A 72,089-nucleotide genomic window follows, 5' to 3' on the forward strand; every position below is an offset into this window, starting at 1 on the left:
CCACTCTTGGGAAAGAGAAATTTTTGGTGGGATTGACATTTGTACTACATTGCAGTCTCCCTAAGTGCACTGCATGAGCACTTTAGCTTCAGGGTTGCTACATTACACTGCATGAGATCAGGATGGGGAAGAAGGTACCAAGATGTTTGGGTAAATTCATGGACTTGCCTCTCTACTTCCCTCTCTGGTTTTGGGAACACTCACCTCCCTCCCTCTCACTTCACAATATCACTCTTGCTCATAACCTGCCTCCAGAATAGCCAGCAAAAAGTCTTTTGTGGCATTAGGGCCTAAGAAAATACCAGAAAAGCCATTGACCCATTGATCCCAAGTAATTCTTCTTTATACCCTGTCTAAATCTTAGAGACACAAATTGTGAAAACACACTGCCTACTTGAAAGGCACGAGAGCCACAGAGAACAGATATTTTACCTTCATAATTCAGATTTGTCCAGGGTAACAAAAAAGGATGGACCATGCCTTCCTGACTTTGCCTGGCTCCAAGAATAAACATCTGGAAAGGGCAGGACACACTTGAAAAAATATACATATATAACATGGGAGATAGTGTGAGTGCAGGTGAAACATAAAGTAGAATTAGACACTCTTGATGACTCCTACAATGTTCTTCCCCTTGGCTTTTCTCACACTATCCAGTGTAACTGCTTGCCAATTCCTTTTCTTGCTGTTCCTTTGTGGTGTTCATTGCTGGTTCCTTTTTCCTTCATCTCCAAATGCTGGGGATCCTCCAGGTTCAGTCTTTATTCTATTCTCTCCTCTGTCTTGTAATATCACTGACCCCATGATTAAAATATGATATGCTTTCTCACAACTTCTAATTTTTCTCTCTCATATGCTTCCTCTAAGATCCAATTTAACATACAAATTGCCTGACATTTCCAATATAACTGTCCCAGACACTTCAAGCTGAATCCTTGGTGCATCTCCTTCCAAATCTTTCCTCCCTGTCTTCTAAATTTCACTTGTCTCTGACTCTTCCCTTTCTTTGTCCCTCACATTGAATTGCACAGTGGTCCTTAATCTGTGGCCCAAACTACATCTTAAATCCAAACACTTTTTATCTTCATGACAGTTGGGGTTTGACTATCTACTTTGCTCTAGAATACGGAAGAGTGCCAAGCCCCTACTAGTTGTTTCATAAATGTCTTTTGGGTTTTTTTTTCATATATATTTTTTAATGAATGAATGAATGAATGAATGAACTCAAGCAGCAAATACACTGTGGATTATGTTAGAGAAACACGGTCTTCCAGAATCTCTCATATTTTTTGCTTTCTGAGTAGAGTTCTGGGTTAAATAAGAGTTCTCCCTGGTTTCAAAACATATATCAATACCTATAGAAGATAATCTATCTTCATCTATCTAACATCTATCTTTCTATCTAACATCAGTATACTCAGTATTACATTGGGTAATAGAAATTTTGTCTAAGTTGCAAGATTAAAACTGGTATTTCCATTGGAGAACTAGCAAAATAAATACTTATTCTTTTATCAAATATTTCTGGCAATAAGTATGCATAAATCCAGAACAATAAAAAAGCATTATTTAGAAGTCATGTGATCCCATGTGTTTATTTAAACCATTTTTAAAATCTCATCCTTCCTGTTGAAGGAAAGATGGGGAATAGCATATGTGACACTGACCTAATTAATCTGACTACATCAGGGAGTGAGCCAGGTTAAGATCTGTTGAGATTTTCATTCTGAAAATGGGCTATCTCATTGGATCTAACAAGTTTTCCCAACATGAAACAGCTAAAATGGCCCTTCTCTAACATGCCTGAAATACACAATATTCCCTAGATGTTAGGGAATATATTTTTCTAAAAATATAGATATTTTCATCAATATGGAACTTAAGAGAAGTGGTATAATTCTTATACCAATGTAAAAAATGGAATCCAAAATGTAACTCTGAGAGGATATTTCTATGTAAATTTGGATACGAGGCCTTTTGTTGTTTCTTTGTTTCTTAAAGACGTGAGTTTAATGTCATAATTCAGCATTTAACTCTCAGTCATTAAGTGGGGTAGAAAGATTTGTTTTTCTGATTTCACTTCAGTATAATCATGTATGTGAAGTTACAATCAAGCTGGCTAGAGAGTGAGTGACAGAACAAGAGGCAGAATCAGAAAATGGTCAATGTAGTATGGCAAAGATTTCCTTATATGCCAAATTCTTACCTTATTGGCATACGATGAAATGAGCCCATGGTTTTAAGCTCCATCTGCTGGTTTCTCACACCGTGCCTCATGATGTGCACACCCTTCCTTGTGTCCAGACCCATATATCCTTTGCACTATGTGTGTGTTGATTGTATGGGGAAGGTCAATTGATGGCATGCTTACCCAAGTCTGTATCTTTATTATAACCAGTTGTTATAATTCAATCCAATCTGATATTCTGAATCAGGTCAGCTAATGTGTAACACACTTAAACATGGGCTTCCACATGGAAGAGACACTTCTTTATCACTATAGCTACAGCCACCTGCGGCTTTTCAACTCTCTTCCATTTATTTTTGCAATAATGCCCTAACTCTGGTTTTCATTTTTTTCCATTGTTGTTACATTTTACTTAAAAATAAAATTTTGATTATTTCATCCTATGCTTTATTTTATTTTTTTTTATTTTTTTATTTATTTATGATAGTCACACACACACACACAGAGAGAGAGAGAGAGAGAGAGACAGGCAGAGACATAGGCAGAGGGAGAAGCAGGCTCCATGCACCGGGAGCCCGACGTGGGATTCGATCCCGGGTCTCCAGGATCGCGCCCTGGGCCAAAGGCAGGCGCTAAACCGCTGCACCACCCAGGGATCCCTCATCCTATGCTTTAGACTTGTCATGGTTCCATGAATCCTCAGGATAAAGCTCAAATTTTTATACAGCTCACAAGACCTTTTATTACTTGACACAGATTTCCACTTCCAGATGCAATTTTTGCCCCTCTTCCCATGCTCTCTGTGTGTTTGCAGGGTCAGTTCATTTTGTTCTCTAATGGTGTCTCTCACCAGCTGGTCCTGACTCTGCTCTTCCCACCATGAGCATTCACCTGGAAAATTTCATTCTGCGGTTCTCAGTGTAAGCATTACTTAATTTTTTTAAAAAGAGATTTTATTTATTCATGAGAGACACAGACAGAGACAGAGACATAGGCAGAGGGAGAAGCAGGCTCCCCACAAGGAGCCTGATGTGGGACTCAATCCTGGGACCCCAGGATCATGCCCTGAGCCGAAGGCAGATACTCAACCACTGAGCCACCCAGGCATCCCGCATTACTTTTTTGAAGACCTGCCTCTGAATCAGGTGCCTGTAACACCTTTACTTTCCTATTGTACCTTTGATACACTATTAGCAAAGCATTTTTCCTGTATTTTCTGGAAGACACTGATTTCCCCTTTGTCACATTCACCATATTTTTCTAGAACACATGCTTGGTGATGGCTGTGACCAGTAGTGTCCTGGCAAGTGTTACAAAGCTGCTTATATGGGAAAAAAAGCCAACAAAACAAAATGAAACAAACCACAAAACAATGACCCCAACCTGTGATTGTTCCTGTGGTCTGATGGCCAAAATTCCAAGCTATGGATGTGACATACCAAGGCAGAATTGAGGAGAGACACACACACAGTCTACTGGCAGGCCAGCTCCAGTAGATCACTGTCTCTATCTTCAGTGCCTGGTACATACTGACTACATGTTAGATACTCACTCAGGGACAATCTACTTACTACACACCTATTAGAATGGCAAAAGACAACGAAAATAAAACAAGGAAACAGCCACCAGCAACAATAACAAAACCCACAAAAATCTATCATACAAAGTGCTTGAAGGAGGTGGAGTAATGAGAACTCTCATATTTTGCTGTCAGGAATTCAAAACAGGACTGTCAGTTTGAAAGCAGTTTGATAGGTTTTTATAAAGATTAACATTTACTTCCCATGTAGGCCATCAGTCCTACTGCTATGTATGCATATAAGAAAAATGGAAACATTTAGTCTCAGAAAAACCTACATGAAAGTTTATAGTGGTTTTGTCCATAATCTACCAAAACTGAACAAACCCCAAGTGTCCTTCAATTTATGACCCTATAAATAAAGGACAAGCCAGCTATGTCCTCTCAAGAACATGCTAATAAAACAGAGTATCAATATATTTTTCTAACATATACAACATATGCGTTATGCTAAGTGGAATAAGCCAGACTCAAAAGACTATAAATATTATAATACCATTTATATGATGGTCTAAAAAACACAAAACGGGGATAGAAAACAGTGCGGTATATTTCAGGTGAGAGGCATGAGAATGAAACTGACAATAAAGAGACACAAAAGAAAAAAAAAGAGACACAAAAGAACGTTTTTGGATAATGGAGATTTTCTCTGTATTGATTGCTGTGGTGATGACATGGCTGAAAGTATTTACCAAAGCTCATAGATTTCTACAAATGAAAAGTGAGAACTTTATATAAATTATACCTCAATACACTGGACTGGAAAAAAAAAGAGAGAACCCATTTGTGAAGAGAAGGAAGAAAGAAAGGAAGGAAGGAAGGCTGATGTATCACTACTAAGCATAGTGGTAATTTTTGGCAATTATATTAAAGTGCAAAATCAATATAAAATATGTGGCAATATTCCAGCTTGTATTAATTTTACATTGTTACTTTGGGCTACCTTCCCATAGTCAAGTGTATCTGATATAAAAATGTAAGCAAAGGTGACAGGTAAAACTTTGACGGTAAGTCACCCAAATAATGAAACGAAACGAGCTTTGTTTTTGTTTTTATTTTGGCTTCAAATCATGGATACACTTAACACCAAACCACACCAGCAAAATTTTATCTAAAAGTCAACCCATAGCTCGGCTGCAGTCATGCTGAGTCCATTTATTTCCTACAGAATAAAATAATCCGTTTCTCATGAGAGCAGCTCAATGCTTAAAAGTTAAATACAGCGACAGGCAGTCTGGTAAATAAATAAGTAGGCACATCTATTAAATATAACAAATATTGGCCTCTGTGTCCTTGAAGAGATGATATCAGGAGGAAAAGAAAGAAAGACAGTTGCAAAAGAAAATTAACTGGTTTTCCTTTTGCAGCCTCCAGGGGTAGTCAGGCCAGGGGCATTGCTTCAAGCAGTGCAATTGCTACAAAGCTCCAGCACTGTTCATTGTTCCCCTCCGGCACCAGAGATCTGTAGCTTTCAAATTTCCCTTGTTTAGTAAAATAAAATCATGAGGCTTCCCTGACTTCCATAAAAATGACCACTTAAAGCTTGAAATTTATTTCCCATTGACCTTTCCGGAGCACCAGTTGATCCACCCATCTCTCTGCTTTTCTCACTCTCCGTTTAGTTTTCCACTTTTATCAGACGTGTGTGTGCTTGCCTGGGATGTTCCATGAAATGAACCGAACATGTCTATAGTAGAATATTAATTATTTTGTGTTGGTTCACATAGAAATCAAGCTTAGCTCGATAAATGTATAGCCCTGCAACATATTTTGAATAGTATCTTTGTACAGGGGCACCTGGATTGCTCAGTTAGTTGACTCTTGGTTTCGGCTCAGTTCACGATGTCAGGGTCATGAGTTGCAGCCCCATGTGGGGTTCCACACAGGGCGGACATCCTCCACTCTCATGCTCTCCCTCTCTCTAAACAAACAAACAAGAAACAAACAAAAAACAAAATAATATCTTCATACAGAATTAAGCAGTTTAAGAGTCTGCCATAATACAAAAGGCTGGAAAGATAGGCATGAACATATCAACTGTTTTCATTAGTAATTTCCTAGTTGAAATAAACTAGCCAAAAAAAAAAAAAAAGCATTCCTTTTCTTTTTGACACTGTTCATAAGTAACTTGATTGCTGGAAAGTTTTCCCAGATACAATAAGAGGGGACACTGGTTTATACATCCATCTCGAGTCAGCTTCATTAGCAGAGGGCAGCTCCTGCGGGTCTGTGGTCTTCTGGGGACACTGAGGACGAAAAATTCTGAAAACCATATTAAGGTTTTTGGAGACAGCACCAAATTCTACAGCTATGAATGGCCTCGCCAGAGCAGCAACAGATGCCCTCTATTATTCCCGTCTTTTGTTAAGCGTGCTAGCATGATTTCTTTGCCCACTTTAAAATATACCTGGAATGCCAAATTTGATAAAACAATGTTAAATTATTCTGTTGCTTTCAGCAAACATGAGACAGGACAGAAACTAAATAGAATAAGGGATTTTTGACTTTGAGATACAAATATGAAGTGTCTATATAACATTGCATTTGAAAAAAGAAAAAAAAAAACAACCCAGGGGCACCTGGGTGGCTCAGCGGTTAGCCTTTGGCTCAGGTTGTGATCCCAGGTCCTGGGATCAAGTCCTGCACCAGTTCCCTGCTGGGAGGCTGCTTCTCCCTCTGCCTATGTCTCTACCTCTCAGTGTCTCTTATGAATAAATAAATAAATAATATCTTTTAAAAAAAGAAAAAAAACCCATAAAGACCTCTAAAAGCGCTACAATCATTTGCAATTTTTTTCAGCCTTTTCCTTAAATCGATATGAAATTCTCATACAACAAAATGGACAGACTTTAAGCACACAGCTCGATGAGTTTAATGCTCACTCTTGTAAAGACCGGCCAATAAAGAGATAAATCATTTTACCTCATTCCAGAATGTTCTTCTCTACCCACTTTCCACTCAATTCCCCTACTCCATGCTCAGAGGTCACTATTGTTTTATCATCTAAATTCCATTCTTAGTTCTATATGTTCCAGAACGTGGTAAATATATATAGTTTCATAATTACATGCTCTCTTGTCTTTTCCTTGATGCTGTTGGGAGCATCAAGAGTTCATTCTGTCTCACTGCTAAACTATGACATTTTGTCTTCCCATTCAAGTCTTGATGCATGTTTGAGTTACTTGTGCAGTTTGTGGACATTTTGAATCAAACCTTTATGAATGTTTACATCTAAGTATTTGCGGGGGTGGGGGGTCATGTGTTTTGATTTGTTTTCGGTAAACGTCAGGGCGTGGAATCCCTGGGCATGTGTATGTGATTCGCTTTGAACGGAGTGCCAGGCTCCTTGCCAAAGTGAATGTTCCAGTTCACTCTCCCAGAAGCAAAACATGATGACTGCTTCACATTCTCCCCAACACTTGGTACTACGGGTCTTTCCAACTTTTAGTCACTTAATGAGGCTTAATGACCTCTCACTATGCTTTTCATTTGCATTTCTCCCTTTCTCCTTTGCTCTCCTGAAGTGTCTGTTCAAGTATTTGCCTACTAAACTGGTTTATGGTCTATTTCAGTCCTGATACAGCGATTTGTGTTTTCTCTTTTCTTGATCAGCACAACCAGGGATTTATAAATTCCCTTGCTCTTTTCAAAGAACCAGCTCCTAGTTTTTCATGATCTTTATTGTTGTCTGTTCCTTATTTTATTTCTGCTCTTACCTTCATATTCTCTTTCTTCAAATTACTTCTTATTTGCTTTCCTTTTTTTTCCCCCAAGCTGCTTAAAATGTAATCTCTGGTCATTGACTTTAGGTTTTTCTTTTTTTTTTTTCAGTATAAACTTTTAAGCTTTAAATATCTTCTAAGCACAGCTTTTAGTGCAGCCCCTAAATGTGGATGTTTTATTTTCATTGTTACATAGTTCAAAATAGTTTAATACTTTTCTTCATTATATTTTGTCTTTGATTCATGGATTATTTATAAATGTTTGGAATATTTGTGGTTTTCTTCATTATATTTTATCTTTGATTCATGGATTATTTTAAATGTTTGGGAATACTTGTGGTTTTGCTACTTATTTTACTGTTATTGGTATTATTAATTCTACTGGGGTCAGAGAATATTCTTCATACAGCCTTCAGTTTCAATCAGCCAGACTTGTTTTATAGCTTAGCATATAGTCAAGGGTGGTGAACACACTATGTGCACTTGAAAAGAATGTGTGTGCTTTTTTCTGCTGTTGGTTTCTAGAATATTAGTGTTCTAAAAATATCAGTGAGATTAATGAGGCCCAGACATTCTTTTACCTGGTATGATACCTGGTATGTGAGAAAGATGCAAAAGTACTTAAGCCTTATGGATATTACAGTATAACAAAAACAGCATTCATAAAATTACATCGCACTCTGCTAACTTTCTCAAAAAATATATTTAGTTCTTGTGCTCACTTACCTTATTCTGCATATCCTTAGGCGCATTTTGCAAAAATACTGCAATTCATGTTATAGTTAACACAGACATCACAGTATGTGTTGCTTCTGTCCTCTTGTTTTGGCAAAGCCAAGAGGATATTACTATCTTGAGCATTTTCATTACTAAGTATTGGAAATATACAAATATTTTATATTTTATATTATTTTCTTTGTTGATTTAGTTTTTGTTTTCTGGTGGAATAAGGAAATCATTCTCTGACATGATGTCTCAAGGCCCATTGTTGACAATGGCTTATGTCACAAATACATTTTTGACCTATCTCATATGGCAGAGGATGGAACATCAGTCCTTATCCAGTGGGTTACAATCAATTACTATTATTCCTTTCAATGCTCCAGTTCTCCCAAATTTTACCAATAGGGACCCCTTCAATGTGGTCTTTGTGTGTTTTGACAAGTTCCCATCCTTATTGGAGCATTTCTTTGTCAGCACAGGATGTTCCACACTCATGTTATATTCTCTGAGCTATTTTATGGATTCAGCCATTTCTTCAAAGAGTCCTGGTTCCTTTTATCAATGCATGGTATGTAGAGATTAAACCGAGGCATGCTCTGTGCCCACTGATAAAGGAGTGTGCGCGTGTGTGCATACACACATCCAACACACACATCTTTGAATATATCCCTCTAGCAACTTCTCTCCAACACCACAGTGATCACTGTAGTTTGCTCCCTTTCAAACATATCACTCCTTTCTCAGCAGTGAGAAACCTACCTACTACTGTCCTTACTATATTTGCTTATTTGACTAACTGCCCTGTATAAAACAATCTCTCTTGGTATCGGTATTGCTGTCCTTTTACATGGACACCCTCTTTACTCGTCTTCACTTCAACACTTCCCATGGTGTTGTCCCATTTTTTCACCTGTTCCAAGAACAGAATATGGAATAAAGCAATAGATCCACACACACATGGAGGCTTTGGCACAATCAAAGATGAAATGATTAATAAATGATACTGGAACAAATTTTTTTCTATATGTGAACAAAATAAAAATGGATCCTTATTTTGTATTATGTGCACAGATATACTTCCTGTAATTAAAGGCTTATATGTAGAAAAAACTTCATAACTGTTAGCTATATAAAAGAATATATGACTACAGGGTAGAGATTTACTTTAACAAGACACACACAAACATGAAAAAATTAAAGAAATATTGAAAATTCAGCTACCTGAAGTTTGTTTTAAATGTGCTATACATACCATAATGTTATGAAAACATAAAAAAAATGTCATACAAAATCAGAAGGTACTTTTGATTTTTATAACCAGATGAGAGGTATAAATTAAAATATATTAAAAACTTTTGTGCCTAAGTTGTGAAAAGAAAAGCCAGCTAATAGAGGAATGGACAAAGCACAAGAAGGATTTAGCAGGAGAGCAAACACAAATGGGAATAAACACATAAGCATGTTCAATCTCACTATTAATTAGGAAATACATATTGAGTCTACAAAAAATATTATCCTAAATCTAATAGATCAGGAAAATTGTAAAAAAAGCTGTCAAATCCAAATCTTAGAGATAAGATGTTTAATGGTAATTCTTATTTCTTAATTTGAAAATATATCTGGTAAAACCATGTTGAAAAACAACTTTCTTGTAAAGTTGAATCTACTTTCTACTCCTAGATATCATCTACGGAGAAACTCTTGCACACATGCTCCAAAAGCTGATTTCAGGGGTAGTCACATCATCACAAGTCATTATAGCAAAAACAAGAAATATCTGTTAAACGTTAACAGATCAATTTAAAAATACATGATGGTCTTGTCATATAACAAAATATATTCAGTAAATAAAATGAATAACAGTGATATGCATCATAAAGCATTAATCATAGAAAATCATTTTTCTGACTGAAAAAGCACTGCAGAGGTCATGTTATGTAGAAGTTAAGAGCACATTAAACTAAATACTAAGTATATTGTTAATTCTATATATGCATATATATAAATATATGTCTATGAAATAATGGATACAGTCTATATGCCTAGAATTAATGATGTATTTAATACTTAGTTTTAGTATTACATTTGTATATATGTATGTATAGATATACATACATACTTGCAGTATACATACATTGTACATTTATATATTGACACATATATATACATATACTTAGATAGATACATATAAATAAATATAAATACATATACATATAAATAAATAAACAGAGATATAGATCTATAAAATTCATAATGAGGGACGGCCTGAGTGGCTCAGTGGTTTAGCTCCTGCCTTAGGCCTGGGGCCTGATGCTAGAGACCCGGGATTGAATCCCACGTCAGGCTCCCTGCGTGGAGCCTGCTTCTCCCTCTGCCTGTGTCTCTGCCTTTCTCTCTCTCTCTCTCTGTGTGTGTCTCTCATGAATAAATGACTAAAATATTTTTTAAAAATCATAATGAAAAGTAATGGAATATTAACATAATATTCAGGGTAGTGGTTTCCCTGGGAGGGAAGGGGAAATAATGAAGTCAAAGATAGGAATATAGGCACATCAGTGGTAATGGAAACGATCAATGTCTTCACCTTTGTGGGAGGTACACAGCTATTTATTCGTTGATCTATGTATTACTATATAATGATACATGAATATATGTGTGTGTCTTATTATATTTGTTCTTGTGCACTGTGACTATTATGTAATATTCTCTAAAATGCTTTTAAAAATATTAAATAGGTCATTCAGCCTCAACTAACTTTGAGGAAACAAACACTTGCCCAAACATCAACAATAAAGGAATTAAAATAGTAAAACTACTATTTTATAGATTTTAAGGTAAGAAGAAAATGAGTTGGAAGAAAATGCTTGTTTTGCTTTTACTGGGAAGCATTGAAAAACACATGAAATATCTGTTCCATATCTGTCAAGGTTATCAAAACTTAAAATAATTCTATCCTAAATTAACTCACTGTTTAGACCTGTGTAACACGCAGAGGTTTCAGGGAAAGAAAATAGCGTTTATCCAATGGGTCATCTGATTAAGGGAAATGCATTTCTTGGAACAATAACGTTGTCAGTATCATCCTCAGAGTTGAGCTGGGTGCTTGCGGATGACAGGCTCCATGCTAAATAAACAGTTCAGCTTTTTAAGGGATGCAAAAACATGCAGGTATTTTGGTCACCTTAACTTAGCACTGAGATTCATTAATGCACAAGGTTCTCAGCTTTCTATTACTCATTAAATTAACATTCTGCTTGGTCAACATGCCCACCATCTCTATAATGACAACTCGAGGCAATTATAGTTTTACTTTGGGTTCAGTAGATACAGGAGTACTGATCGTCCGTTTTGTCTAATCCCAGGCCTCTGTGTGCTCATCTAGTAAATATTTATGGAGCAATTATCAGTTTTTACACATGAATTAAATGCCCAAATTTCAACTTCATCTTCATCATATCGGAATTACTGATTTTGCCAGTTTCTCTGCTTAGGTTCAAATCAAGAGAAAAATTCATTAACTTAGGGTTTCCTAAGGGGGTAAATAAATAACACTTTTATGTTTTCTTCCAAGTAAGAAACAAGTTTTAAAAATAAGGAGAATCAGAAAGAAGGAAATCAAGCAGTAGCCTTATTACTAACAGAACACTTGTTACCAATAGCTTTATCAGAAAAGGTGGCTGAGTACTGCAGACACGAGGTTTTTCCAAAGGACTCTCACCAAAAAATTAAAAAATAAAATAAAAAAATAAAGGACTCTCACCATCCCACAGTTGAATTTACCCTACAAGATCACAGAACTTCCCTGTAAAGGGGCAGACCCTGCCCCACGTGGATTGCTGCACAGCAGAGCAGAAAGTGGCCCCTACCCTCACTGCTGTTGGCAGAAGTTTGAAAGGAACAAAACCCTAGAGAAGATAGGTGAGTGTTCCTTGCTGCTGGTTCCTGTGCAGGTAAATCAGGGAGACAGGATGAGAGTATTTCTCCCAATGTCTTCTCCTTGGCATGTTTCTTCCTAAGACATTGGGAGGAATACTCTCATCTTCTCTCCCTGCTATGGGGACATTTTTGGTGTCACAATTGGGGCGGGGGTGCTATGGTATCTGATAAGTAGAGGCAGAGATCTGTTGAACATCCTACAATGGGGCAGCTCCCTCCAACAAAGAGTTACCAGCTCCAATATGTCAACAGTGAAGAGGTTGAGAAGCGCCCTGCTAGCTGTGCTGTGAAACATATTTCACTACGGCAGATAGCTAAATCTTATATTAGGTTTGCACTTACTTTGAATTAATGATGTATTTAATATTTAGTTTTAGTTTACATTTGCATATATGTACGTACACATACACATACATACTTGGATTATGCATACATTGTACATCGATATATTGGCACATATACATAGATACATACACATTTATCTATATGAATAGATCTTACATTAGGTTTGCACATACTTAGACATCAGATATTTACTGAGCATCTAATATGGTGCCAAGATGCAGTTCTAAGAACATTGGTGAACAAGATACCAAAAAATTACTCTGGCTGGAACAACATAGAATATATGTATACTGGTGCACACACCTTTATGCTAATATATATATACACAAACATATTCTTCCACACACTTACACATTTAATTTTTCAGTTTTCTTCTGTGGCTACTTAGCTGTTCTCATCCTTCTCTTCTGTAATACATATGAAAGATAAGATTTATGTGTGCAAGACACTTGAGTAGGTAAATCTGGACAATAGTACTTTTTGTTCCCAGAAATAGAATAAATGTTTGATTAAGATTCCAGTTTGCAGCATGCTGGCTCTAATCGATTGAGATTACCTACCTTTTAAAGACACACAACTCTGAGACAATTTTAATAAAAGTGACTCTTTAATTTGTAACCTGAAACTTTTATTGGTTGTGTCAAATTACACCTGATATATCTTAAACATGAGCACAATGCATCAAGCTGTCCCCAAACCATGACTGGCAACTGCTGGGGGGGGAAGCACAAACTTCTCACAGCTTTTCAAATCTAGTTTGTCAAGTAGCTGAGCTGCAGGTGGTGTGGTCAATGCTGATTGCCCTCTGGGAGACGCTGGTCTTTGCTTAGGACTATTTGGGGTTCTGTGAAGCTACTCTGAGTGCTGAAAAGAAACAAAACAAACAAGCAAACAAGAACACCTGGAAACATTCTCCTTTGGGGTAATTCAATGTCATGATTCTCATTCACTATGCTTAATCCCATGAAAACTTTAATCAGACTTCACTGAATCCAATACTAAAATTGCTTCTTTATTTCCTCAGCTTCTTCCAAGTCTTTTTCACTCTCTAGTAGCTGCAGAAGATTGGTATATGCAGCTTCCAACCCGTGCTGGCAATCTGGGATCATCATCCGGACTCTTGCAGGATTTCTGCCTGCTTTTTAATGGCATAATTTTCACCACATTCAGCTTTCATTTTTTCGATTTTTTCTTCTTGTTATTTTGCTTCTTTTTCATACATCATTTTTTTCTTTGACCAATCACTTCACCATGCCTGTTTTGATCTTGATCTGCCTCATGCAAGGATGGGCCATGATCCCTAGAGCACTATTGAGAGGTGGAAAGCTAGGGTAACAGTGGAGGAAGATCTATAGTTATCTGTTTAAATTAGGCCTAATTTAATAACATAATTAGTAAATGATGTTCTCTTTTGCTTGCATATAATATCCCTAGAAGTGTTCTTTTCTGACCAATAGATACTGTCATATGCAATTCATGAAAGGAGAACATATTTGTTTCATATGTAAAAATAATTAAAAATCTAAATATAACCATGACCATACTTAGAACTTATGTATTGACCAAGAAGAAAGAGTGCAGCAATCAACAACCTTGTTGTTGGCAAACTTTTCAATGGGAATGTGAGGGAAAATATTACCAGGTATATGGAACTCTATGAAACAATCTTATAAATATATGAGTATTTTTATGATAGGATATACCAGCTGGCTTTATATGCATAATAGATATAGTTATAAATTTGGTGCCTGTCTCTTTTCGAAGAAGGTCAGTTTTTGGTTGCCATTTACTTCTTTCTTTTTGTTTTAGTTTTCATTTAACTTAAGCAGTTAATTACAGATTCATTTCCATTTCTTTGTGTTTATATTTTCAGTTCTTCCAATTGTACTTCACATTGGTGTATCTACTTGACATCTTTACTTCTCTGCAGTTAGGAAATGTCTATAATTATAAATAAATATATTTATGTTGTTATAAATACAACACAACATTCTACTTGGGACATAATATAATTTTCTCCCCCTACCATAGGGAAAAAGTTTTGCTTTATATTTTCCCTTTAATGCAAACTAAAATTGCATTTCTTTTTTGTTTGTTTCATTTTTTTAAGGTCTTGTTAGTTGACATGTAGTGTAATATAGTGTGACATTGGTTTCAGGAGCAGAATCAAGTGCTTTATTGTTTATGTATAACACCCAGTGCTCGTCACAGCAAGTGCCCTCATTAATTCCCTATCACCCAATTAGCCCTTCCCCTGCCAACCTCCCGCCATCAACTCTTGATTTGTTCTCTGTGGTTAAGAGTCTCTTATGGTTTGCTTTCTTCTCTTTTTTTTCCCTTTCCCTATGTTCATCTGTTTTGTTTCATAAATTTCATATATGAGTGAAATCATATGCTATTTGTCTTTCTCTGACTTATTTCACTTATCATAATAACTCTAGCTCCATCCACATTGTTGCAAATGGCAAGATTTCATTCTTTTTGATGGCTGAGTAATATTTCAGTGTGTGTGTGTGTGTGCGTGCGTGCGCACGCGTGCACGTGAGCACATATAAATGCCACATCTTCTGTCTCCATTCATCAGTTGATGGACATTTGGCATCTTTTTGTAGTTTGGCTATTGTGGACATTGCAACCATAAACATTGGTGTGCATGTGTATTTTTGAATCAGTATTTTAGTATCCTTTGGGTAAATACTTAGGGGTGCAATTTTTGGGTTGTAGGGTAGTTCTATTTTTATCATTTTGAGGAAACTCCATGCTGTCTTCAACAGCGGTCACACCAGTTTGTCTTCCTACCATCACTGTAAAATAGGTTCCCTTTCTCCACATCCTCACCAACATCTCTTATTTCCTGAGTTGTTAATTTTAGCCAATCTGACAGGTGTGAGGTGGTATTCTCATCGTGGTTTTGAGTTGTATTTCCCTGATGATGAGTGATGTTGAGCATCTTTTCATGCATTTGTTGGCTATCTGTATGTCTTCTTTAGAGAAATGTCTGCTCATGTCGTCTGTCCATTTCTTAACTGGATTATTTATTTTTTAGGTGTTGAGTTTGATAAGCTCTTTATCGATTTTGGATATTAAGCCTTTATCAGATATACATTTGTGAACTTTTTCTCCGATTTTGTAGGTTGCCTTTTAGTTTTGTTGATTGTTTCCTTCACTGTGGAGGAAACAATCAATAAAACTAATATTGCATCTTATAACATATTTATTTTAAATAAAGTATAATAAAACAAGACAGTCTCGGTAAAATTACCTCCCTACTTCCAAATTGTGTTCATTATTCAAATACAAGATTGACCAGATCATGTTTGAAGAGGTCATTATCATACATGGTATATACATGCAAACATAATTTGTTTTTTCAGTAACTACAAAAGGAAGGAAAGTTTAATTTTATTTTTTCAGCTTTATTAAGATATAACTGACCTATAACATAACAGTTTAATGTTAATATATGGATTGTAATCCAAAATTATAAAAAAAATTATAATTACCTACTACTGTGGTTGCATGTGTGTGTTTGTGTGTGCATGTGTGTGCACATATGCACACGGTGTGCAGGAGAGGGTGGTTAATCAGTGAGAGAATGGAGAGAATGGAGCTGACGTGTGTTCCTCAAGAGGAAAAGAAGAAATTGTCTTTCTAAAGTGAAATGATATAGATCAAAAAGTAAATTAAAGTCTGTGGGTTTTTGGAATGTACTTTGAATAAATTTGTTTCTAATACCTTGCCATCAAAACTGATTTGGAGCAATTAAAACAGAAAACAAGTGTTGCATGATTTTCTTGTCTACCAGAATTCAAAACACTATAAATTTCAGATAATTTAATAAACATAAAATGAGGTGATAAAAGTAACCCAATTATGAGAATAACACACTCAACCATTGGCAAGTAATACTGAGACAATTGAATAATTCTAAAGAGTATGAATGGCAAATTTTAAATAGCAAATCATTTAATGGCACTGAGAATGATTGGAAAATAAAAAGCCATTGAGAAGAGGGTTTGAAAGTTTATAAAACTATAAAGTTAACTTCTGGGAAGGAGAAGCCACAAGATGTAAAATACAGAAATTCTACTTCAGTGAATATGAGCTGCATAAACACGATAGTTAACCGCAGGTGGATTTATTCTCTGAGGCCCCTCTGGTTAGTATCTAACAAATACATTGAATTCAGTTTGGTTTTACTTTGCTTCTTTGAGGATACTGTACTAATTTTTCACTTTCTTCTCTTCTCCAAATGTATATAATGTTTTATATACAACTTATCTTGTGTTCCATATGATTTTTTACTACTTTCAAACTTTTTCTATTTTCATTTACTCTGTCAAATTTCGTATACTTACACAAGTGTGCTACCTTATATTTCCATGTACTTCCCCTTGTGTTTCAGGTCCTTCTTAGATATGTAAATATTTAATGGGAGCCAATAAGTATAGGATATAATTCTACTTCACACTTGTCTTTCCTAAGCTTAAGTAACAAAATATTTCCTTGCATATCCCAGAAATTCTGTTTCTTTTTATCTTTTTTCAGTGAAAAAAATTAATTTTTCTCATATGCACATTCAGTGATTAAATTTTGTTTTAAATAAAGCTCTTTGAGGGCTTTTAATGAAACAGGATGGATTTGTGCACAACTAGCCTTCAAAAAATAGATTTTTGATACCATAGAGGGATTAGCAACCACAGTGGGACATATTGCCCGATCCAATCAAGAATTGCGATTACTACATGATCTGAGTGCCTCTGCATGCCAGTATCTCAGACTCATTCCCATAATAGTGGGGCACTTCTAATTGCTTTCAATTCATTACTCTGACACACCTGGTTAGCACATAAATAACTTTGTTCTGTGTATCAATCTGAATCTTTGTTTCTTCATCATTAAAGTCCCATATTTAATTATGGACTAGTTATTAAAAAAAAAAGCTGAGGATGTCAAATTCTCCATAGACTTTTTATGAAGTAGCCTATTATAATAATTTCAAGCTAAAATCAGTTCGCTGACTCTAAGACAGTTGAAATTCAATATACTATCTGCAATTCTAATCTTAAACCTCAAAATATAGTTACTCGACTTTAGTAGTTCTTTGTAAATATCGTCATCATCATATTGGCGAACTATATCATATACATCGTTAATCTCATTCCAATCAAATAATTGAAATGAAATTTTAAGTGATCATTCTTGATTATCAACTTGCACTGGAAGACAAATAATGCTCCTTCAGTGTTTTGTCCTTCTTCTTTTGCTTTATTCCATGACTGGTTTGTTCTCCCTTTTAAAAGTACAGAAAACCTGATGAAAGGTCAGAATATATTTCCACCAGATCCCCAAATAATCCTTTGTTTCTCTTAAAGCACTCCTTACTTGATCTTGAGACTGACTTTTGCCTTTCTTCTTAAGATCTACCATGGCAAAAAAAAAAGGAATCTATCATGGCTTCCTTTGAACAGTATATTGGATCCTAGATCTTTCCGTAGGCTTCCTCGTAATCAACTCTCATCAGGAGCCTGTGACTAATTGACATTTTATCTTCTATTTTATACTTATCATTGCTTCTTCTGAGTTAATTTGTTCTACCTCTTACAGTATCCTTTGGTAATATTTTTAAAGAGGTTTTTGTTTTGTTCTGTTTTGTTTTTTAAGGACAGAGAGAGAGAACAGTGGAGGAGGTTGTTAAGCAGGCTCCATGCCCAGGGTGAGCCTGATGCAGGGCTGGATCTCACAACCCTGATCTCATTATCTGAGCCAAAATCAAGAGTCAGACTTAAATGATTGAGCCACTCAGGTATCCTTCTTTTGGTAATATTTATCTGTAATCCAAAGACAGAGCAGTGTGTGTGTGTGTGTGTGTGTGTGTGTGTGTGTGTGTGTGTGTTTCACTTTTCAATTAAATATATCAAAGTAATTCCTCTGTTTTAGAACATTCCTTTAGCTGGATTACAGTTATCATTTTATTGAGGCCATTTTGTTTAATGATTAGATTATTTAACCTCAGTGCTACCACACTAAAGGAAAGTTTATTCATTTTCCTTTACAAAAATTGTATAGTGGAATCCTACTATATTATACAATAAAATGTTATGCAGACAGATAAATATATATATGTCACTATAACTGTTCAAATTTATCCTCTCATCTAGGCATCAATCCTTCTCATCCACTCATTAATCAAAACAATCATGAACTTATCAATATATAATTATGCAATAAATGTTTATTGAGCATGTATCCTATGACAAGTAACTTGCAAAATTCTGGAAATAAAAAATATGATTATGATTTGCTTCTTACCTTTAAAAATTTCAGTCTTGATCTCTGCTTCATAAGCCACGGAATTTGAACCATACCTTGTTAGATAGGTGTTAGCATTATAAACTTTTAGTAGAGATGTTTGAAATAAATACTTTCTTTTATAAGAAGCAAGCTGAGGACAGATTGAACGGGGGGTGCACACATGTGCAGCAAGCTGGAAAGTGGAAACAAGGTCAATAAGAGATGTAGAAAATGAAAACTATTCTAGGTATCTATCATCGATCTATCTATCTATCTATCTATCTATCTATCTATCTATCTATCTATCAATCATCTAATTAATCTATTTTTAAGTGGGCTCCACACCCAGCATGGAGCCCAATGTGGGACTTGAACTGACAATCCTGAGATCAAGACCTGAGCTGAGACCAGAGTCAATGCTTAATCAACTGAGCCACCCAGGTGCCCCACACTTCTAGGTAATCAGAAAGAAATTAATAGAAGGGAATGAGGGCTTGCAATACAGTTGGAACGGTTATAGACAAGACTAGTGGTGTTGCCTTGTGAAAGAACAAAACTTTAGGGTAGCTACTATCCCATATTGTGCCAAAAATAAGGACCATGGGATACCTGGGGGGGCTCAGTAGTTGAACATCTGCCTTCAGCTCAGGGTGTGATTCCAGGCTCCTGGGATGAATGAAGTCCTACATCGGGCTCCCTGCAGGGAGCCTGCTTCTCCCTCTGCCTGTGTCTCTGCCTCTTTCTGTGTCTATCATGAATAAATCAATAAAATCTTAAAAATAATAAATAAATAAATAAATAAATAAATAAATAAATAAATAAATAAATAATAAAAAAGAACATGACCTCTGCCTAATTTCTGCCTTCCTAAGATTATGGGAGTTCATCTAACTGTTGAGATTCCAGATTCTGGGATTCAAGGGAGTCTGGAAATGTTATTTTTAGTCTTCTAAATTCTTCAATCAGACTAAAGACAAAAATTGAAACTAAGTCAGATAATCAAGTCTATCCAGTACAGGGTCTTTATTAATAGTAGGTGGGAGATGACAGGTGCCTAACTTAAGATAGTATTACTAGAGACAAAGCACAGAAAGCAGATTAGTGTAACATAATTTTGTCGGAGATTTTTAGAGGTAAGGAAAGTAAGAACTCCTGAGGACAACTTTGGTTTCTGGTCTGCGTATGAAAGTAGTAGTAGAAATAGGGAATGCATAATATGGAAGAATGGTAAACCATGACGTGTCTAACTAGAAAGCATTTTAACGAGATGAAAGATAAATAATTGATTATATTCATTATCTCTTGCTGAATAACATTACCCCCCAAAACCTAGTGACCTAAAATAACATATATTTATTATCTCACAGTTTCTGTGACTCAGGAATCCAAACACTAGTTAAATGGGTCCTTTATTCTCCTGCCTACAGCGTGTCTACAATCAAGTTGTTGTAGAGCAGTGTCCATAATCATAATCTTAAATGAAGGCTCTACTGGGGAAGGAACCACTTGCAAGCTTCCTAGTGATTTTGCCAGGATTAAATTATTGGAAAGTTACTGAGCTGAGTGCATCTACCTCCTTCACTGAAGTTGCCTTATACATTTGTAATACTGTTAGGTTCTCTTGTCAATAGTCTGCATTGCTTCCTGAGATTCTCCAACCTCTAGATTTTTAAAAACATTTTTACACATTAGTGTGTTCACTTACTCTTTGTGCTATAAAGTTTTATGGGTTTTGACAAATGTATGATGTCATGTATCTACCATTACAGTGTCATACAGAATAGTTTTACTGCCCTAACAATTCCCCATGCTTCACCATTTCATTTCTCTCCTCCTCAAATCTCTAGCTCCACCAATTATTATTATCTCTATGGTTTTGTCTTTCAAAAATTTCACATAATTGTAATCATACCAGACATAGTATTTTCAAGTTGACTTCTTTTATTGGCAGTATGCATTTAAAGTTCCTTAGTGTTTTTTTATAGCTTGATAATTGCTTTCTCATCATTTAAAAATATTATATTGAAAATGGGTGTCTGGGTGGCACAATCAATTGAACATTTGACTGCTAGCTTCAGCTCATGTTGTGGTCTTGAGCTCGTGGGATCAAGCTTTGCGCTCAGCAACAGAGTCTGCTTGGGATTCTCTCTTCCTCTCTCTCTGCCCCTCCCGCTCATGTTCTCTCTCTCTCTAAATCTAAAATAAATAAATAAATCTTTAACAAACATATTACATCAAATGAATGTATACAGCAGTTTGTTTATCCATCTGCTTATGAAAGATATCTTGGTTGCTCTGAGATTTTAGCAATTATGAATAACGCTGCTATAAACATTTGCATGCAGGCTTTTGCATTTCAAAATCAGTTGAGTATATACCTAGGAAGACAGTTGATGGATTTTATGGCAAGATCCGGTTTAACACTGTAAGAAACCTGTAAACTGTCTTTCAAAATGGTTGTATCAGTCTGCGCTCCCGCTAACAGTGAGTAAGAATTCCTATTGTTTTGCATTCTCACCAGCATTTGGTAATGTCTGTGTTTTTGGGTTTTAGAAATTCTCAATGTGGGCAATGGCCCATTATAGTTTTATTTGTTTTTATTTTTTTTTAAATATTTTATTTATTTATTCAGGAGAGACAGAGAGGCAGAGACATAGGTAGAGGGAGATGCAGGCTCCCTATGTGGAGCCTAATGCAGGACTCAATTCCAGGACCCTGGGACTGTTCCCTGAGCCAAAGGCAGATGCTCAACTATTGAGTCACCCAGGCATCCCCATTATAGTTTTAAATTGAATGTCCCTGATGATGAGTGATGTGGGATATCATTTCATATGCTTATTTGCTATCTTTCTTCTTCCTTAGTTAGGTGTCTATTGGGCCATTTTAAATTTGAATGGTTTATTTTCTTATTATTGTCTTTTAAATGTTCTTTGTATATTCTGAATACAGAATTCTTTATCAGACATGTATTTTGCAAATATTTACCCCCATTTGTGACTTGTTCCTTGATTCTTTTAACCATATCTTTTATGGAACAAGTGTATTTAATTTTAATAAAGTCTAAGTTATCTATTTTTTCTTTCATGGATTAAGCTTTTGGTGTTGTATCTAAAAACTCATTGCCAAATCCATGCTCACATAGATTTTCTCCTAGGTTTTCATTTATAAATTTCATAGTCTGTGATGTAAATCACAGACTAATTAATTTTAGTGAAAAATGTAAAGTCTATGTCTAGATATTTTTTATTTTGCATATGAGGGTCCAATTGTTCCTGCACCATTTGTGGAAAAGACTGCCCATTACCCAAAAAATTATCATTCTCATTTGTAAAAGATTAGTTGAGAATATTTATGTGAGCCGATTTTTGGTCTATTCTATTCCATTTATTTGTGTATGTTTCCCTGAATGCTTTGGCAAAGAACTTGAAGAGTCATCAACAAAGAAAAGTGGTGAGAATTAAATATTGCCTGGTTCCCAATCTTAGATCACTCATTTTTCTTTCTGCATTTTCTAATCTAATTCAATCCAATGAAAATTTCATTTTAGTAATTGGAAATTTTTATATTTAGATATTCCATGTGGTTTCTTTTCCTTTCTTCCTCTTCTCATTATGTCAATGTTATATTTTATAATTTTTAGCAGGTAGGACATATTCATATTAGCCCTTCTAATGTCCTTCTATAGTCATTTCTGTGCTTCTATTGACTATTATTTCTTCTTTTTTATGGGTCTCATTTTCTTGTTTGTATGTCTAGTACTTTTTGATTCAATAATAGTCACTGCAAATGCCATCTTGTTGAAATGTGATTTTTTTTATATTCCCTTACTTACCTTTTTGCTTGCCAAGAGTTAAGTTAGTTGCAGATTGTTTCTATGACTTTAGGGTTCATTTTTAAGCTGTTTTATCGTGGGGACTAGAATAATCTTTTTTTTTGGGGGGGGGAGGGACTAGAATAATCTTAAACCTAAGGCTAAGTTAGCCTTATTTCTAAGGCATAGCCATTTTGGTGCCTCTACTCTGGGTCTCATGTATTCAATATATTTCCCTTGCTGGTTGTAGGAAATTTAAGTGACTCTTGGCCCTCTCTGTGGTATAAGAATTATTAGTCCTATACCTCTGATAAAAATTTCTCATCTCTCAGAAATTTTTCTTTCATGGGTATAGGTTTTGATTCTATACATACGCACATTAGTACTCAGGAATGACTAGGACACCTGATGATTTTTGTCTCACAAATCCTAGATATCTTATTTTCTCTAAATTTTAGTTTTTACCTCCTTACCTCAACAGGGGTGCTGAGATTGTTTTTCACTATAATACAGAAATTATCTCTATTTTGAAAGTACAGTTGACCTTTGAATGCTGTAGGGGTCACAAGTCCCAATTCCCTGCATAGTCAACAATCCACATATAACTTGTGACTCCCTAAAAACGTAACTACTAATAGTCTATTATTGACTATAAACCTTACTGACCACAACAGTTGATTATCATATATTTTGTATGCTATATGTATTATGTACTGTATTTTTATGATAAAGTAAACTAGAGAAAAGACAATATCATTAAGAAAATCATAAGAGGGGCACCTCGGTGGCCTAGCTGGTTTAGTATCTGCCTTTGGCTCAGGTCGTGATCACAGGGTTCTGGGATTGAGTCCCACATCCACCTCCCTGCTCAGTGGGGAGTCTGACTCTCCCTCTGGCCCTCCCCTCACTTGTTCTCTCTCTCTCTCTCTCAAATAAATAAATAAAATCTTTTTAAAAATCATAAGGAAAATACATTTATAGTACTGTATCGTATTTATTGATTAATTGATTGATTGTGTAAGTGGACCTATGCAGTTTAAACCCACATTACTCAAGGGTCAACTGTATTAGTATGGCAGGATATTTTTCATTTGCTTTCATTCTCTTAACAATCATAGTCTCATGATATATAATATCCAACATTTGAAAAGTAATTTTTTATATGTTCTTTACAGTTTTCTTGCCTTTTCTAGTAGGACAATAATTGTGTACCTTGTAACACCCTTAATGTTCTGAACTGGAAATTACCCTGAATATCTCCTTTGAACCTCTTTCCAGTATTGGAAACATTTTCCACATTATAAATTCAACTTTCAATTCAGTAATTTGAAATCACAGCTTATTTCTTATTTTAAGAGCTTTTGCATAGGCATAAGACTTAAACTCTATTGATAATGATTTGGAAAAGCGATGTGAGGAAATACATGGTCAATAAAATCGATTTTCTGGATAAGGTTTAGAGAAGCTTCTGAATTTTGGGTATGGTACTACCAGAGCTTATGAGTAGGTACACAACACTCTACCATTATCAGCAACAACTGGTTTCCACTACTGCAATCCCATCTCAAAGATATAATTGATTTCGAATTTGCAGTGCTGTTGAAAGCAGCAAGTAAAAAAATGCACAGCATATAGTAAACCATCAAAAATTGGCAACTTTTTTTTTAAATGTTTCTCTGATTTTTTTTTTCTATGATAGTCACAGAGAGAGAGAGAGAGAGGCAGAGGGAGAAGCAGGCTCCATGCACTGGGAGCCCGACACGGGATTCGATCCCGGGTCTCCAGGATCGCGCCCTGGGCCAAAGGCAGGCGCTAAACTGCGCCACCCAGGGATCCCAAAAATTGGCAACTTTTACTGTATGATTAAGAGTCATGGTATTTATGAAAGTCAAGAAAAAATTTAGATTTTGTTTTGTCTGTACTAATTACTATTCTTCATTTCTCCACGACTCTCTTTCTCTTTCCTTCCTTCCTCCTTTCCATTCTCCGTTTCATGAATGCTATGGGTTGGCTCCTCTGTGCCTGTTTCTTATCATGGCCTCTGAACTTAATTAAACTTTGCAAATTTAGCATCCCTTCTAGCTACAAGATGATTTATTTCCTTGGCATACTACTTTCCATAAAGATAAGCATGTAAAAATTCACCTGAAGAGAAATGATTCTTCAGATGTAGCAACTGGATAACTTTTACTGTCCCTCAAAGGGACATTTTTTTATTTTATTTTATTTTTAAGATTTTATTTATTTATTCATGAGAGACAGAGAGAGAGAGGCAGAGACACAGGCAGAGGGAGAAGCAGGCTCCATGCAGGGAGCCCGAGGTGGGACTCCATCCCAGGTCTCCAGGGACACACCCTGGGCTGAAGGCGGCATGAAACCACTGGGCCACCAGCGCTGCCCTGGGGGCAATTTTATACTGTATAAACCTCGGCAGCCTTCTCTGAGTGAATACTCAGCCACATTATGAGAGATCTGCATTTATATATTCTCCTACACTGGTAAAAAATAGGGTAAGCACACCAGCATTAAATTATTTTCTTGATCTGCCACAATTATGTATGAATGTATGCATTCTGTTTTCTGCTAGTCACAGGGTCTCCCTGAAGTCCTAGTAGCATGGCTAAGAGTCCTGGTAAAGCCCTATAAAACTTTACATTGGTTTTTATAAAGACAGCTTATTTTTATGGGAAACAAACATATTTCTTTACTTAATTGAATTTTAGATTGATGAATAAATTCATCCATGCATGTGCTTATTTCACACACTCATAATCTGCATGTAGCATTATAAGGAATAATAAAAGGCATGAAGCATTGCCACCATATTCCTGAGGAGTTCATATTTATGTTCCATATTGGCTTAAAAACAAGTTTTGTTTCGAGGCATCTGGGTGGCTCAGTTGGTTAAGCATCTGCCTTTGGCTCAGGTCATGATCTCAGGATCTTGGGATCCAGCCTGGCATCAGGCTCCCTACTCAGTGGGGAGTCTCCTTCTCCCTCTCCCTGTCGGCCCCCACTCATGTGCACGCACTCTCTCTTTCAAATAAATAGAATCTTTTAAGAAATGCATTTTGTTTCATTCTACAAGAAGTTCCAAATCTCTTTCTCTCTCTAAACTTTCTGTCAAAATATTTTTACTCCATAATTCAGCACTGGATGAAAGAATGTTGCATCAAATTTATCTTTCTGAGACCTAATGCAAAAGTTCTGTAGAGCTGCCTTATGGATTTCAGAATGGTTCTGACATATTTTGAATGAAATTAATTCAGTGTCTCTTTTCCTCTGGAAATGTTTGATACCATCTCTATCTGGATGTAGATAGACAGATATACATAGATAGTGATATAGGTATAGATGTTAAATACATAATACATATATCCAGACACACATATGTACATGATTTTATCTGTTTATAGGAGATAGCTCTTCCTAGATAGAATACATCAAGTTAGAGAAAAACTATTCACTCATAACATGTATGTAGTGTTACACATTATTAAAGATGACATTGCTCTAAGTGAATTAAATCACCCTAACATAACAGATTTGACATTTCAAAAATTATGCAATTTCCCTGAGCATGTTAACCTGTTTTAATTCAGTAAGAAGTAAAATTATAAATGAAAAATACATCAGACTTATGCAAAATAATCCTATTCCACTGAAAACATTTCTATTGTTCAGGAGACAGAAGATTTGTACAGAATTAAGAGTTTATGTTTTTTCTATTTCCTACTCAATGTTTTTTGTTTTTATTAATTGAAATAAGTCTTAGAAGCACTTATAATCACTAGTTTATTATTTTTTATCCTAATGGTGCTTCCCCTGCCCCGAACTCAATGACTCCTCTTTTGTTAATTTATGGTTTTCCAGTAATTATTTGCATTTTATCCATAGTGTGCAATGTAGGGAGGGAAAATGTATTCAAAATGGCAACTTTGGAATTGCACTCTGAGGAATTCTGAAAGAAAATATATACCCATTTTGCTCTAGGATAGAGTATCAGTTGCAATTTAAATGGAACAGATTTTAAAATTGAAATAATTTTGAAAGAAAAATATTGCATCCTAAAATCAAAGCATAAATAGGAAGAACTAAATGAATATAAAATGACATAAAATAATTTTTAATTATTTACAATCCCAATAACGATTCGGATAACTAAAACAAAATAGTTATTTATAATTATATTAAGTAAAAATAGCAAATAAATAAAGCATCAAAATGTGAAATTCTTTTTATACTAAACCATTGATATTCCTGAAGTCAAGATACATAGATTCCAACTCCCAAATTATCAGTGGACATTATTTTGTCCTTTCAATATTTCATGCCATATTAATTTCAATAATTTACTCACGTAAATTTTAGGGTTTTTTTTTACATTTTTAAGTGGGAATAATAATATCCATCTAGCAGTGTCTTTAAATGCTATAAATAAGGAAATACATATGCAATTCACCATGCCTGGTATAATTTCCAACACGTGGTAGCCACTTTTACACAATAGCTAGAGAAATAACCTTTGCAAACAAGATTATTGTTTTATATGTTATATCCTTCCTTCTCCATCTTTCCATTCTTGCTTCTTTCCCTCTCTCCTTTCCTCTTCCTTCCTTTCTCCTTGTGATGAATATTTATGTAGCACCTATATCTGCCCTGAAGTTTCCAAGGCAATAATACCAACAAAGAATGAAGCAGATTTCCTCTGCAAGAAGAATACATAGTCTGTTGGAGCGACTATAAACTCATATCAGCCCCACCCTCCATGTACTTGGGGAATAGAAAAAAACATTTTGCTAGAGTTGAATAGTTAAATAAACATATATTGGATGAAACTGGCTATTTGCAAATGTCACATTAAAAGACAAACATGGCAGCCCTGGTGGCCCAGCGGTTTAGCCCCACCTTTGGCCGGGGGTGTGATCCTGGGGACCCGGGATCGAGTCCCTCCTCGGGCTCCCTGCATGAAGCCTGCTTCTCCCTCTGCCTGTGTCTCTGCCTCTCTCTCTGTGTGTCTCTCATGAATAAATAAAATCTTTAAAAAAAAAAAGACAAACATAACAAATTTAAGAATTGTATTTGTGCAATGACATAGGTAACAACTGTGCTATAGGAATTTGACTTCAATGGACAGAGTTTATTTTGTCTACAGCTATATTTCCAATATTTAGCACTCAGTACCTGGTATATAGCTGGAATTCAATAAATAATATATTTTGTTTATTCTAAGAATTTTTCTTAAGTAAAAGACATCATTTATACATATATACATATATATGTATATATATATGAAAAACTTTCCAAAGGATAGAAAACAATAATTAAATGAATATACCAATCAATTAAAAGAACCATTCCAATTTTGAAAATGTTAAAATGTGAAAAGGATTTACCTTGCAAAAAAAAAGAAATTATGTAATTTATTGGGTATAGAGAATCGTAGATTATATAGGGTCAATAGTAAGAAAAAAAATCACAATATTCAAAATAAAGGGTAGGAAAAGAAATCCCCCCCCAAAAAAAGGCTTGGAAAATTAATTTGATGTAAATTTACCCATATTTTTTAGGAGTGGTATCAAAAGATTCTTTATAATACAGGGATGTTTTTTTTAATGAGATGAATTCCTTTTTTTTCTGATTAAAATATAAAATATGTTTTTTCTAGTATAATTGAAAAAGAGACAAAATTGAGAATAATAAAATCCATTAATAATGCTGGTGCTGAGAGAAATCCCCTGTAAATGCTGTAACCTATTTCTTTTCACTACATTTTCTATTCAAGTGTGCTTGTGAGTATGAATCTAAGCCACGTATATGCTGTACAATATATTCATATGTAATTACTATGTTGGAGCATTTGTGTAGTGGGATTTTTCCCAAGAATTTTCTGTGTATCCCAAGGTTGTGTGGCCAGCTATTTGGTATCTTTCAATAATTTCTTTCCCTAAAATCATGTTCTTTGCTTAAGAACAAACTGATTCTCTCTGCATTCAAATATCCCACTTTTCTTCTCCCATCATTCTATCTCAAGGGTAATTGTGATTAAATGGGGCAGAGTAAAATGTGCTTTTACTCCTTTTCTTGGCTCATGGGTTACTTCCCTCAACCCTCCTTACATTCCTCCTCTGTAGAGGATCCCGCTTATCCTAGGCACGACCAATTAAGGGGAAAGAGAAATGATGCATTGCATCATGCCCTTGGAGAATGGAGCTCTTGTTACTGAATGGTTGTGACTTTGATATTAAAAAATTAAAAACTGGGATCCCTGGGTGGCGCAGCGGTTTGGCGCCTGCCTTTGGCCCAGGGCGCGATCCTGGAGACCCGGGATCGAATCCCACATCAGGCTCCCGGTGCATGGAGCCTGCTTCTCCCTCTGCCTGTGTCTCTGCCTCTCTCTCTCTCTCTGTGTATGACTATCGTAAATAAAAAAAAAATTAAAAAAAATTAAAAAAAATTAAAAAAATTAAAGAATTAAAAACTGAGCTCCAGGAAAGACTCTCACAGCCATTAGCGGGTTCAGGTCTAAGCATCCTCCACCCAGACACCATCATTTGGTTATATTCAAGAGCCGAGGTTGTGGTGGTGTTGAAAGTGCTTTGGATCTAACTTGGATGATGGTTGGAGTTTTAGTACTGGATGAATGGTCACTTTCTTTTCTCCCTAAGATTGGCCTTAAAGTGATTTTGGCATAAAAGATCTGTTGAACAGGATCTTCTATATAATTTATCATTCCTCAGGAGCTACAACCCCTCTCAGAGCCAGGTGACTTGTTTCTGTTGAATATTTGTCCCTGCTCATCTTGCTGCTCCTCCTCACCCACCCACACCTCTACATGCCCCTAAACTCCAAAGTCTCTGAGGTGAATGTTTTGACCTAGGTGGGTCTCTTTGTTCCCCACCTCTCCAGGCTAGCCATGTTCTTGCATGGACCCTCTCCACCTTGTCTCTTGATCCTCTGCCCCCTGGGTTGGCAGCCAGGGCCATACAAAGTGCCCTTAGGTCCTCTACACCCTCCTGGGTGCCCACCCTACAAATGCAAGCAAGTCTAGCATTGAGATAGATTCCCCCAAGCCCCATCATCACAGCCACACAGGTGTCCCATCTGGCCAGGTGAACTGTGCCTCCCATCACTTGCATGGGCCAGGGTCCCTGAGCCCACTCCTGAGATCCCTGCAGCCCTAGTGAATTCTGCATCCCAAGACCCAGGGTGCAGCTGAGGTCAGGGCTAGATGAGCCAAGGCTTCTCAGCTGCTTATGCATGACAGACTGGCCTCTCCAATGCTTGGAAATAAGCATTTCTAATGACCGAAAGACAAGGAGACCAGCTCAAGGCTTAATCCAAGGTATAGAAAACAATCACTAACTCATTTTACTTGAAAATGCTGAAAGAAATTGTGGAACCTCGGCTTCTACTGTGAATCCAAAATCCAAGTTGTTAGTTGTTTCTTTTTAAACTACTGCTATGGGGATGCCTGGGTGGCTCAGTGATTGAGCATCTGCCTCCGGCTCAAGGTATGATTCCTGGGTCCTGGGATTGGTCCCACATCAGGCTGCGCACAGGGAGCCTACTTCTCCCTCTGCCTATCTCTGACTCTCTCTCTCTCTCTCTGTCTCTAATGAATGAATACATAAAATAATAAACTAGTGTTATGATTCAATTCCATCTTTAAAATCAACTTTGGACAGCTAGGATATCCATGACTGAATATCAACACTTCTCGATTAAAAAAAAAAGCATAAAATAAGACTTGCATACAAAAAGAATTCACATGCAATCATAAGACTGAGTCAAAGATTTACGATATCAAACAATCCATAGCATGTAGCAATGACAAGTAACTATAAATGTAGAGCAATGACATGGTATTCCTAAAAGTAGTATGTCTAATATTTAGCCAAGAATGACAACATGTTATAGTATGTGGGATATGCTTATACTAAAAATTTTGTTGTTTATGTGAAATTCAAATGAAACTGGGCATTTTAACTGGCAACCCTACTAGTAAGTAAGTGAGGGCTTTGGCTTTCTTCCTTAAGTGAGTTGGGGAATCATCTAAGAAATGGAGTGATATGATCTGATTAAGGGTTGAAAACTTGCTCTCCTTCTCCCAAGACGTATCTACTCCTTCTTTCAAAAAAATTATTTAAATTCAATTTGCCAGCATATAGTATAACACTCAGTGCTCATTTCGTATGTGCCCTCCTTAACGCCATCACCTAGTTACCCTATCCCTCCACCCACCTCCTGAAGTATCTACTTATTAATATCTAGATTAGTCTTTTGTTGTTTTCCTTGCAAAATGTAAGCGAATTTGTATGTATGTATACACTTTTACCTCTCTCTTATATAAAACCTACTCAAAGGGCAACTCCACCCTAGAAGTGGAGGTGAGATTGAAAAAGAAGCCAGTGAGGCACTCCCCATGTCTGTATTAAATACCTTTGAAAGGTGGGTTTTTTTTTTTTTCAGTTTGAGGAATGATGAAAGTCAAAAATTTAAAAAAATACATTTAAATACATAAATTAATATATATATATATTTAATAGAGTCACACATTTCTGTAACTATATTACAAAGTGGTACTTAGCCATTTTTGTACTGTCAATAAAGAAAATAAAAATGTAAATACATTAAAATCTTGTTTGTCTCACCTTTATTCTGTTTTGTAGTATACATCATATTGCTTTGTGATTATAGTTCATAGTAACCAAATATGTAACAAATACAAAAATTAATTAACAAAGTTACTATGCTAAAACTATTTTACTGATGAGAGATATAAGAAAAGTTCAGAATCTATTCTGAAGGTACAATTTAACTTACCCTTTTACTTTTGTCTAATACACTTTCCTTGATACCTGAGAGTCTTATTTCCAATACTTTAAATCTATTTCTTCTTCTTACACACAAGTTTGACTCCTTCATATGACCCAATTTTTCCACTTCCAAGCTTGAGTTCTGTGACTAAATTTTGTCCAGGTTCCATAAAGAACCTATTATACAAATCAAGTTTTTTTCAGATGTACTTTCAAGATGAGATACTGAATTTAGACTTCTTTCAAAACTTCTTAGTTGCAAATGCATTTCCCATTTAGATGATGCCATAAATAAAGTGGTTATCAACCTTGATCTACCTATCGGAATACAGTGGAGAAGAAGATACCATCTTATTTAGCAGTTTGGAGGATTTTTATTTTATGAAACCGAGTGTCTGTGACACTTACTGCCTTTATCCCATCACCTTGTCCCCATAATCTTTTTCTTGAGTGACAAGACTTAACTTACTGATTTCTTGCCGACAGAAGAGGGAAATTGTATCAGTTGGTAATCTTTTTATCATTCTGAGCAAACTATCGTTCTTTGTTGCGAAATTGCCGAACAAATTTCATATTGCTTCTAAGCTCACAATATAAGTAAGAAACAGGGAAACAATTGGATGAGGGACCAAAGAAGGGGAGATTCTTCCTCAGTATTTTTGTATAACACTTTGTTTCTACATTGAGCTATTTTATTATTTTTTATTTTTATAAATTGGAGGGATATTTTAAGTACAATACTTGTATTCATATGAAGAATATATTTTGAAGAGCTTTGAAAGATGTATTCACCTTTTCCACAATAAAATGCACAATAAATACATAATAAAATTCAGAGCTTTTCCATGATTCACAAAAGTTTTATCATGCTTCCTTGCAGTCTGTCCTTCCTATTACTCCAAGCCCCAACAACCTTGATCTACTTTTTGTCAATATAGAGTAGTTTACTCTTACTAGAAAGCAGTAGAAATAAAATCAGGTAGTATGTCCTCCTTTTTATGTCTGATTTGTTTAAGTTAGCAAAATCTTAAAGTTTATCCATGTTGTTACATTTATCAGTAGCTCATGCTTTCTTATTAATGGAAAATATTTCATTCTATTTTATTGCTGAATAGTATTTCATAGTATGGCTATATTATCTTTTGTTTATCCATTCATCTGTTGATAACATATGTAAGTTGTTACCAGATTTTGGCCATTATAAATAAAGCTTCTACAAGCATTCATCTGCTAGCCTTGGATGGATGTGCTTTCATTTTCTTGGGTGAATAACTAGCACTAGAATGAATAGGCCATGTAGTGGTTATAACTTAACTTTTTAAGAAATTGGTTAATAATTTTACATTCCCATCAGTAGTATATGAATGGTTTGTAACTCCACTTCCTCCCATATACTTGATATCCTCAGGGTTTTTTATTTGATTTATTCTGATGATAGTGTTATTTCACTGTGGTTTTATTTGTAATTCCTTATGTGACAAGGAGCTACAAATGGTTGCTGGTCAAGAGCTGGCAAGAAAATGTGGCTTTTTGTCATATGCCACATGGAAATGAATTTGGCCACCAGCAATTTGGATTTAGAAGTGGATCTTTCCCTAGTCAAACCTTTGATGAAACCACATCCTAGACTAAAACCTTGATTGTGGTAGGAAATAGCTAATAGATGAAGTATCTATTCAAGTGCTTTGTCCATTTCTAAAAGATTAAATTTTTATTGTGGTAAATATCATTCATTTCTTTCTCTCTCTAGTCTTCTGGTAACCACTATTAGATTTCTTTTCTCTATAAATTTGCTGATTCTTTTTTTTTTTATAAATTAATTTTTATTGGTGTTCAATTTACCAACATACAGAATAACACCCAGTGCTCATCCCGTCAAGTGTGATTCTTATAATTGATGTTAAGTGAAATCATACAATATTTGTCTTTTTGTTTCTGGCTTGCACCACTGAGCATGATGTACTCATGTTTTGTCTAAGTTGTAGAACACATGAGCATTTGGGCATCATGGATGAATAAGATATCGCTTCTCATGTCCCCATAGACAACCTTGTAAAATTGATGTATGCAGATAACAATGAAAATAAACCCCACTTCTCATAGGTTGAATTGCTTCCTCCATAAAGGTGTGTTGAAGTCCTGACCCTCGATTCCTCTGGGGGTGACCTTATTTGGAAGTAGAGTGTTTATAAAAGTAATCCAGATGAAGTCATTAGGCTGGCCCCTAATCCAATGCAACTGATATCCTTATAAGAAGAGGAAAATGCCACGTGAAGACAGAGACTCACGTGATTGCAGAGCAGAGATTGGGAGGATGTAACCACCGTCTAAGAAACATCCAGGCAACCTGCCTCCATCCGCTGCTAGGAAGAGACAAAGACAGATTCCACCCAGAGTCCGAGAGGGACCATGGCCTTGCAGACACCATAGTTTCAGACTTTAGTCAGCAGAACTGTGAGATAATCCATTTTTACTGTTTTATGTCCTCCAGTTTGTGCTACTTTGTTAACACCAGCACCAGGAACCTAATACTTCAAGTCTAGCAATTTCACTTTTTAATGGGACTCTTTAGTGACCTAAAATGACCCATTTTGCTATCATTCTTCTATTTTCAAGTAATTTTCAATCATACATTAAATTTATAGTAAAACAATAAAATGAATAACTTAAAAATGAGAGTTAAAACTATTGATCTTCCATCATGCTAAAATGGGCATTTGTTATTTGTTTTTTATTCTTCAGTATTTGCTTCCCTTGATAGTTCTACTAATCTAATCTATTATTATATTCCAATTAGTGAAGTATTGTAGTATGACCTTTCTTACTTCCCAACAGCAGTAGCATCCTGATTGGTCAGATCTTTTTAAATCACTAATTGTTGCTGTTTTTTGACCTTCCAGAATTACCTTGGTATCTGCATATCTTCCGAATCCACTCCTCCAGATCTCCTGATTCTGAGAGCCCCAAATATCCCTTCAATTAATCAATTTCTCTGGCTAAAGAAAGTCAGTGTTGTTTTATTCTCGTTTGTAATTCTTACAAGTACACATATATGAAAAGTTCTGAGATTCCAAATTTGTAATCTGGAATCAAAGTAATACTGCCACCAAAATATTTCAGGCTGTGAATTTCTGTATGATACTTATCCAAGACTATTTTAATATATACCAAGAGAAATGTTACAACAAAATCTTTTTTTTTTAAAACTAGACAGTGACAAATTAATTAGTTTGACTAAGTCTTTTTACTGATTTAATAGCATTGTCATTGAGGACAAAAGTAAACAAAATCTTTAAAAATGTATCAAATGCAATTACTGGGATACTCAGTGTGATTCTTATATGATAAAAAAGATATAAGTGGTGGAAAACCGCTGAAAGCCTACTCTGGGATATATTAAAGTAGTAGAATAGGAAAATAACATTTCTGGGCTCCTAGTCCTTCACATACTCTCTAGCCCTTATTCCAAGGTCCGATATGTTAGTCTACACACCATATCACGCTGAACACGCTCCATCTCATCTGATCTAAGAAGCCAAGATACAATGTATGAGAAATGGAGACATTTCATTACAGATATAAGCTTAGTGCAGACAGTCCTGAAGCCTTTGGTCTGGGAGTGTTTATCTTTATATGTGAAAAAATAGCATTAGAACTATGTAGAAAAAATAACTTTATAAGAATCCCTCAGTTAAAGAACTGTCAAATGCCAAAAGAGAGAGAGAGAGAGAGAGAGAGAGAGAGAGAGAGAGAAGGAGGAGGAAGAAAAGAAGAAGATTATAAAGAAACAGTAGCATTTGTAGACAATACAATTCTCTAACAGTTCACACTTTCTAAGTGAGGTGTATATATGTGTTGAGTATACTCATGTGAATTACTGTCCTTAATCATGTGCATGGCACCTGAGACGCTGTTTCTTAAAGACTTCTTTTTTCTTTTAATTAATGAGACAAAGAATGATGAGACAGACAGACATAGGCAGAGAGAGAAGCAGGCTTCCTGCATGGAGCCTGATGTAGGACTTGATCCCAGGACCCCATGACCTGTGCCAAAGGCAGACGCTCAACCACTGAGCCACCCAGGTGCCCCCCGGTACACTGTTTTTTGGCTAGTCCCCTTTGAGCACTGATGTTTATACACATCTCTGCTTCATTGTGTGAAATTCCTGATTGCCCATCAATGAATTCTAAACTTACATGCTTGGTTTGCATATTTTTGACATTCCTCTAATTCTGTTAAAGCCACTCTTGAGATGTCTATCTGGACAATGTGTCAATCTTCCTAGGCCTCCCTCCTATACTGTTTCGGCACTCACTGGAATTTCCTCACTAATTTGTTGCCTCAAGTCAAAGGTTACCTCACTCATATTTGAGGACTAACTCTGCTTCATTGGTATATGTCTCGTGGCACTAACCATAATCCTCCATTATTACGGCTTTCATGTAAGCCTTACCTCATTCCTAATTTCAGAACCTAATGGACCTTTGCTGGGATGGCAATGTACAGCAGAGGGTACATTGACCTCACAAAGGAGGCAGAGGTCCTTTGAACTCACATAAATGCCCCTCATGTAGTTATTTCTATGTCCTTACTGTTGTGACCTGTTCTTTTTTGTAGAGAAAACAGGGACCATACTACCTTTCTTTCATACACTGTAATGCCAGTGTTTGTACCTAATATTAACTCAATGAAATAACTAAGAAATGTATTTCTGAATTATCCTGCTGCTGTACTAATGTCTTGTCTGATGGGATGGTAGAGGAATAAATTCAGGGGGCTCTAGAATTCTGATCAGTTCCCTGAGCATATGAAAACATTAGTTTAGAATATGGATCTTAATCATACTTAGAAGACTGGTTGACAGTTTATTTTTCTTTTCATAGAAACTTGAAGCCAAAGCCTAATATTGTAAAAGAAATTTAAATAGTTCAATGTTGCTTATATTATAATAACATAGTTTAATTTGGGCTAATGTGCTTTTCTCTGATTCTTTTCTCCTCAGGTGATACCAGTTAAGAAGTCTGTGACAGAATATACTAAGGAGTTGAGTGCCCCATGAATAGTAAAGTCCCACAAAATAGAGAATGTCAATTCTGTACAAGCAAGATGCATTACTTATCTATTTATTTTAAACTTGAGCATAGTTGACACATAATGTTAAATTAGTGTCAGGTGTACAGCCTAGTAATTCAGTATCTTAAACATTATACTATGCTCACCACAACTGTAGCTAGTGTCTGTCACCATTACAATGCTATTACAATAAAAGTGACTATATTCCTTATGCTATACCTTCTATTCCCATGAGCTACCCATTCCATAACTGAGAGCCTGTATCTCTCACTCCCCTTCATTCATTTCGCCCATTGTCCCAACCCTCTTCCCTCTAGCCATGACCTGCTTGTTTTCTATATATATAGAGGTCTGGTTCTGCTTTGTGTTTTTTATTCATTTTGTTTTATTTAGATTCCACATGTGAATAAAATCATAAAAAAGAAATATCATATAATTTAATAATTCTACAACTGTGCACTTACCCAAAGAAAATGAAAACATTAATTTGAAAAGATAATACACCTCTGCATTTATTGCAGCATTATTTACAACAGCCAAGATATGGAAGTAACCTAATTATCCATCCATAGATGAATGGGCAAAAAAGGAGTATGCATGATTGTGTGCATGTGTGTATACATAGATAGATAGATACATACATACATACATAGAAACATAGATACATAGATACATAGATAGATAGATGAATATTATATAACCATGAAAAAGGATAAAATCTTGCTATTTGCAACATCATGCTTGGACCTAGAGGGTGGTATGCTAGTTGAAATAAGTCAGATTAAGATACAATATTTAAATGCAAATTTAATATCATACCAATGGAATAAATGTGGCAAGGAGTTAATATTTAATATTATTTGAATGGAATAAGTATACTCCTTGGTTGAACAGCTATTCTGACCCCGTTTCAATGAAAAACTACAAATAAAAAATACAAAAAAAAAACATTTAAAAAAACCCTACAGTTCCCAGATGATCTTGAAATACAAAATAACCAATGATTTATAACTTTGCAGCAATTCAAGTATTAATTACAATCTATTGATTAAAGGATTTGTAGAAATATTGGGAACCCATTTTATGAGAAACCTTATTGTAGCAATAGAAACATCTAGAGACTGGGAGATACTGACTTAAAGAATTTGAAAAACAGGGATCCCTGGGTGGCGCAGTGGTTTAGCGCCTGCCTTTGGCCCAGGGCGTGATCCTGGAGACCCGGGATCAAATCCCACTTCGGGCTCCCGGTGCATAGAGCCTGCTTCTCCCTCTGCCTATGTCTCTGCCTCTCTCTCTCTCTCTCTCTCTCTCTCTCTCTCTATCATAAATAAATAAAAAATTAAAAAAAAAGAATTTGAAAAAGATAAAATGTATAACCAATCTTTAAGTATTAGTAATTTTGTTATTTTTAAAGCAGGCTGTTTAAGAATTTTTGAATATCTATGATGCTCAAAGAACACCCTTGTATACTTTTGCAAGGAGGTCTATAGGATAAACTCATCACAGTGAAATTTCAGCATAAAAGCCATATGCCATCTTTCTTTTATTGATACTGACATATTTCCTCCAAATATGTTCCACCAATTTATATTTATATTGAAGAGTATATGTCTAACCCCATGCTCTCCAGGCCTGTGTTTTATCATGCTTAAAATGTTTGCCAGTTTTATATGTAAAACAATCAGACGTAGTTCTTTCCCTCTTTTTCTCCCCACATATATCCTGCTCATTTTAGCATGCATATTTTCTCAAACAAACTTAACTTTATCATTTTGTCTACACTATCTTCTCCCAAATGCTATCTTTGGTATTTTCATTAGAATCGCATAACATTTATGGACAAATATATAGGGAATTGACCTTCGATGAATAAATTATTTTTTCTGTTATTAATTCATACCATTTCTTGTTCAGTAGAGTTTTGACATTCTTCTATTGCTAGTAAGTACATTTTCATTATCATGAGTAGACATGGACAATGATTCTGACGATGAACAGTGTTAGTCATGTCAATGTCAGTGAACACCTCAATATTTCCATCGCCTATCTTACTCCTTCTAGACCATTAGACCCTTAAATAGTATTTGCTCAAAGACATGCCAGGTAAATAAATTCTACTATGACCTAAGCTTTAGTACCAAATCCTTATCTACTCTTCAATAGCGGATGAGCTAAGCTCGATTTTGCATAATACTTTAGAATACATTTTACCCCTTTGGCCTAGCAGTTAAAAAGGAAGGCACTAACCTAATTCCTTTTCACCCCTCAGACTGTGAACCCAGCATGACTTTGGAAGTAGGGGAACTTGGCCAACACACTTAAATCTTACTAAATAAGCTATATGGAAGAAGGGGGAAAGTTTAATTGCCAAAACAGAATTTCAAAAGAAGAGAATTTTTGTCTAGACCATTGCATTTGTTATTCCTTTAATCATATAGCTGAAGGTCCTAACCACTATTCCTCTGGCTTACCTGTATTTTTATCATATATCACTGTTTTCCTAGGGGTGGACAGGAGGTTAGAGGGCACTAATGGCAACCTACCAGAGTCAGCTGAACCTAGCAGTGTGGCAATTCACAAAATGTACCCGTGAGCACATGGTGAACGGCTACCAGCTCCCTCCATTTACCACAGGTGTGTTATGTGCCACACCATCCTCGCCTGCTGTTACAACTTCCCATTTGCTCTCTAATAACCTTCTCTCCATCTCACAACTCAGAACAGCAAACCTTCCAACAGCCAAGTCCACAAGCAAATTTCAAGTCCTTTTCAACTTAAAGTGTCTATTCGATATATTATTTATGTATTTCTTAAATATGTATAAAACTGTGCCACTGTTTTAGATTTCCCTTTTTTTTTCACATACTGGTGGTATTTTGACTGTTGTGCCCTATCCCTATTTTTCTTTGAACCCCATGGTTTTACACAATACAGCAACTATTGAGAATGCACATGTCCCCTTATACAGACTGACTGTATTTATTCTACTCCTGGGTAAACCCTTCATCCTCAACTCTAGTCTTGTAAATCAGGTAGCATATTGCCCTCTGGAACATAGTGCCTTACACAAATTGGGTATTTGTTATAGATTTATTGCAAAAAATAAATATACCTTGTTCTTTCCTGTTCCCATGCCTTTCTTTATCAAGACTGCCCACCTGAAATGAAAGTTTCCTTTCTCTCTGCCTAATCAAATACTAACCAAGTTTTAAGATTCATTCAAAATTTCAAATACTACATTGAGTCTTTTTGACAACCACAAAGAGAAATGATAGCATCATGTGTTTATAATAAATACTATTTGTGCCATTAATTTAAAATAATAATTATCAGAATATATCTCTCTTATTGTATCTAGAATCTTATTTTCTCAGATGTATTATAAGTTCCTTGAGAGGAGGTTAGATTCTATTATGCCTTATGTGTCTCACCATGCCAAGAACAAAGCACGAAGATTCTCAGTATTGAATAAATATTTTGGATTGTGGTAAAAGTGGTAGATCTGTTCAACAATTATAAAGAACGAAATTGATTAAGTGTCTGTGGAAGTCAGAGAAACTCCTTGTGATAAAAATATAAATTTTATTTTATGTTTGTAAAGAGGAAGAAAAATATTAACACACAGTGATTGAATACCAAGACAATTTATTAGCCACACTCCTAACAAGCAACCGTTTCAAAAGTATTTCAAAATATTGTTAATGTATAAATAGTGAGTTATATAGAGATTCTCTTCTTTATTTGGGCTACAGTTTTAAGCATGGCCTGGCTCCCTGAAGGCTCGCATAATGTCTTTTTCTTTCTCTACTGGACTTCCTACACGGCGATGAACTCAGAAATATTCCCACTTTAGTAAAGAGGGGATCTAATACTACACATTACATCCCAGGCTGACAAACTTGGTCTTCTCTTCTTATTCTTCTAGAGCTGATTAGAATGCTTTAGATCCACTTTTATAATTTAGATCACATTTATAAGTCTCAAGCCCTTGGCTTGAGTTTCACATATAAACTATACCTGCAAATTATACTAGATAAACAGAGCAGGTAGATACAGTAAATAAAAGTCAAAGTCTGTACTTCCTGAGTAGTGGCTTGACAAGGTTTAAATCATAGCGAGTTGAGATCTCATGACCTAAAAGGAATTCTGATATGGTTGCTATTCAGATTTTGTCATTATGTTTTTGTTTCTTATGTCTACTAGAAACTATTTAGAGGAAGAAAAAGTTCATTTTAAGTAAGTCATCTTGTATGACAAGGGGATGGCTCTGGCTGTTATTGATGGGTAAATTGCTAATGTGCATGAAGAAAGTTAATGAACTTGTATCAGTGATCCTGTCTCCATCTCTCGGTTCTAGTTAGGACATTTACATATCCCCAAGAAGTTGATGGAAAGTAGAACTCTAATTTAGCCAGTATTGATAAATTTTAATAAATCATTTAAAATTGTTTATTAAAATTATTTTTCTAAAATTTTTTTTATTAATTCATGAGAGACACAGAGAGAGATGCAGAGACATATGCAGAGGGAGAAGCAGGCTCCCTGTGGGAAGCCCAATGTGGAATTTGATTCCAGGACCCTGAGATCACACCCTGAGCTGAAGGCAGATGCTCAACCACTGAGCTACCCAGGTGCCCTTGCTTATTAAAATTATTAATTTTGGTTGCATAATCCATAAAATTCACCTTATTGGACTGATTTCTAAATCCTTTAAATTCACTTAATGATCTGAAATGAGAAAATTTTATATAGTCCCTAAATTTATGAACATTACCAACTATAACATAAGAGTGGTGGAAAGTATAGCCAATTTCTTCTACTCTCATAATTTCTTTGTTCTTTTGTCTTTGAAGTGTAGGCAAGGGATATTTTATTAGTTAAAATGGGCCATAAGTTATTTTCCCACTATGCTAGTGAAAGTACAAAATGCAAGTTGTAAAATATGAATCCAAACTAAAAAAACATGAAATCCATGTAATGTCTAGTGACATTAATGCTTCAACTGTCACCAATTCCTAAGGGGTTGGTTGTATCAACCATGACTCACACTAATAAATGTAAAAATACACTACAAAATCACATGAATTATTCATTTTTGCAGTAATAAATAATTTTTTTCTTCTTCACCACATGAATTAATGAAATGAAAAGTGACTTTGTTTATAATTAGGGTTCATTTGTTATAGGGAAGTGTACCATTGACAATCCTCAGAATTGATAATCCATGTATCAATATCATTTGTGAATGAAGATTTTGTGGAGTTGAGTTTATTTCAAGGAGAAAGCTGAGGAATTATCTCAAAATTATTTGCAGAAACAAGTTTGAGGAAGACTTTACACCAAACATAGCAGAAAACATTTCACTGGATTTTTCTCAAAAAGATGGGGGGAAGGATCTAAATTTTCTGATTCTCTAGTATGTTGTGCATCAACATTTTGAACAATTTCCCAGGTATATAGGAGATAAGACCTGGGTTGGAAGCCACAGCTCTGACAAGAGAATTTCTAAGGTGAATGGTTCTGAGTAAGCAAGAAAGGGGTGTGCATTTGTAAAAGTGCAGGAGAAGGGGAGTCTTCACCTTGCCATAGGTCAGTCTTCTGGTTATTACCGTAGACTCAGAAAAATATAATATTCATTTAGCATAATAGTAAAACAGCTTTGCCTGGTGAAAAGAAATCAAGCAGTAGTTCCTTGCCTGAGTTTACCTGAGATACTGCAATGCATCTGCCAGGGGCCCCTAAAGCTTAACCAAATAGTTAATTAAGCACGCATTTAGTGCATTGAATGTCTCTGGGACAGTGCCAATAGTTTCTACAGTCTACAGCAAAAAGACTGCAGGGCAAACATGATAAGTGCCACTAGAATGTTGGAAATTTCATTATGTAGGACAAAGTTTTCCCACCCAAAATTAAAGAATCTTTAATTGGCAATCAACCAAAACTCAGCTATGTGGAGTTAGGTTTTTTTGTTTGTTTGTTTGTTTGTTTGTTTTGTTTTTTTGAGAGTTTCATATGACATTTGTTTATTGTGAATTCAGATTTTCACATGGGAGGTATTGAGGAATTTTCATAATCTGCCATCACATCCCCTAACAATGCAAGAAACATATCTTTCATAAGAAGGTCATTCTACTTCTTTATCTCCATTGGAAAGGGACTGACACTAATGATCAAACTGTGAAATGTGGATTTGTTATGTGGAAAAAACTGGTTACATTATTAATTTTACTTTGCTGTGCTGTGTTGTCTAACTCTGATTTTGTGTGTGTGTGAGAGAGATTGGAGTGAGCTACCAAAGGCACTGGGGCCTCCCGAATACAAAAAAAAAAAAAAAAAAAGTGCTTTTGAGTTATAACAAGGTGAAAAGTATAAAACTACATGCACAAGTTAATCATACCAATAGATTTAGCATATAATAGGGATTAATTGACTACTGAGGAAATAAATTCTTTAGAAAACTAAAGAAATGGTACTAAGGGTTGCATTTATTTAAATATATATGTCTATTGAAGTCTTTGAACAGGCACCTGAAGTATTATATGTAAGACTAAAATCAACGTCTCTTGTTAAATTAGAATCCTGTCTCTTTTAAATTCTATTTTTAAAAAAGTTCACTTTCTGCATTTTTAAATTGATGTAATTACTGTGATGATGAGCAGAGGTGTTGAGTGAAGCTGAAATATACAAACCAACTAGGGTGTAGTGGAATCATTTCTGGCTTTGGCTTTTGTGTTCTTGGATTAGGATGGTGATTAGACCTCTCGGTATATTTATGATGAAAATATATAATAGATGGTTATTTTTATTCGGGGCTAATCCAGGGAGCAATGGAGATACTTTGACATCTTAATCAAAATGATTATGCCACAAACATAATCTCTGCATTTCAACCATATTTACAGCCATGACAACATGGTTTTTAATACTGGTAAAATATCCCTCTGTGTTTGTGTGTGTGTGTGTCTGTGTCTGTGTCTGTGTGTCTGTGTAATATTGACTTGCTATTATGGTTTTGTATCATTTCTTGGTTCAACATTATCCTCCCTGCAATTTTGAAAAATCTTCCTTTTAAAATGATAAAAACGTTTGGACTTGGAAACACCAATGTTTCAAATTGAAAATAGCAGTAGTAGAGAGTATCTAGGAACTATTAGAAAGAAATATGACCATTAGAGAAGACAGTTTAGGTTACATTTCAGTTGGATCTTTGTTTCTGAGACGGATATGAACACTATCAAGCTACATTAATAGCTTCCATTCCTTTGTTCTGCAAACATGTATCGAGGACCTATTATGTTACACAGTAATATCAGCACACATTTGAGTAGATTCCTTTGTCACTAATATGTAACAATAGTTTTTCTCCATGGGTAAGCCTGTGGCTGGCATGTAGTTGAGTCTCTGTGTTTGTTGAATGAATGGATATAATGTATTTAGTACTAAAACAAATGCAAAGCTATGTACTTCTGTGAAACTCATCATTTTTATTTGGAAAGTATGAGTAAAAATTTACATTTTCTAAGAATTCACCCTGATTGTTAGTAATCTTGGCAAAATAAAATGAAACTAAATTCAAAATAAAATGAAGACGATTTTCATGTAAAAATTTATATTTAAATTGGATCAATAAAATAGAATTTATGGTTGCATTTTAAGAAGTGCCTAGAGCTTGAAGGCAATGTTACAGCTACAGAAGCCAAAATATATTGTGACTTTCATGTACTATTCCACTAGCATCAAAAACAGCATATCTCAGTTAATTAGATTTTTAAAAAATGTTTTATAGACTTAAATATAGAATGGAGTCAAAAATGTTTTACATCCAAATAGTATATATCTCATTCATGTTTAAGCGAACAAAAAAATAACTAAAAATATGCAGAAGGAAATACTCATCACTCGGCAACCCAATGAAATATACATTATTGTTCCTTCCAATCTATCTTTGTTAGTCTTGATATCCATCTTTATTCATGTAAGAAATTCACTACTGCTAAGAAATATATAATGCATTAAGATACATGATTAAACAACCTATCTGTATTTCAATATGTAATGCAATTTCTAGCCCAATTTCAACTGCTTATAAATTCCAGGGAAAAAGAACCATGTTCCAAGAGAATCTTTTATTCCAAGTTACCGATAACAAGAATTTTCAGTGCAAATATTAGTCATTCAATGACAAGCATGACACAGAAATGCTCGACCGGATTGCAACCATCACCCAGTGTCGAATACTGACTCTGTAATAGCTTTTACAAAGTGAATATTTATTCATTTGAGAAGATCCTCAGAAGCAGAACATTTGGGAAAGAATATTTGGCTATGTGAATGCATGAGTGACCTTTTATGCGGTTTTCTTTCAGGAGCTAGGTAGCCATGCAGTTTTAGTATCCAAGCTTCAAAGTCTTAATTCAGTTTAGGGCTGTTTTCACTAACTGTAAAGATGAAAATTCTTTTAAATTGAAATGATACCACAAAAACTCTTCAAGGATACCAGGGTTAGGCTCTATTGAATTTTACATCTATTTCATAATTTGGTTAAATATTTTCAAAATAAGCAGAAAATACTCCCCCAGTCAGTACATTTCCAAATTGCTGTAATGATGCCAATGCTGATGCTCCAACCATATTCGGTGCAGCTATTAGCCATGCAAAATATGAGCTGTGGGAAAATGGACTACATAATGATATATTAAAGGTCAAATACAGTATTGGTATATTTTGAAATTCTTAAGAAGTGGATTCATAAAATTGCATAATAAGTCAATTATAGAAAACCTCATGATGTTCCAGGCAACCTTCTACTAAAAAGTGTAAACCTTCTGTCTTGTGAAGAATCCTATTATCAAATGAATAAATTTCTTCCAGTACATCTCTTCTACAAAACTAATATTTGCTAGATGATGAATATTTAAATATGGAGATATGTATCTTAAAAAGCAGAACTGAGTGACTCAGTGATCTGGATCAAGTTCACAGACATTGTAACAAAATGCTCATTGGGAAATAACCTGATGGAAGCAACTAATAATTTATCCAAAAGTTGTGGTCAGGACTCTGGCACCACATCACTGCTTCCAGGGAATGTATTAGTCCTCCAAGCTTTTCTTTCTTTCTTTCTTTCTTTCTTTCTTTCTTTCTTTCTTTCTTTCTTTCTTTCTTTCTTTCTTTCTTTCTTTCTTCTTTCTTTCTTTCTTTCTTTCTTCTTTCTCTTTCTTTCTTTCTTTCTTTCTTTCTTTCTTTTTCTTTCTTCTATTTCTTTCTTTCTTCTTTCTCTATCTCTCTCTTTCTTGTCTCTTTTTTCTTTCTCTCTTTCTTCCTCTTTTTCTTTCTTTTAATTTATTATTTATTTGAGAGAGAGAGAGAGAGAGACTGTGGGCAGGGGGAGGGGCAGAATGAAAAGGAGACAAGCCAACTCTTGGCTGAGCAGAAAGCCCAGTGCGCAGAGTTATATCCCAGGAATCCAGAGATAATGACCATGGTCAAAATCTAGAGTCCGCTGCTTAAGCTACTGAGCCACCCAGATGTCCCTTTGCTTCCTTTTTCTCTCTGATATCAAACAGAAAAACTGATATGTGGGAGGGAGAATAATGCAATTATCGTTGTGCTGGTATCAAGAGATACTGATTTTGTTAATGGGTAACAAAAAGGAAATTTAACATTAGAAAAGAACAACTTTCTATTACATATTGGCCTCATTGCATATTTACTATTTATTCAAACTTAAGCTATTTATTGTAGTCAGCTGCTTTTAAGGCAGATTTGCAAGCAGTTTTCAAACACCATTATTTGAGCAAATATTAAAATAATTCAAAATATTTGCTACCTTGGACTTGGTGTTTGCTTTCCTTCACATAGTTTACCACTTACCCTTATCCTTTTTTGCATTTATTTATATTTTTGATTGATTTGAAAATTATGAGATCATAAAATTTTAAGAATTATGCTGGTCTTAAAATAATAGTATTATATGAAGCTGGGGAATCCTATATATGCAATGTCGAAATTCAATAAATATTTATTGAATTGCAAATAATGCGAGGTGATGTTTGCTCAAGATTTTGGGAAACAGACGTATAAATAGTAGAAAGAAGTAAGTTTAAGTAGTTTAAAACTTCCCTGGTCTTGATTTTGATAGTGGCAACTCAGACAAGCAAAAATTAACAACCTGCCTCTGAGAGATGTGCCCCTAATGTCTGTGTAAAAGCAAAGTATTGGATAAAGTTATTTCTTAACAAGAAGATTCGATTTGAAAAGGTTTGAGAATGTTTTAAAATATGATATAATTTTTGTTTTCTAGAAAACTAAAATAAAGAAAATAAAGATTGTCTCAAGATAAAACCAGGCTAAAATATGTATAAAAATCACAAGGAATAACAAATGGAAAAATAATTTTTTTTTTATTTATGATAGTCACAGAGAGAGAGAGAGGGGCAGAGACATAGGCAGAGGGAGAAGCAGGCTCCATGCACCGGGAGCCCGATGTGGGATTCGACCCTGAGTCTCCAGGATCGCGCCCTGGGCCAAAGGCAGGCGCTAAACTGCTGCGCCACCCAGGGATCCCGGAAAAATAATTTTTAAACAGATGGTCACACTTAAGTTTTGCACAAATAGAAAATATATTCACAAACCAACTACCCAGCATCTCAACTATTCTTTTACAATTACTAAGGATTAAGAGCTGTAATAGGTTGCATTAAAAAAATGTAATTCTAAGCCCTGTTTTTTACATTTCCTCAAATGGAAGGCATGCTCTGTAGCCAAGTGTATGTTTTCTTAAGAAGCTTAACGTGCAGAAAGAAAGCAGATCCTTTCCAAATTGTGAGCTTTGATTTATCCACAAGAGTAACCAAGAGAAGGAAAATCACGGATTCATGTATGTTAATCTCAAATTTAAAATGCACAATTTTCTGTGCTGATATATCAGTTAAGAGGCACACCAAGCTCAGGTAGGGGAGCTAAGTACACACATCAAAATTGTAAATTGCATAAATTTGGAATTTACTATTTAAGAACCCATAATCCCTAAAGCAAGACTAATAGAGCTCCTCATATAAACTGTAGGCAAAGGGAGTGTGTTCCATGATAGAATACATTATTGCCAAGTACTTTAGAGAAACTTGCATTACTATAGTATAAGTCAAAGCAAATACTCATTAAATTCATAATTTGATGTGTTAATTTTAAACTAAAGGAATAAATTGTTAATCATCAACATAGGTAGTAAGCTTAGTTCAAGATATTCTAATTATCCAAAAATATGTAGATATTATATAATAAAGTCAAGGAAAGCCCATTCCTTTTCATAAAGTAGATACAAAAAAGGACTTTAAAATGTCCATGAATAATAGAGATGACTTTAAAAAGATGTGCTGGTGCCTCTCATCGCACTCCCTTGCCATTTGAATATTAAGGGAAAATATACTAGATCTTATCTACACAGATCTCTTTCTTTGAGCCAAGATCCTTTCCAGACAAGGAAAGAAAATTAAAAGAACAAATGTATTATTGTCTCAAGAAAATTAGATAAAACCTAGAATCAATGAATGAGAAATATCAAAAAAAAAAAATACAAGACACTGGACATTTGGGTGGCTCAGTGGTTGAGCATCTGCCTTCGGCTCAGGGCAAGATCCCAGGGTCCTGGGATCAAGTTCCACATTGGGCTCCCTGCAGGAAGCCTGCTTCTCCCTCTGCCTATGTCTCTGCCTCTCTCTGTGTCTCTCATGAAGAAACTCTTAAAAAAAAAAAATACATGACATATCTTTTTTTTTTAATTTTTTTAAATTTATTTATTTATTTATTTATTTATTTATTTATTTATTTATTTATTTATGATAGTCACACAGAGAGAGAGAGAGAGAGAGAGAGAGGCAGAGACACAGGCAGAGGGAGAAGCAGGCTCCATGCACCGGGAGCCCGACGTGGGATTCGATCCCGGGTCTCCAGGATCGCGCCCTGGGCCAAAGGCAGGCGCCAAACCGCTGTGCCACCCAGGGATCCCAATACATGACATATATTACAGTAATAAAGCATGAGCCAAGTTAAAGAAGTAATACAAAACTTGGAATTTATTTTTAGAAGTTCTTAAGAGGAAAATCAACACTTCTTAAAATATGTTTGCTCTGAGAACACACAAAATCTAAGTTAACCCAGTATACTCTCAAGAGATGAAATTTTTGTCCTCCACACCAAATTCAGAGCTCACAGGGAATGATGATAATCAATTCATTTACTGTTTATTTGTGGATATATGTAATACTTAGTTTTCTTTCTTGTCTCATTGAAAGACGCATTCCTCCTCTCAACAGGCCTTACATCATTCTACCTTTCATCTTAACCTGACTCTGCCACATGAAAAATATTCACTAGCTTTATATATTTCTATATGCATTAGCATTTTAATCTATTTGGCCAAAAGTAAAAAGTAAATGTGATTTCAGCTCAAATTCAAAATTAGGAAAGTAAGAGTTTGAACATGGTACTTTGAAAATACTGGAAGTCGAATAATATTGACCAAAATATATTTGACTTATACTGAGTTCTTAAGTTGACCAAAAAAAGTTAATGTAAACCTTCATAATAAATGCACTAAAATAATTTAATATTTTGAGTATCGTATCTCTGCTTTTTATTAGCTATTATGTATCAGTCAACTATGTTTTAATACCGTGTATGATGGAATTCACATTATTAACATGAAAGAAATCAGATGGTGAATATAGAACAAACATATTACTTGAAGGAATCATTTTTTATATTCTATCAAGGAAATAGTCTCTAATGCCACCTCTAATGATCTATTTAAATTAAAAATGATGATTTCCCATTAGGCGAAGAAATATGGTTATTTGTTGGAAAATAAGTTAATAGATACTGAGGTTGCTGAACTGTTCTTATTAGCAGCATTTCTTAGCATGCATTGCTACAGAGATGTTTTATTTAAGAAAATACTTCCAAACAGCTGAGCATTTTCATACTTGCCCGTACTGCCTTCATTTTTTTCTACAGAATCCTATGGGGGAAGAAGTATGGAGGAAAGAGATAATTTGATAATATTGTAAGTGGTACAAAGGAAGTAAATTCAGTTGGAGTTGGTTCAGCTCAGCACTAATCAGGCAGCATGGGGTCCTTCCTCAGTGACAGAGAAGATTGTCCTGGGAACAAATCCTCACCACAATGCTGGTCGATGAAGAGCATTTCCATGCTACAAAGCAGCCACTGAGATATTTACTGGTGAAAGGAAGCAACTTATCTAATATTGCATTCAAGCAGGTGATTAGTCTTCCTGTTGTAGGAAAAAAGCATTACATTGCTTGGCTACTCTATGGTTAGTTGAACATCTAGCATTGGTTTCAAATAAGTTGATCAGAGATCATTTGTTTCCTCAAGTGAATTGATTCATATACTAGAAGATGTCTGAGAGTACCAATGACTGAGAGACGATTTGTGTGGCAGAAAGTTATATCTATCTGTACCTATAAATAGTCTGTTACTTAGATAGGTAGGCTATATACATCTACAAGAGTCATTACTATTATCCCTGCTTTTTCTGAGAGAAGAAAACAAGGGGGGAAGACAAAAACCAAAGCCCATTTTCTTTAGGCTTCTTTTGTTTTACAATGCAAATATGTGTTGGTCTCAATTCAGAGTTGTGTCCAAGATGGTTCTCTGAGGTGTCACTTCAGATTACCTGCTATGGATGCCAAACACATTCAGTCCCAGTTGTCTGACCAGGACAGGGCTTCCTGGTCATACAGTTCCAACTTCCAGAAAGAGAACAGCTGAGTCCGTGAGAATTTTGCAGAGCTCAACGAGGAAAGGCAGAAGGCGGTGGGAGGGCCTGAAGAACTATTGTCTTCAGTTTTGCAAACCAGGATTTCTAAAAATTCAGAGAAGAGTTCAGCTTGGCTTGACTTTGGATTTCCATCAGGGAAGTTTTATTCCTGGTCATTTGTGGACAATAAATGTCCCTCCATTGGCTCTAGCCTGAATTTATCTAATAAAGAAATAAGTGCTGGAATTTCATCCATTCAATCATTTTATATTTTTAAAAATTTCTTAATTTGTTATTGTATTTGCTATAAACAGAGTTTATCCCTAAAACAGATGAAACTTGTAATTTCAAAAATGTATCTACAGAATTCTGCACAGTGTGCCCTAGACACTGTATAGGTGCTTTGCATACATTTCCTCTAATATTTTTTTTAAACTTTTATTTTTATTTTTATTTATTTATGATAGTCACACACAGAGAGAGAGAGGCAGAGACACAGGCAGAGGGAGAAGCAGGCTCCATGCACCGGGAGCCCGACGTGGGATTCGATCCCGGGTCTCCAGGATCGCACCCTGGGCCAAAGGCAGGCGCCAAACCGCTGCGCCACCCAGGGATCCCTCCTCTAATATTTTTAACAAAAATTTTACGTTAGATATTCACATCCCCATTTTAAACATCCAGGCTATTAAGTGACTATCAATTTATTATTATTCATACATTTTACCAATACTAATTAAAACTGTATCTTTAGTAACGAGAAATATAACAGAAAACAAAGGCTTGCCTTCATGAGGTTTATATATATTTTTTGTTACAAGACAGGGATAATTCATAGTCAAAAAAATTGTAAGTTATATTAAAAGTTACAGAAGCAACAAAATGATCCAATAAAGAACAATGGGAGCAACTTCTTTCCATAGAATAGTCATATTTATTTTAAAGATTTTATTTATTTGAGAAGAGAAAGAGAAAGCATGAGTGGGGGATGGGGCAGAGGGAGAAGCAGACCCCCTGCTGAGCAGAGAGCCTGGCTCAGGGTTCCATCCCAGGACCCCAGGATCATGAACTGAACCAAAAATAGACACCTAATCCACTGAGCCACTCAGATGCCCCTGGAATGGTCACATTTAAAGAAATAAATAAATTGATCAGGAAAGGATGAGTTGATGTGTAACTGGGGAGAAAGGACATTAGAGGCAATGTCGATCCCATGTATGAAGACCCAACATGGAACAACAGAGGAGCCAGTTCAAGGGACAAAAGGGAACTCTGGGTCTCAGAGGGACAGAGGGACCCCATGAGAAGCCAGTTAGACAGCCAGGTGTCCATTTGAGTGGGGCGTCCTCAACTGGAAAAGCATTTCAGTTCGCTGGAAAACTTTAGGAAAATCTCATGGTCTTTAGATTTTTAAGGACACCAATCCTGCCGCTGGGTGAAAAAGAGTGTGACCCTATCACAGAGGTTATGAGACTGAGTGACAAGGAGGCCTGGAAGCAATGCCTAGGGAGCGACATCACTTACCAGGGGGTTGGAAAAGAGAACAAAGAAGATTTAGAAAGAGCAGGAAGAGGAAGTGGTATGAATGACCAAAAATTTAAGACTATTTCAGGAAGAGAGTGGCCATCTCCGTGAGATTATGCTGAGGTCACACATGTAGTTTGAAGATAAAAAAATTAGACCATATAAAGCATTGATTACATTAAAAAGTTTTAGAAGAGGTAGGGGAGGGGTGCCTGGGTGGCTCAGTCAGTTGAGTATCTGACTCTTGGTTTCCACTCAGTTCATGATCTCAGGGTTGTGGGATCAAGTCCTTGTCCAGATCCCTGCTCAGTGGGTGGGGGTGAGGAGTCTGCTTCTCCCTCTCTCTCAAGTAAATAAATTAATTAAAATCTTAAAACAAAAAGAAGAATAGGGGATGTGGAGGAGATCAGTATCACCTGCTATCAGTAGGATGGGGTCCCCTCTACTGGCCCTGCAATATGTGATCTGACCCCCAAAGCCCACACTACCACTTGCTTCCTTGGACCACAACTGGTACTAACTGTGCAGGATGGAGTTCTCTGGGAAGTAGGAGCTGAGATGAAGCTCTGAGTGAGAAAGACGCTGTGGGAATTCAAGACCCTGCCCTCCCAAACTAAGGAGACTACTGAGGAAATGAGAATCAATAAGAAAAGAAGAGAACAAGTTTGTTTCTCCATCACTGGTATAATCAAAATCCTTTTTTCTTTGCCAGTGGATCATTTCCATTAGTCCAACAGATACTGTAATTTCTACCAATTATTTGGTATTCTACTTCCTTTTGGAAAAATGTCTTTACATGTGTCATGGACTTTTAAAAAAAGATTTATTTGTTTATTTGAGAGACAGAGAGTGCACATGTATGTGAGTGGGATGCGCAGGGACAGAGAGAGAGGGAGAGAAAATCTTAAGCAGACTCCACACTGAGCACAGAGCCTGCGGGGCTCATGGAGCCTCACATGGGGCTCAATCCTAGGACCCTGAGATCATGACCTGAGCTGAAACCGAGTTGAAAGCTTAACCAACTGTGTACCCAGGTGCCTCTATTCATGTGCTTTTGATTTTCCTCCTGCCTTCCTGATTCTTCCAAGACACCTTTGCTGGCTCTTCTTCCTCTTCCATCCTTCCAAATTCGAAGCGTCCAATATGGTAGCCACTAACCACATGTGTCTAATTAGATTTAAATTAATGAAAATGATTAAAATTTTAGTTTCCTCAGTCACATGTGAGTCACACGTGGCTAATGACTACTCTGCTAGTCATTTCTATCGTCACACAAAGTTCTACTGAACAGCCCAGATTATCAGAGACTCAAATTTTCACTTATGTCTATTAAGTATCCTATACCCAATACATCAAGAACAGAATTCTATTTTCTCTTTCAACCTAATTCTCATAGAATCAATCTTGTTAAATGATACCAGTAGAAACCCAGTTACTCAAGCCAAAAATGCTAAGATGTTTGTGTTACTTTTGCCTCAAAATACCTGGTATTTTGCTTACCACCTGGTATTAAACTTACCAGCCTATACTGAGAGCTCTACCTGAAAAATGTGCCCAGCATTCAACTGCATCTCACTGCCTCTTTGCCAAAATTCTAGACTAATCTACCATCATTCTTACCAACTGAAATTCTAATTTGTGTTCATCCCTCTGCACTACCCTTTTACACTCACTGTATACCTAGCAACAGAGTGATCTTTTAAAAATGTAAATCAGACTACATCAACTTTCTTTTCAAACCCTCTGATGGCTTGCCAGCACATTTGGGATACAACCCAAGCTTTCTGCATTGCTTATAAGTCCTGCATGAAATTATCCTTTCCTAAATCTCAAGACATCTTACACTGCATACACCATTCTTCCCCCTCTACCCACCACAGCCCCTTCTGCTCAGTCCCACTGGGTTTTTTGGTTTCTCTAACACTTTCCCTCCTCAGGGCCTTTCTATTGGCTGTTTTCATGATATGAACTCTCTTCCCCAAAACAACCATTTCATTTATGGGTTAACTTCAATTGGGTCTCTGTTTTAAATATTGTTTCTTCAGAGTGATCTTCCATGAAGCCACTATAAAAAGTAACATTTCTTCCATGCTGGTGGGTCACTTCTTATCAATTTATTTTTGTTCTTAGAACTTCTCACTGCCTCAAGTCATACTTCTTTACTTGCTATCTATCTCTCCAACTAGAATGTTGAGTCGGTGAGGGCTGTACCTTTCTCTTTCCCATTCGCAGTGTTAACACATAGTGTGCACTCAATAAATATCTGTGGAATTAGTAAGTGAATGATGGCATTGTCAAGGGATTTCAGGACATGAATAAGGCAGTCCAAGGAGAGTTGTATCTTTGGGATTTAGCTAAACCAAGGATAAGAAATGAAAAGAAGCATTATTCTGATTCATGCTATGAAGAGACACAACCCAGTTCCTATCCTGTTTTAACACAGCTTTGTGTTTCTCTTTCTAAAATGAAGCTGTATAGGGGATCCCTGGGTGGCTCAGCAGTTTGGCGCCTGTCTTTGGCCCAGGGCGCGATCCTGGAGTCCCAGGATTGAGTCCCACGTCGGGCTCTCTGTATGGAGCCTGCTTCTCCCTCCTCCTGTGTCTCTGCCTCTCTCTCTCTCTCTCTCTCTCTCTCTCTCTCTCTGTCTATCATGAATAAGTAAATAAATCTTAAAAAAATAAAATAAAAAAATAGTAAAATAAAATAAAATGAAGCTGTATATGTGGACTCAGGGCTGGTAAAAAGTGTTGTTTTAAATAACATACTAGGACATGAGCAGTTGTTATAACTGACAGCTATGGGATGCTATATTTCTCACTGGCATCTTAAAACCAGGACCAAATTCATAACTATGATCCATCACTTCGAGCAGTATCTGACTGGCCCACTCATGAACAGTGACCTCTATGGATCTCTCTGTATATGGCAGAAATCCTAAAAAGTACAAAACTGCTGGAGTCATAGGGAGCTATTTAAAAATATTTTATTTTCTTGTGATAACGATGATAGTGATGTCTATGCACAACTTTATGTGTTATTAGTTCTATAATACTGAGCTTTGTGTTCATGGCACTCAACAGTCAAGGTGGTTATTTAAAATGGTGCAAATAATCTAAAGCCACATAGTTAGATGGAATCCTATATTATATCAACTATAGCTAATTACATCCATTCATTTCACATATTTTCTATTGGCTGGTAAAAAGAAAATGGAGAGGGGCTCCTAGGTGGCTTAGCTGGTGAAGCATCTGCCTTCTGCTCAGGTCATGATCTCAGGGTCCTGGGATCAAGACCCGGGTTTTGTGGAGCTCCGTGCTCGGCAGGGAGTCCGCTTCCCCTTCTCCCGCTGCCCCTCCCCCTGCTCCTGCACACACACACACACACACACACACACACTCTCTCTCTCTCTCTCTCTCTCTCTCTCTCTCTCAAGTAAATAAATAAAATCTTTTAAAAAAGGAAATGGAGAAAGGAAAACTGATTTCTTAAATGCATGAATGATTAGTAACTATGTAGATGAGAGATGTAAGATTTAGACTCTCATTTACAGTTTTTTCTTCTCTCTTATTTTCCCCAATTTCAGAATTCTAGAATAGCTTATTCTCCTTCAATTGCATTAAATGAAGGGAAAGAGGTTTTAGTAACCATTTATAATCACATGGCTTATTCAATAACGATAAGTTGACTTTAAGTATTATCAAAGTCTACTCCCCAACAAAACAGAAGAAACCATGAAGACAGTCTACAGATTCCATAATGTTAATTTTTGTAATTAAGTTTGGAAGATGCTTTGGTATTTATTGCCTGGAAACCTCATTACCACTTGTTCAATATGTATGAACTTTTATTCCATGTGAGAAAAATCACTTATTTACTTTAGAGCTGGCTTAATATAAGGCTTTAACATTCTATGTACATGATAAAACTTGGGGAAAATAATCCATTTAATATTTTTAACTGAGAAAATGGATATGAAAATGCAGAGCCAGAAACATTTTAGGTTTGAAATTTAAAATTGGTAAATGAGGATGTTTGTTTTTCTTCCTAAAGGCAATGTTTTAGAGCTTTGATGTTAACAGATGACTCACTGCCTTAGCCATTGGTTCTCAGTTTTCCTCCCCAGGATTACACTCCTTGAATTGTATTAAGAGTTTTAGGATTCCCAGTGTCTTAATCTTTGTTTTTAGCTGTACCATGCTTGGAATATTGAGTTACTGTGATCCTGAATATGAATTTTGAGTAGTAAATCATCCCAGGGTACTTGGGATATTTGTTGTCTATGGTTTACTTACTACACATGCATGGTAGCAACTAGAATGATTGCTTTACTTGCTCAACTCCATTTCAGCTTTAAAAACTGAGGTATGATGCCACTTAAGAAGTACAGAAATAAAGCCCAATGAGAACTATACAGTAAGAGCACCACTGTAAAGTTTTTTTCCTCCTTCACCCTACCTGAAGTGCATAAAGCTTATAGAATGCATAAGTTTTATACTCTTTCTTTTTTTTTATTTTTATTTATTTATTATTTTTTTTATATACTCTTTCTGCAGATGAGCAGCAGAGTATGTTGGAAAAGTCCCAAAGAGAAGTCAGGAACCCTGGGGGTCCAGTTCCATTCCTGCTTCTGTAAGGCTGTGTGATCCAGGTAACATGTTAATGCTGTCTTGCCATAAACTTACACCTGAGAAAAATGACGGAGGTAATGAGATTTCTTCAAAGGTTGTGGTGATTTCTAAAGTCCAATATGTAAATTTGTCTGAGCCTAGAGGTTGTGTGTGCATTATCAGGAACAATTATACATGGTGGAAAGAAGACAATGAATACAATAAAGGAGATTTTCTTTGTGGAACAAAAATGTATCCCACACTTGGGGAGAGATAAGATGTGTGTTCTGTCAAGTTCATTCATGTCCTAGGAAGTCTGCTTGAATCTTATCAGAAATTTATTGTGATAGTTAATTTGGCCAACAATCCTCAGCCAATATATCCTCCAAGGCTAGAATTTAATTTGCAAAAATTGAAAGATGCTGTGATTTCATGACCATAAGAAGTTAGCCAATTTTCTAACTAATTTAACAATCTTATTTAGGTATCCCTTTCAAAATGGACTATATCTCCACTTCTTTCCACAAGTGGAAAATCTCCACTTTTCAAATATTTTTTAAAGTAGCTCCTTAATCTCCTGCGGGCCCACTCATTAATGAGCTAAATAAAATATTGACAGGCACAAACAAATAATGTTTTTTTGAGAAGTATGCTATCATGTTTTTTGTCCACTTAGCATGAAATGTCATTTGGAGGCTATTCACCAAATAGATTAACCTGTTACTATAGTATAATGATGCATTGGCAAGATGACGCTTGCCGAATTTTTACCATTTTTAAAAGTACATACCTGTGTTAAATATTTCAAAATCTAAATGTTGCTCCCTAAACACATCAGCATAGCCCAGATTCCAGGGCTATTCTGTGGTTCCCTCAGGCTATGCACTTGCCTTGTCTCTCTCAAAGTTGCTTCTTCAGGGCTGGAACGTGCCTTAGGAGTGTAGCCATGGTGTCATTGTTAATACAGCAGCATCTGATTTGTAAATGGCCTAAGTCCTTGTTCTGTTATCCAGCATTGCTGGAGAAAGACAGAGGTATGAACTTCAAGCAAATCCCTCCTACATTAAGGGGAAGGGGTTAGCTTAGTTTTATGATAATTCTTGAAATGCTCAGCCATCTGTGAAAAACATTCTTTTACTGGGTTGTGAAGTATGCATTTATTATCTGCTTCCCCAATACTGAATCACTTATCTTGATTATACACCAGCGATTCAAGTGCTTTGTAGGAGTAATATGGAGAATAAATGTTTTGTTTATAATTTTGGCCTCTTGACATTGGTTTCTACTCAATAGAATCAGAGCTGGCAGCCCAGTTTCAGGAAGTGCATTACTCCGTGCGCTAAAACAACTTATCATTGAGAATATGTGTCACCCTGGCTTCCTTAACGTTTGACTTGAATTGCCATATGGTCAATGTGACAGATTGAGTAATCATTGAATATTGACGGGGCCTTGACTACAAAATCTACCGTGCCACTGACAATTTGATGTCATTCTAATGACATTCCAATGGCACTACTTTCAAATGTATTTCCAGGCCAATCGATTGTTTTCTGTCCATCTATAATCACATGGCTGTTTAAAATGTCAAGTATATGTTCTAGTTGGAGCCTCCCATCTTATCTGCCTTATTTTATTTCTTCTTAGCACCCAATGCTGATTCATCATCTAAGCAAAAATACTTGCAATCTTCTAAGTAGGGCAGATTTCCTCTCTTTCCTGTACAAAGCACAGTTCACGTTGGCATCCCTAGTATCTAGCCGAATGCCTGGTGCATACTGTGTACCTGATAAGTGAAGTATGTTGAACGTAATACTCTTCTGTATACCCATTATTTTCATTTCCTTCCTTCAAAATATACTTCAATATCAGATTTCTCTAACTATTCTCTCTCCTTTCTTATGTCTTTCTACCTGGTTAAAGAGATATCTCCATGGACCGCAGGCCTGGAAATATTTTATTATCTTGTACTTGTTTCTATATTTCTGAATATGTGGCAAAGCTTTGTAATTTAGGATGTTACATTCAGCCTTCTCCTTACTTAGTGTAGTGCGCATTGTGTAATGGTCATATCACATATTATCTGACTGCAAGACGTACCAAGCCCAACAAGAAATCAAACTGTCAGGAGTTTTATGTATTCTAACTAGGAAATGAAGTGACTTTTATTTTCTAAGTTCCACTTGCATTTTCTTTCTAATCGATTTCCAATCCATGGGATACTTCTATTCCCAGGTACTATTTTCTGAGGCCATGGACTTAGTAAATTTCATGCTTCTTTGAAAAGAGCTAATTTGATGTGCCCAGAACAGCATGATTAACTGTGGAATGCACTGCTTTGTGTTCAGTTCGTTAATGAGTTTAGTTTTTCAATACAGAGCAATGGTGCCAGCAAGCAAACTTTAGGAAGCATACATGCGCTTGCTTTTGTTTGCTGGGTTCTACTGATTCATCAGAATAGGGTATTTTCCTGTAATTTTTCCTGCAGGCTTAAAGCAGATCAACATTCCATAGCTTATTCATTTCAAATTGCCAATTTATCATTAAATTAAAAAATTTGCTCTGTGTTACTTTAAAAAGAAACCAGAATCCTTGCTGTGCCAACATTCGTATGCTTTTGAAGTCACTAGAAACTTAATAGCATGTTTTCTGTAACTTCTAACACCATTTCTAGAGTACAGTGTGGTATTGGCACACACAGCCGCTTAACATTCTAACCCTTTGTAGCTAATTGAAAAAAGAGGATCTGATTTTGCAAGGAAATAGCCAGAAAAGACACTGCACATCAGAAGATAAAGATTTGGTTCAAAGCATTCCCTACAATTAACTGTTAATGGGAAAGTTGGAAGCAAAACTACTGAGATGATCTCGTAAAGCAGACTTCTAAGTAATAAAGTATAAAAGATTAATACTGAATAGAGTTCTCTTGTAGGCATGTGGTCAGAACTCAAACCCCACACTAATATGAATTACACAGAGAAACTTATTTAGTCAGGAGATTTTTTTTTTTTTTTAGAACTTCCAATGACATTCCTTTCTAGTGTGCACAGGGTACTGCCAGATAACCACCAGTTGGTGGAAATGTCTCCTCCTCCCAGACAAGCCATAGAAAGAGCCCCAGCTGGGACTGATATGAGGGTTCTGGTTCTGCTTGGAGCCCAGGCAATTCTCCACTTGCCACCTTACTAGTACATTCACAGAAATGAAATCTTTAGACAAAAAAGCATGAAGTCAACCTATTTACTAATCCAGGGAATCCACAGTATTTCAAAAGTCAGTGAATTTTCCTGCCTGAAGAAAATTCTATCTCATCTTTTCCCTCTGTTAACCAAACAGAGAATCCAGATCTGAGCAACTGCAAGGCATCCTTATAATTACACCATTTTAAAAGGCTTGACATTTGGCAGAATTATTCTGATGAGTTGCTTCTTTATATTTTTTAGAAGTTATAAATAGGAAATTAAATATCTACCAGTCTGGTTCTTTCTACCACAGGTGGGAAAACGAATGGTAGAGTATTGACTTTCCAGAAGACTTAAAGGAAATCTTACGTGCCTTGACCTCCTCCACTGCTGAGTTCCTGACAATTTTCTAAGGACACAAAGAGCTCATAGTCCCACTTAAAAGGAGTTTCACTGTGTGCTCCTGAAATCACAAGTTTAATGAAAGAGTTCAGAAAATTGGTCATTTGTAGAGAATATGTCTGCTCTACAGAGGAAAACTTCACATGTGTCTCTGGCTGTTACAAGGTCTGATGTGAAGGAGCAAGCATCTTCAGAAGTGCTCATTATAAGTTCACAAAGCTGGCCTTATCATGGCACAAAACAGAGTGACATAGTCTTGCATTTTTTATATACTTAGACTCAGAAGCCAAGAGGACAATTCTGATCATGTTATGTCACAAAGTGATAGCAGGAAGATTCTTAGAGATAATGTTGTGCCATATTTCTCAAATAGAGAACTGAAATTGCTAGATTCTAGGACACTATCCCCTTTGGTCACACAATTAGGGAATGTTGAGATCAATATCAATAGTCTCTCTCAAAGGAGGGTTCTTCATGATGCCAAGTGCTTTTCTTGTCCTAGGAGATAATCTCATGTGTTTTAAAGGAAAAGTCTATTCCAACAATGCTGTCTTCCAAAGTTACCTACTTCCTTGGGTCAGGCACCTATAGAGTCCTATCTACAGTGTTTTGGGGGATCTCAAGGGTATGAGTTGACTTAGCTGTAGAGTAGATCCAAGGCTGTCATGTCTCACGCCCACCAATCATCAGGATAGAGTCTTCACCTTGTAATGCCAGAGAAATCAGGATTAAGGTTCGTTCTCTCTAACATATCACTTCCTTGTACATGAATCTTCACCAAATCCCTATGCCTACTGAACCAAGCAGCAAATGTCTTAAGATGATGTTTGTTTATTTATTTTTAAGCTGATTTATAAAATCCTCTGGTCTCAAAGCTCTCTTTCAACTCCTTCCTTAAGTGAACCCTCTTTTAATGAATTGGTTGTTGTACCACATCCTATCTTACATTCCATGGTCTCCTCTCTGGAAATCCTATAAAGTAAGGATATATAGTATAAATGGACACACAGGCAGAGAGAGGAAGAGAAATGAGAGGCAGAGACAGACAGACATACAGACAGAAACAGACAGAAAGCAGGAAAAGCTGCTATAAAATTGTGGGAGGATACTGACACTCCCCTAACCAAACTGCCTGCCAGGTACAAATTCTTCCTATTTCTTTCATCTTTATTAATCTTCCTTGAGTCTCCCCTGTGTATTTTGTGACACATGTAAAAATTAACACAAAAATACTATCCCCAATATGCTAACAAATATAAAAATGCTGATATATAAGAGCCAAACTAGGTAGACAAAATATACATTCAGTTTTGCAATGAATAAATAAATTAAAATTTCAACTGAAGTTATTACTCAGAGGAAAAAAATATGTGACCTACATAGTTGTTTTTTTTTAAATTTATGGTACAAACAAAAAATTGATTTATTTTTGCATAATTAATAGTTTATTTAGCATCATGTATACTGAATATTAAATCAAATACAACTTTTGGGCCTTGCTGTGAAAATAACACTGATTTCAGTATCTCCCTGTTGGGCTTCAAATTATAAACAGCATCAACACTATTCCAATTCCTGCTATGTTCTTATTATCCTTTTTACTATTAATATTATTAAAAATTAATAATGAAAAAAACTTCATAGTATTAGGAATATATCACCATAATTCTCTCTTGAATGGGATCAAAGTTCTTTGCATTAGTTTTGTTTTTTTTTTTTTAAAGATTTTATTTATTCATGAGAGACACAGAGCGAGAGAGAGAGGCAGAGACACAGGCAGAGGGAGGAGCAGGCCCCATGCAGGGAGCCCGACGTGGGACTCGATCCCGGGTCTCCAGGATCACACCCCAGCCTATAGGCAGCACCAAACCGCTGCGCCACCAGGGCTGCCCTGCATTAGTTTTGTTAAACTTAGAGGTTTGTGGCACTTTAGTATCAAAGTTTTGAGAGAAGTAAGAAAGACACTTCTTATTAAATATTTAGACAATTTCAGACACATATGAGAATTAAGGAAGCATCGGACTTAAAACATTGTTCCATTTTTAATTTATCTATTAGTGGGAATTACCACAATCTTCAGGTGCTATGCTTTGATTATAGCAGCTGAACATTACAGGGTCCACTATGCTTTTTTTCTTATTGTCTTCAGTCTCCCAGAAAAGAATAAAGGCAACCCAGTGAAATGTCTGACAGATGGGAACACAGATGCAAAGCCAAGTCACAGAGGAGTCAAGATTTCGGTGGAGATGAATTTGGTTGTGCTCCTGGGGATAGATTAAACCACTCCATCACCATACTGAGTGCCCAGAAAAAGGAATCAGATTAATTTCAGGTCCATAGAGATAGAGACCAAAGTTCAGAATCTACTGAACAGACAGGCACAGAATCAATAAAGAAATCAGATGTAAATTTAATGTGCTAAATGCTCTAAATGCCTAACTATGAAATTAAAATTTGTTAGTATTGGAATATATACAAAATATTTTTGTATCATTGTTCTCAAAGTAAATGTTCAAAATACTTTTGTTCAAATAAAAGTTTTTCATCATTCCCTCCCTCACCATTTGTGAAATGTCTCTCCTATTTATATATGTTCAATAATGTATAAAAATGAGCAGAATTGTAATATCAGCATCCACACCAAAGATCTTTCAATCTTAAATTGAAACAGTTGTTGAGTTTTATCATTTAATAGTATCTGAACAATTTCTTTTTGTGTGAGGAAAATCTCTTAGATCTTTCTTCTTTCTTTCTTTCTTTCTTTCTTTTCTTTCTTTCTTTCTTTCTTTCTTTCTTCTTCTTTCTTTCTTTCTCTTAAAAATAATACCAGAAATAAGATATACTTGAAGTACTTAGTTCATGACTAGATGATCATCTCTTGGCATTTCAACACAAATGAAGTATGGGCCTAGTAATAAATACGTTGACCCCACACTTTTTGAGTACCCTATTTTATTTTATTTTTTTTTTTATGATAGTCACACAGAGAGAGAGAGAGGCAGAGACACAGGCAGAGGGAGAAGCAGGCTCCATGCACTGGGAGCCCGACGTGGGATTTGATCCCGGGTCTCCAGGATCGTGCCCTGGGCCAAAGGCGGGCGCTAAACCTCTGCACCACCCAGGGATCCCTGAGTACCCTATTTTAAATTATGTGCAGAAAGTGGAGCCCTACAATGTTTTCATTTAGTTGCATTTATGATCTTAAGCCAGAAATGGAGAAAATGCCAGTTTCATTTAAAAACCTTACAATTTAACCTTAGTCAAAATGCAACAGGAATAAATGCAATCTCAGAATAAGCATGCTCATTCCAAATGCTCATCGCAGTACCTGCTGTGATGTGATAGGTACCTGTTCATGATTTGTGCTCAAAATAGATGTCCATTAATGTGGAATTATTACCTAGGATGAGACATAGATAGAGAAGTGTGGGCAATTAGGAAAAAGGTAGTCACAGAGATATATGAATTTGTGTGCATATTGATAAATGTGCCAATTGGGAAAGCAGACAGCTACCTAAAGCCAAAAGAAATAATAGTTGGGGAGCAAGGACGTGAATCTTAAGTCTCATAAAAGGAAAGAGTAATACTCAGGTCTCAGACCATAAAGTCATACTGCAGCAACAAACAGCACTTTCAGTGTTGTGTGTGAGTGTGTGTGTGCACAGGTGTGTAAAAGAGTCTTTGGGCACACAGTTCCCTGATAAAAATGATTTAAAAATTATATGCAAATGTTATGAAATTATAGCACTTGCTTCCCAAGGACTTTTATTTACTACCCATTTCTTTAACAAATTCATATTGTAAATTCCCATTTCATGTCTTATGTATATACTACTCAACTTCTCAGAGGGGGCTGGGAAGATTATTCTTTAGCTGTGACCTTAGGATTGCTTCTTTCTCCAGGACTTATTAGAAATACTAGCTGTAAGGGAGGGCAAGATGGTGGAGGAGCAGGGTCCCCAAGTCACCTGTCCCCACCAACTTACCTAAATTACTTTCAAATCATCCTGAAAACCTTTAAATACAACCTGAGATTTAAAGAGAGAACAGCTAGAACGCTACATAGAGAAGGGTTTTCCCTTCTAGTAAGGTAGGAAGGCAGAAAAAATAAAAATAAAAAAGAATCAAGTGGGGGAGGGGCCGGCGAGTTGCTGGGCTAATGCAGGGCGCGGAGCCTCTGGGACAGGAAAGCCCAGTCCCAGAGAAGCAGGAACTTTAAAAATCTGCACTGGATTCTTCCCAGATGGAGAGGCACTTAGCAGGGAAATCCAGCAGTGGAGCCTCCAGTCTCCCAGGGTTAATAATATGCCTTTGGGACCGCGCTCTGCAGACTGTGGGCCAACCTCTATAAAGGGCTGGAGCGCACACCCAGCGGGGCCTGGGGAGAAGCTGGTTGGTCTGGCAGCGGATCTGGGGGAAGGGGCTGCGCTTAGCTGCCTCCGGGAGCTGCAGCCCTGGGAGTGATTCCACAGCGCAGGCCCTGGATCCCAGTGCGCCAGGGGACACAGCCCAGGATCCTACACTCCCCCCAGACAGACCGAAGCACGGAGGACAGAGGACAGTGAGGACCCTCCGCCCCCGGGTGCCCCCAAGCTGTGCAGATCAGCACCCCCCGCCCCTGGGAGCATCTAGGCCAATGCGGACTGGGAGACTGCAGTTGTTACTGCGGGAGCTGACTCCAGGGCTGGAGACCTGGCCACCGCCAGTGTTGTTGTTCCTCCTGGTGTCATCTGTGCCTGGGACTGAGCAGGGCCCCAAGGAACAGATGACTCACAGAATAAACAGCTCCCACTGAGCCCGGCAAACGGCAACTGGCGGGGGGCGGGGGGGGGAGCGGAGGGGGGGGCGGGGAAGCTCCCCCAGGTGCACACACCTGTGAATCAGCACAGCAGGCCCCTCCCCCAGAAGACCAGCTGGAAGGCAAAGTTTTTGACCAAGCAGCACTGGAAAGCTCTAGGGGAAGTTAAGGGATTACAGTATATAGAACCAGAGAATATCCCTCCTTTTCTTTTTTCTTCCTTTTTCCAGGACAACTTGTTTTTATATCAGACTGTTAATTTCATTTTTTCTCTTTTCCCACATTAACTTTAATATTTTAACGACTCTTCATTTTTAAGATTCTTCCTTTTGACATTCATATTTCTACAATTACAGGTCCTAGATATATTTTCCACTTCTAGATTCCCTTCAACATACTCAACTTAATTTTGGGAGGTATACAAGATATGTTTCTTTTTGTTTTGTATTTTTGTTTTTCTCTGCCCGTTTTGTTCTATAATGGTGGAAATTAATACCTTTTAAAACATTACCAGCATGCACCCAGAACCAAATGGTATATCATGCTGGTTCATTCTGTGAGACTCCTCATTCCCATTCTGCCCCTCTCTTTTATCTCATTTATGTTTTAGTGGTCAATGTTGGGGCCCTCCACAAATATTTCTGGTTTATATAAATTTGGGACTGAACATATTCTAACATACAGAGCTTAATATACTCAGAAACAAAAGGATCACCCTCTAGAACCCCTCAAGTAGACTACGTTCTCCCTCCACTACAGTTCGTCACAACCACCATCTCCCAGGCCCCCCGCCTTTCTTTTCTTTCTTTTTTTTTTTTTTTTTCCTTTTTCTTCTTCTTTAGGATTCCTGGCCTTTTCCTTTTTTACTACTTTGTTTTAAAATTTGTTTTTCACTTTAGAGGTCCTTTTTGTTTTATTTCATTCTGATCTTTGTTTTCAATTTCTGGTATCTGACCAGCAGAATCATCTAGGGTGAAATTTACTTAGGTTGTGGTTGGTATTCTTGATGCAGCCTGCTCATAAAGCCTCTGCACTGAGCAAAATGACTAGAAAGAAGAACTCATCACTAAAGAAAGAATCAGAAACAGTAATCTGCCACAGAGATACAGAATTTGGATTACAATTCAATGTCAGAAAGCCAATTCAGAAGCACAATGATAAAGCTACTGGTGGCTCTGGAAAAAAAAAAAAAAAACATAAACGAATCAAGAGATTTCATGACTATAGAATTTAGATCTAATCAGGCTGAAATTAAAAATCAATTAAATGAGATGCAATCCAAGCAGGAGATCCTAATGATGAGGGTTAAGGAGGTAGAAGAACGAGTGAGTGACACAGAAGACAAGTTGATGGCAAGGAAGGAAGCTGAAGAGAAAAGAGAAAAACATTTAAAAGAACGTGAGGAAGGGTTAAGGAAAATAAATAACTGCATCAGAAGGAAAAAATCTATGTATAATTGGGGTTCCAGAGGGTGCTGAGAGGGCCAGAGGGCCAGAAACCATATTTGAACAAATCATAGCTGGGAACTTCCCTAATTTGGAGAGGAAACAGTTGTTCAAATCCAGGGGATAGAGAAGTCCCCCCCCTAAAATCAGTAAAAACCATTCAGCACCTCGACTTTTAATAGTGAAATTTGCAAATCCCAAAGATAAAGAGAAAATCCTTAAAGCAGCAAGAGACAAGATATCCCTAACTTATATGGGGAGAAATATTAGATTAACAGCAGACCTCTCCACAGAGACCTGGCAGGCCAGAAAGGGCTGGCAGGATATATTCAGGGGCCTAATGGAAAAGAACATGCAGTCAAGAATACTTTATCCAGCAAGGCTCTAATTCAGAATAGAAGGAGAGATAAAGAACTTCCAAAATAGACAGAAACTGAAAGAATATGTGACCACCAAACCAGATCTGCAAGAAATAGTAAGGGGGACTCTAAAAAAAAGAAGAAGCCCAAAGAAATAATCCACAAAAGCAGGGTTGAATAGATATTACAATGACAGTAAATTCATATCTTTCAATAGTAACACTGGACGTGAATAGCCTTAATGATCCCATTTAGATGCAGGGTTTCAGACTGGATAAAAAAGCAAGACCCATCTATTTGCTGCCTACAAGAGACTCATTTTAGACCTAAGGACACCTACAGCCTGAAAATGAAAGGTTGGAGAACCATTTACCATTCAAATGGCCCTCAAAAGAGAGCAGGGGTAGCAAGCCTAATATCAGATAAATTAAAGGCTATCCTAAAGACTGTAGTAAGAGATGAAGAGGGACACAGTATCATACTTAAAGGATCTATCCAAAATGAAGACCTAACAATCATGAATATTTATGCCCCTAATGTGGGAGCTGCCAAGTATATCAATCAGTTAATAACCAAAGTAAAGACATACTTAGATAATATACACTAATACTGGGAGACTTCAACATGGCGCTTTCTGCAAATGACAGATATTCCAAGAACAATATTTCCATGGAAACAACAGCTTTAAATGATATATGGGACCAGATGGATTTCACATATATTTACAGAACTTTATATCTGAATGCAACTGAATACATATTCCTCTCAAGTGCACATGAACTGTCTCCAGAATAGACCACATACTGGGTCACAAATTAGGTCTCAACCTATACCAAAAGATTGGGATTGTCCCCTGCCTATTTTCAGACCATAATGATTTGAAACCTGAACTCAATCACAAGAAGAAATTTGGAAGAAACTCAAACATGTGGACGTTAAGGAGCATCCTGCTAAAACATGAAAGGGTCAACCAGGAAACTAGAGAAGAATTAAAAAGATTCATGGAAAATAATGAAAATGAAGATACAACCATTCAAAATCTTTGGGATACAGCAAAAGCAGTCCTAGGAGAGAAATACATCGCAATACAAGAATTCCTCAAAAAATTGGAAAAAACAAATACACAAGCTAACCTCACACCTAAAAGAACTGGAGAAGAAACAGCAAATAAAATCTACACCAAGCAGAAGAAGAACCTGAATAAAGATTCGAGCAGAACTCAATGAAATAGAGACCAGAAGGGCTGTAGAACAGATCAACAAAACCAGGAATTGGTTCTTTAAAGGAATTAATAAAATAGATAAACCATTAGGCAGCCACATTAAAAGAAAAAAGGTTCAAATTAAAAAAATCATGAATGAAAAAGGAGAACTCACTACCAATACCAAGGGAATACAAACAATTTTAAAAACATATTATGAGCAGCTATACACCAATAAATTAGGCAATCTAGAAGAAATGGACACATTTCTGGAAAACCACAAACTACCAAAACTGGAACAGGAAGAAATACAAAACCTGAACAGGCCAATAACCAAGGAGGAAATTGAAGCAGTCATCAAAAACCTCCCAAGACACAAGAGTCCAGGGCCAGATGGCTTCCCAGGGGAATTCTATCAAATGTTTAAAGAAGAAACAAAGCCTATTCTACTAAAACTGTTTTGAAAGATAGAAAGGGATGGAATACTTCCTACCTCATTTAGGGAGGCCAACATCACCTTAATTCCAAAACCAGACTAAAACCCCACCAAAGAGGAGACTTATAGACCGATATTCCTGATGAACACAGATGCAAAAATTCTCAACAAGATACTAGCCAATAGGATCCAACAATACATTAAGAAGATTATTCACCATGACCAAGTGGGATTTATCCCCAGGATGCAAGGCTGGTTCAACACTTGTAAAGCAATCAACCTGATAAATCATATCAACAAGAGGAAAAACAAGAACCATATGATCCTCTCAATAGATGCAGAGAAAGCATTTGACAAAATACAGCATCCATTCCTGATCAAAACCCTTCACAGTGCAGGGATAGAGGAAACTTTCCTCAGCATCTTAAAAGCCATCTAAGAAAAGCCCACAGCAAATATTTTCTCAATGGGGAAACACTGGGTGCCTTTCCCCTAAGATCAGGAACATGACAGGGATGTCCAGTCTCACCACTGCCATGTTGAATAACATGGTACTAGAAGTCCTAGCCTCAGCAATCAGGCAACAAAATAAATAAATAAATAAATAAATAAATAAAAGGGCATTAAAATTGGCAAAGAAGAAGTCAAACTCTCCTTCTTTGCAGATGACATGACACTGTATATAGAAAACCCAAACGACTCCACCCCAAGATTGCTAGAACTCATACAGCAATTTGGTAGCGTGGCAGGATACAAAATCAATGCCCTGAAATCAGTGATATTTCTATACACTCACAATGAGACTGAAGAAAGAGAAATTAAGGAATCCATCCCATTTAAAATTGTACTCAAAAACATAAGATACCTAGGAATAAACCTAACCAAAGAGGTAAAGGATCTATACCCCAAAACTACAGAACACTTCTGAAAGAAATTGAGAGAGACACAAAGAGATGGAAAAATATTCTATGCTCATGGATTGGAAGAATTAATATTGTGAAAATGTCAATGTTACCCAGGGCAATTTACACGTCCAATGTAATCCCTATCAAAATACCATGGACTTTCTTCAGAGAGTTGGAACAAATCATCTTAAGATTTGTGTGGAATCAGAAAAGACCCCAAATAGCCAGGGGAATATTGAAAAAGAAAACCATATCTGGGGGCATCACAATGACAGATTTCAGGTTGTACTACAAAGCTGTGGTCATCAAGACAGTGTGGTACTGGCACAAAAACAGACACATAGATCAATGGAACAGACTGGAGAACCCAGAAATGACCCCTCAACTCTATGGTCAACTAATATTCGACAAAGCAGGAAAGACTATCCACTGAAAAAAAGGACAATATCTTCAGTAAATGGTGTGGGGGAAATTGGACAGCCACGTGCAGAAGAATGAAACTAGACCACTCTCTTATACCATATACAAAGATAAACTCAAAATGGATGAAAGATCTAAATGTGAGGCAGGAATGCATGAAAATCCTAGAGGAGAACACAGGCAACACCCTTTTGGAACTTGGCCACAGCAACTTCTTGCAAGATACATCCATGAAGGCAAGGGAAACAAAAGCAAAAATGAACTATTGGGACTTCAACAAGATAAAAAGCTTCTGCACAGCAAAAGAAACAGTCAACAAAACTAAAAGACAACCTACAGAATGGGAGAAGATATTTGCAAATGACATATAGGATAAAGGGCTAGTAGCCAAGATCTATAAAGAACTCATTAAACTCAACACCAAAAAAACAAACAATCCAATCATGAAATGGACAGAAGACATCAACAGACATTTCTCCAAAGAAGACATAGACATGGCCAACACGCACATGAGAAAATGCTCTGCATCACTTGCCATCAGGGAAATACAAATCCAAACCACAATGAGATACCACCTCACACCAGTGAGAATGGGGAAAATTAACAAGGCAGGAAACCACAAATGTTGGAGAGGATGCGGAGAAAAGGGAACCCTCTTGCACTGTTGGTGGGAATGTGAACTGGTGCAGCCACTCTGGAAAACTGTGTGGAGGTTCTTCAAAGAGTTAAAAATAGACCTGCCCTACGACCCAGCAATTGCCCTGTTGGGGATTTACCCCAAAGATTCAGATGCAATGAAACGCCGGGACACCTGCACCCCGATGTTTCTAGCAGCAATGTCCACAGTAGCCAAACTGCGGAAGGAGCCTCGGTGTCCACTGAAAGATGAATGGATAAAGAATTTGTGGCCTATATATACAATAGAGTATTCCTCAGCCATTAGAAACGACAAATACCCACCATTTGCTTTAACGTGTATGGAACTGGAGGGTATTATGCTGAGTGAAGTAAGTCAGAGAAGGACAAACATCATATAGTCCCATTCATTTGGGAATATAAAAAGTAATGAAAGAGAATATGGGGGAAAGGAGAGAAAATGAGTGGGAAATCTTAGTGAGGGCAACAGAACATGAGAGACTCCTAACTCTGGGAAACGAACAAGGGATAGTGGAAGGGGAAGTGGATGGGGCGATGGTGTGACTGGGTGACAGGCACTGAGGGGGGCACTTGATGGGGTCAGCACTGGGTGTTATGCTATATGTTGCCAAATAGAACTCCAGTTTAAAAAATCCAAAAAAAAAAAAAAGAAAGAAAGAAAGAAATGCTAGCTGTGCTAAATCTCTCTTAATAAATATCTTATATTGAGTCAGGAATAAATAATGCTTTAAACCTCTTAAATCCTGTGTGTTTCAAGAGTCAAGTTAACATGTTGCACATTCTCTAAGTGCTTATCTTCTTTGTTTTTCTTTACTGAGATATAAATGGACCCCAGACAGAGAACAAAAGGTGTCTTCTTCCATTCCTTTCATAGTAGCAAAACCCAACCTCCCGTCCCACCATGTTTTCAGGGCTGACGATTCACTTCTGTTCTCTTTAATTTTCTGTAAATTAGAGTTCAGCATTGTAGAAAGGGAGAAATTGTTATAAAGACTCTGCAACACAAGACAAAATTGAGGTGGGTAATGTGGAGAGCCCTAAGAGCAGTAGAAAATTAATGCAAATACATATATATTTTAAGATTACATTTTTTATTTATTCAGAGAGAGAGAGAGAGAGAGAGAGAGAGAGGCAGAGTCACAGGCTGAGGGAGAAGCAGGCTCCATGCAGGGAGCCCAATGTGGGATTCGATCCCTGGTCTCCAGGATCACACCCCGGGCTGCAGGAGGTGCTAAACCACTGCACCACCAGGGCTGCCCTGCAAATATATTTTGATTCTACTAATGTGCAAAGCATTATCCAGTGTTTCCAATTAATCACTGTGCATAGTAATTCTAGTTAATGGTGTACATCTGCCTTCTTTAGAAACTTTTTTATTAGGCAACATAGGGTGTCAAATCAAATCAGCATTATAAGAACCATAGATCTAACCACTATTTTATCATTAATGCAAAGGAAGTGTAATTTTAAGAAACAGAGAAATGTGAAGATGCCTGAGACCAACAATGCAGGATCCTTCTCTTCGTCCATTACTACTTGCTCTATTTAAAAATTAACATGTGAAGGTCTAAGGGATGCATGAGGGCATCACTTGCACAGAATGAACCCTTTGGTATGGACCATCTCCTTTTAATATTGCATTAACCTTAGGGTGCCTGGGTGGCTCAGTTGGTTAAACACCTAACTCTTGATTTCTGCTTAGGTCATGATCTCTGGGTTGTGATATCGAGCCCCATGTCAAGCTCCGGCTTCCCTACACATCCCACCCTACTCTCGCACACACACTCTCTCTCTCTTTAAAAGAAAATGAATATATAGGTATATTCTGCTGAAAGCGTTCCATAGATAAGGATTCTCCCATGGACTCCCCCTTGTCTAATGGTAGA

General features: G+C 36.4%; 1 pseudogene; it reads right to left on the reverse strand.

Moving 5' to 3' along the window:
* Positions 1 to 13,465: 13,465 nt before the first annotated feature.
* LOC129499123 (tubulin-specific chaperone A-like) lies at positions 13,466 to 13,788 on the reverse strand (annotated as a pseudogene).
* Between the last annotated feature and the right edge of the window lie 58,301 nt (positions 13,789 to 72,089).

The sequence above is a fragment of the Nyctereutes procyonoides genome, unplaced genomic scaffold, assembly GCF_905146905.1.
Source record: "Nyctereutes procyonoides isolate TBG_1078 unplaced genomic scaffold, NYPRO_anot_genome, whole genome shotgun sequence".
In the NCBI taxonomy this organism is placed as follows: domain Eukaryota; kingdom Metazoa; phylum Chordata; class Mammalia; order Carnivora; family Canidae; genus Nyctereutes; species Nyctereutes procyonoides.